The sequence below is a fragment of the Cyclopterus lumpus genome, chromosome 6 (genome assembly GCF_009769545.1).
Source record: "Cyclopterus lumpus isolate fCycLum1 chromosome 6, fCycLum1.pri, whole genome shotgun sequence".
NCBI classification, from domain to species: Eukaryota; Metazoa; Chordata; class Actinopteri; order Perciformes; family Cyclopteridae; genus Cyclopterus; species Cyclopterus lumpus.
Window position 1 is genome coordinate 6,418,954 of NC_046971.1, and position 71,805 is coordinate 6,490,758.

Here is a 71,805-nt window from a genome sequence, read left to right on the forward strand (position 1 = left end):
TATGTGGAGATATAAGGCAACAAAAAAATGGACAAAACTGAACTTGTTGTCCATTAGTTGGAGTTTAGAAGATGGTAGGACACTTTAAAAGAGATTAGATATTAAAAAACAACAACAACAACAACATGCATGAATCCATGAGGTGATAACACCACTGCTCAGGCTTTTTGCTCAAATTCAAGTGCTTCAAATCTATTTAATTTGGCAATTTTCCACTTATGAGACATTTTATCCCGTCTCTGGCAGATTCCTTAAGAGACGCTTGACATTAAAATTTATAGACGCCGAGATGAAGAATCCACCGATTGTGACCCTTCAACCGCTTTCATGCACGTTGTCCACAGATCCAGACACATAAGTCACAATAAGCAACCAAAGACTCTTAACAATTCGGTGTGTAGCCCTACCCGTCACAGATTTACAGGCACCTAATGGAAATATAAAACAAACCAAGTAAATCCTACAGACTCTCAGGTTGTAAAGTTGTTATTTCAGAGGATAAGGTTGTCTAAGGTTGCCTCAGAGAAGGGGCTTAAAAGGGTCTGCCAAAAAAAATTAAATGAAAGCAGATACAGTAAGAGAGAGAAGAAAAAAAAAAGTGTTATAATTATTCATTATTTAAAAATACCTCTAAACATTATAATAAAAGAACTCGATATTGGATGCATTATGCCACCTCTTTGCTTTGTGAGCTCTCCCACAACATCCAGACCCGGTCCCACAGAACGTGCATCTCGTCAGAGTTTTTCTGGAAGCTACATTGTGCAATAATCATTCTGGCAAGCTTAGAGTCCAACTCAGTGCGGTTAGACAGAGCTAAAGAGACCTTTTCAAACTCCCCTCGCACTCATTGAGATCTAAACGACAGACGCTACAAAAAGGAACATCTTGGTCCGCGATCTCACGGTTCTCTAGCCGCGATAGCCGCAACACCCAGAAGGACTTCTGTAGGGTTACCAGGAACATCAAAAAAGCGTCATCTTGACTCACAGAGCTAGAAAGTGCTGTTAAACGGTTCTCACTGGAAACACTTGGGTGGATTGGCCAATGAGAAAAGTGATTTAGGAACAGAAACACTGTAACTTCCTGCTTTGCGTCTCCAGCTGGCTGACGAGGATGTGAAAGTTGGGAAATTAATTGTCTGTATGTGTGGTTTCTTTTACTCGTATTTCATACTCATACCCTTCCATTTTGTAGCTCTCGTCTCAACTTGAGTTATTTGCAAATTCATCATTTATATAATGTCCAAATGTTTTAAAAAAAAGGGACATTTCACCCCAATAAGTATTTTTCCCCTCTTACCTGTCGTGCTATTTAACAATCCTGATTGTTTTTGTGCGGGTTGCCTTGTTTTTGGGAGGTAATTCACAGACCATCATGATGTCTGGAAAAACACATTGTTGTTGTTGTTTTTCCAGATGTCACCTTTGACAGCGCGCACTACGGTACCATTATATTTGAGAAAGCAGAGACCTCTGCTGCCAATATCTCCACGGCAACTCACACCAAAAACTATTTAGTTTGATAAAAGGCACTGGAGGCAAAATAGCTGTCCAATTGTTTGTTTTTTTGTGCCTCAGTTCAGGCTCACAGAGCTGCTAACGAGAGTTTCCCATAGTTTATTGCTCTTAAAGCGAATGAGAGATGCGCGTCTCCTCTGAGGATATTGCGGCGGGGTGTGATTGCAGAGCGGTTTTCCTCTGTGAACCGGATCTCTGGGTCGTCCTTGACGACAAACAGAGTCACCAGGGGCGGGGGCCTTTTCCTTTCACTGTGACCCGCCTGGCTCCAGTCCACCTTGCACCGGCATGTTTTACAACGTCAACCAAATCACTTGTTCTGCTTCGTTTTCTGCATCGGCAAAGCGTTTCTGTGCATGAATCAGAACACAGAGAGTAGTCTCGTGTTTACAGGAGAAGAAGAAAAGCGATGCGGTGCTACCGTGATTGGTTGGGAACGTTATAGGCGTCCACGGTGCGCCGTTCGATCCAGATAATAAAAGGCCAGTAAAGGACAGACCTGTGACACTTCTAATTCTAAATGTACAAAAATGTGATTAAGAGCTGAGCCAGTGGATTAAAGCGTCAGAGTCACCAAAGGCCCAGTGGGAGCTCGATATGATACGACCGTCTCACATGTTGGACAGATGTACAAAAGAGCAAATGGGGGGAAAACTTCCTCGGGAGATTGTTTTTCTTTTGCCTATTACAGAAAAAACAGACTGACGAAAAGCAAACACGGTTTCTGTGTCGACACCATATTTTTTCTGAATGTGAGACTTTGAAACTATTGCTTTATACAGTTAAAGTATAGTTGATCCACCCAAAAAATTAAAAAGATGAACATACGCCCTTGAAGATGCTTTAAATGTGTGCCTTACTTTCTTTTTGGAAGTACAATGTTTCCCTTTAGAGGTGGTTTAGAAGATGTACACCACTCTTTATTTAAATACAAGGCTACAGTGTTTATTCTTAAGGAAGCAACCACCAAATTGCACAATATAGAGTAGAGAAATCTCCAACTGAGACTTCTTCTTTCTGACTGTAGAAATCATAAGAGGAACTGCTTTACTGTCGGCTTTATTAACATTTACCTGTTTTGGTTATGGTTAGGGATGTATATTTTTTTCATATTTTCATTTTTTGTATGCACTTATTGTACAAAGGTGTGTACAAAATACATGTGGGGATGTGAAGGTAATGTAAAGGTTGTCAGTGAAGACAATTAGTAGTACTGGAGCAACCACGGAAGCAATCTGTAGCAGAAACAACCAATCAAAAGGTGATATAAGAAGGAACACCCCACAACAATACATTTATATTTTCATATTACTTTTTAGTGACACTAGCAAGTGACAAATAATGTTTAAAAAAAAAACAGTCCAGACCCTCTCAAAATGTTTCCCTTGCGGCAGCTGAATTGTCGAGCCAGAACCATGATTTATAGGATCCAACCAAAATCTTTCCATTGCCTTTAACCATACTATATTTATTTAATAAAGCATTGGCTTTATAATCAGGCTTTGACTGGTCCAATATTGATTTTTTGTGCTCGTTTACATGCGATGACATCCTGCCGCTAGGAATTCTGGGGGGGAAAAAAACAGTCTAGACTCTTCAACTCCATGTAGGACTCCAACTTTTAACATATTTCACTGTATCCAAACCTGGATTGTTTCCATATGAGCTAAACATCATGTCTGCATATAAATACTTCCAGATGTATTGAGGGAGTAAACACTCAGTCATTCTGTTGGTACGCGATATTGACCTCAGTTAGCATGGATGGCATGCAGTCGTCAACACAGCGAGCCAATCGCGCACAATATACAGCGAGAAGGAAAGAGAGCGAGGCCTGTAATTGGGTAAAAGGCCAAGTGGAGTGCTCTTATGTGGCATTATCAGCAAGGTGGCCCCAAATTAGACACGTCTATTCCTGTTTGCCCTTCAGCTCTCTCTCTCGGCGTACGCTATGTTGATAACAAGAACGTGTGGTGAGTGAGGTCTTGTCCATACATCTCACAATGCCTAATTGTTGTGACAGGCCTAATTATATTGCTGCAAGGTTTTGGTCCTGTACTTTCCCACCATTTGGCAATCATATAGATGTACGTGCACGTTATAATAGTCGTGTTGATGCCTCTGAGATTCCCATTAACTCTTATTGGAGGACACGCATGCGCACACAGGAACCACCACATGTACGCCGAAAAATAACCCGCGCGCGCCTCTGCTATGTCAACTCACATAATCTATCGTCATGTAAACAACTCATCTTAATTCAACTGTTTGCATTAGAGGTAACTTTCTCATCGACTGTTTGATGCCGGCTTTTATAACACATAACTCATAGCCATGCTGCACAAAAATAATTGTCCTTCACATTTTGCTTCAAAGATCAAGGTTATGTTTATTCCTCCTGTTTAACAATGTTTAACAAAAAACTTTTAATTAAACAGCCGTAGCGTTTTGACAGTGCCAGCGGTTTTCAAATATTTTCCTGGGAAATATTTTAAAAAAGGTAGTTTTATTCACGCAGAGAACAACGTGACGGGACCTCAAAAAACAGATCAATTAAAGTTAAAATGACTTGACCTCATAGCTTCACAGAAGAAAATATCACCTTCTTATCCGTCTGCCGTACTAATGTGGCAGTGGGTCAAGCACACATATCAGACTATCATTCACTTTGAAAGTGCAGTCACTCTAGATTACTGTCGTGTTTTTCATGTAACAGTAAATCAGATTTAGTACTTAAGTTTGCTATATAAACATTTCAGAGAGATGGCTGTATGATATATATATATATATATATATATATATATATATATATATATATATATATATATATACACACCGCATTTTGATACAATGTATAGTTTCATTGCTCATTCCATCTCTTTCTCTTACATGACCACGATCATATTTTCCAAGTGGTTTTAAACTATGAACAGTCACATTTGAGATGCTGTTCTCTCTTTAACATATTTCCATACAGGACATCATGAAGCTTCACATGATGGCCTCTTGGTGTTGTCCGGTGCACCAAAGTTATCGTTGGTAGTCTTGAGTTCCTCTGACTCCCCTGTCGGTTCAGGCCCCGCCCCTCCCACCTGCCCACCAGTAACCCTCGGGTGCGTTCTCGGGTCCTTTCACATGAACTAGAGGAAGGAAAACACCTCTTGATTCAGCTTTTAAGTGCATTTTTACAACTTCACGGATCTAATTGTAGATATTTTTTTGTGGTAAACGAACTGATCTGAAAAGTTGTAAAAAGCAGTGAATCCAGAATTATTTTACCCTTTTCCCGAGAACAAGGAATAAAGAAAACGCTCGTAATACTCATAATGCAGAAGATCGCTGTATTTTCAGATGAATTACTCGGAAGTCAGACAAATTTTTTCGTTGCTTCGTGCGTCATTGAGCAACTTTTCCACTAGTCTTTAAACCGTACATCCTTGATGCATCTGAAATATTTCAGTTTGCACCAAAGTGGTAGACCAACAGATCGACTGACTCACAGATTAGCACAGATGGAGTCACAGTGCTAGAAATACATTTCTTAAAGCAGCCTTGAGCAGGGACGTGCACAAGGCCCGGCTATAGTTGCCCGAGCAACAGTCCACTTGCCCCGTTGGTCTCTATCTGCCACTTTTGGGGTGGGGGGGGGTGGGGGGGGGGGGGAACAACTTTATTTTGGTTGCATACTGTAGTGTAAATATGAGTAGCCCATAATCAGTTATATCTTCCCAACATTTGCTTCATCTTTGTGTTTAATTGGGAAGGCCGTCCAAGCTTCGTGCTCTTGTGTCGGCGTTGCCAGGTCATTTTTTTTGAAGTGGACGTAGTATACTTAATATCACACGAATACATGTCCCTTTTATTCATGATTGTGGGTTTCGTATTTTTAGTCTACAAAACGCACATTGCGCAATGTTATGCCTCTGTTAAGACCTGGCAAACGTTAATAAATAAATGTGTAAGTAAACAAGAGAGAGTAGACGTATAACGTTTAAAAAACAAGTACAATTAGTTAAAAATTGCACCTTAGTATGACACGTTCCATCACTGTTAACATAATATCTAATAACTATATATAATATGTATCACTAACAACTGCTAAAAATAATGATATCCCAATTCATAATGAATCTGGACAGTAAAAAAAAATATTTTGAGGTACTCATTTAAATTGTTTCAACGATAAAGACTTTGAGAGTAAATAAGGGTTCAGAGTGCAGAGGAAAATGTAACTTAAATAGAGCTTGTTTCTCAAAAAATAAATCCCTGGGGGGGGGGGGGACTTGCTTCTTTATGATTTATGGGATTATTACCGTGTTATAATGCAGAGATGCAGGACTTAAATATTACAGGGAAGAACAAGGATACAGAGAGTTGAATGTGACAGGAGCAAAACACGCCCACAAACCAACCTCATGGTGAAGATGTAGTTTTAAAGCAAGGGCAGATTAAAGACTTATACACAATTAGTGTACATAAATATTGTTTATTATAGACAACGAAATACAATAAAGCAAGGGATTGAACAGGAATCCGGAATGCAATGAAATCTGCGAAAGTGATACTAATGGCCCCGTCTATGTGAGAGCCGAACAGACGCCATTAAGAGAGAGTCTGCTGAGGAAATGGTCTCGAACATCTCTGTGATTTATTGAGAACGTCGGACCCTTTAGGTTCAGCATGGCTGTTTGTGCCTGTACACATTTTATCTACGGCACGGCTTCATTTTTTTAATTTTTTTTTTTAAGAAAGTACAAATATTAGCATTCACCTTAATGTGACGAGACCTGTTAAAATGTTCCCACAGAGATCATTTCTGCCACGTTGTTAGTTTAGAATCACATATTAGGTGTTTTGGAACGCTGCACATAAAAGTGCAATCGTCGACTTTTTTTTTACAAAATTGACTTTTTACAAAATTGGTTTAGAGACAACGCATCAGAACTCAACGAGGTCGTTGGAAGATTGTGCGGGGAGTGGAAAAGATCAACCAACGATATCTGAATAATATATACGAGGAGGTTAGAGGTCCTGTTGTGCTTTTTATAACAAGATTTTTTAATTTGTTTCTCCTCTGGCCTCAAGCAGTCACTGGATGGAAGTCCAGCTTTGTGAGGGTCATAATATAGAGTTTCTATTGAGATTGTGTAATGTCGGTTTAATTATTTTTATTGTTTATGCGTTTCGCAATGCTGCGTGTCTTTGTTATCTCTGGTGATTGATGGTGGGTGTACGAAGCGCTCCAGACTTGGGTTCAGCCAACAATGCCACTTTGATCACGGTTAGGGAAAGATCTTGGTTTCAGTTACCTCTGTGTGTACACATATATATATATATATATATATATATATATATATATATATACACACATACTATACACATACATGTATAGTATATATATATATATATATTACAATGTAAAAAACAAATAAGCCGTACCACCCTTATTTACACCCATATTACAGGCATAGCTGGACTGTGCATCACGTCCTCCCCATAATTTCCATTTGTCTGGTTTGTTCGAATGATATTTTCTGACGTAACGGCGTCCATGAAATGCAACCAGACATTCATATCGGGGCCTGGACGTGAAGGGGTTAATCGCTGGACCCACTTATTACAATTACATCCCGCATTCGCTGCTGCAAACAATCTAAAGGCTCGAGGTCGCATTTGCCTTTTGACTTGCTTCTGCCAAAACGAGCAACCCAATGTCTGTCCGAGTCCTTTCCAACCCCATACAGTTCAAGTGGGGAGAGGGACCATCACATCCATTGTTTGTCAGGTAGCACGTCCACGCTTGGAGGCTGAGCCAGGAAGGTCAAACCCAGGGGTCTCAATCAGTCTCCTCAGAGGAGGAAGCCTCACCATCGTGGTCCTCCTCACGGACACAATCTCCTGGATGTCACTTTCACGGTCAGCGGACTTCGCTTAGAGGTTATTTTCAATTGAGCGAGCATAAAGAGAGAGCACACAGAGCCCCGAGAGAAATGGTTTAGAAGGCTGCCGTGCAACATGTTATGTTTGTTCACCAAATGTCAAAGAAAAAAGATTTCCGGGATTTATTTAGAGATGCTAAACTTTGAATGGCATCAAATTGACCCGGAGCATAACGGGAGTGTTGATAGAGTAAACATATTGTGTCAAAATGCTTCAAAATCACTGTTGATGCTTCAATATCAAACCAAGACTTTCGGGAAGTTAAAGAGATAAAGAGTTCGGAGGGAACTGAAAATACACTGTCAGCAAACATTTAGCTGATATGCTTTTGCGACTTGTCAGATTCCTTAATTAACATTTACTCGTTCGGCTGATAAGAATCATAATCACGGTGCAAAACATATTTGCCGTTGCAAATTAGTCCTGCATAAAAGTCATTTCTAGGAAACAGAAAAGAGAAAAAAAACCGAAAGTGGAACTAAGGGGACTCAACTCGACCAAAGGCGTCAACATGCTTTTTACCTCCTACTGTTGCTTTTAAGTGGCAGTGCAGACACCGGAGGCTGAATGGAACATGATTGGGCCTGGGCAATCTTCGCCAGGACCGACCTCATTCCAAGAAATGAAGACACTCAAAGCAAACTGCACAGTAACTACAAGTAAATTCAGAGCAACACAGGAGTTACAGCACAGAAACACTGAAATAAAGCCAACGGTACACACAAAAAAACTCACCGCTCTGAAACGACACGTTTCAGCCACCTGACTCGGCCTTGGTGGCTAACTGGCTAGCTCTGGTGATCTCCTCTTCATGTAATAATTTGCATTTGTGTTTTTCACTGCTGCAGCTAGCAGGATTTTGCAAGGCATTGGCATTTGACGGTAACAGCGTCATTTCTTAATAATACACGTACAGTATTATCTTTTTTGCAGCATCAGCTTCAGCCTTTTTTTTTTTTTTTTCTTTCTCTCTGACTTTTTCCGCAAAAACAAATGTCGGCCCTTCATCTCTCATTAATGCGGTAAAGGGCTTTTTTTTCAAATATAAATATATGCTAACAGTTAACCAAGTTTTACTTCCACTCGTTTGTGAATTATCTTAAATATATTTCCTTCTCGCGATGGGCAAAGACAAATGTACACAGGCTACAAAGCACTATGTTTCCAGAGAAGAGATTTCATTCTGAAAATGAAAAAAAAAAAGATTTCATGAAGTAGACAAAGTTGAGTTTGCTGTTATTGTGTCTGAAATATAGAACAGGCCTTAATGTCTTCTGTACGACAGCGCCCTCTGGTGGGGCCGCGCCCAACGGGACCCTATTGTAACAACGCCCATGGTCGGTACCACTGCACCTGCAATACCGTTAAGTCAATTTACAATTTTGGGACCCAAATCAAATGGGCTGTTCCAACATCGAGTGGACAAATTAATTGTCATACATTAAGTGGTTAGCCACAAAGCCATAACCCATCTGGCATTTGCCAGAATTACCAGATTGTCCTTCCGAGTCTGGAATATAAAAGCTAACTGTCTTTCCTCCTTGCATGACCCTATCGTTCCATTATTTTAGTCACCCAAAAAGAAAGATGTAATATGAATTAATATTCATAAAATAAAACCAATACTCACCCACTACGCTTGGTTTGTAGATACACATTTATAGACCAATGTGGTCTTTCAAATTCAGACACAGATGCAATGAAAAAGTGGCTTTGAACAAAAGCAGCTGCTCTGAAGTTTGCAGTATATCATGTATGTAGGTTCAGGTTACATAACCACTGTGTACTCTGTACGGATTTTCACGATTATAAAACCTCCATGTCGTGTTTACCCGAAGCACTTATTTATTATCAGCCCCACGGCCAAAGGAGAACACTCAACCCTATAAACTTACATAACCAATGTATTATAGGTATAGCCTCTGCAGAAGGTCCTGGTAATTGTCATAACTTCATCCATAGAGTAAACAGATAATTATTATGTTTTGTTTGACGTGACCTCTGTAGGACTGCAAGGGACAAACTTGATCTTTAATGAGTACTAAAACAGTACAGCGTTCTTCCTTTCAGACTTTCTTTCAACATTCTTTTTTCCATGCAGGTGCTCCTTCTTGATGTCAGTCAGAAGCATATATTTCATGTTAGGGAGCCTGATAAAAAAGACCCTCCTCCGTCTGTTATTATAATGCACGAGGTGTGGATGATATTAGGCAGACTGAACAAGGGAAGCATGCAGTTGGTTAAGAGCGGACATTCTTCTCATGCATGAGTTTCCATACGGCAGGGGACATTAACAATGTAAAGTTCAACTTGTAGAAACTTCTTTTTGTAGCAGAGCACACATTGATCATAAGCGACAGATTGAGATGACCAAAAATAGTCCGTCTCCCTTTGCACAGTAAATTATAAATGAGAGAGATCTGAGGAGGAGTGGACGAGGAAGACATTTTAAGAAACGGTTGTGATTTCCACTCTAAATGAAATTAGATTTTAATCAGCTACATATTTAATTCAAAATGTGTAACGAAGATATTTGGATATTCATGAAGCTCTCTAACGACAAGGAAGAAAGAAAGAAAAGAAAAAGACATAATGAAAGAAGAAACTTCACAAGATTATTTATCCGCGAGGATAAAAAAAAAAAGAAAAGAAGAACAAAGCTGTCAGAGAGTCTGAGGATTTCTTACAGAACCTTAAGCCTGTGAATAAAGGGGAAACATGACAGAAATGATTCAGACTGACTGCTCCGGCTACTCGAGACACAACATGCCTTCCCATGATTCCCGGCTGCAGACACACCGTCCGCAGTTGAGGATGATGAACAGAGTCTCCGTCCGGAGCTTTAATAACAGCACTGGACGTCTCCGGAGAACATCTTGACAAACAGGAGGCGAGGATAAACGTGGTTCAGACCAGCGTGAAGGGAGACATCCGTCCTGTGTCTTTCAACCACCAGGACTAAACAAGACTGTACCAGAGTGGATGAATGGGGGGGGCCCTCATGGGAGGAGGCTGGTTTGCTGGTCAACAGAAGCCCGAGGCATCAGATACTTCCATGGTTGTGTATCTGATGAGGAGATTAACAGAGACTAATTGAGAAAACCTCAATGTCCCACTAAGCCAGTTCAACCGGCCTGTGGGAAATGTTAAGCACAGGGGCCCCCAGTTTGCACTGGTCACGACGAGGGCCATCGGAAATGAAGGATAGGGGTCGATGTGGACAGTGGCTTCAATGCGAACGCAATAAACGATAACTATCGTCGCTATCAGCACACGGATCGGACGAGCTTATTAGCTGCCGGATAGCCAGTTGGCAACCGTGTGCTTTTTTTCTCAATGGAAACCGCAATAAGCAATTCACATTGTTGTAGGTCACTTGGAAACTGGGGAGGCGCTCAAGATAATGAAGCAAATAACGGGCAGGAAAGTGTGCAACCGTGGAGACTGGAAGGATGCTTTAAGAAGAGAGACAGAAAAGGAGGCGGTGCTCAAAGCCGGTGGGTATGTCAAATAATTAAAAAAATTAAAGATATCTTGAACTCAAATGTGTTCTGCTTATTGTTAATGAACTGGGATGTTTGACATTCACTGTGCAGAATGATGTATGTGCAGAGTTTGAGACTTAAGGCTGAAAGGGGAAAGAGTTAAATGGGACATATCACGACAATGTAACATTTGAGGATCTGGAGTTATTGCCAAACCACAAACTGTGAAATAAGACAACCCAGTTTTTGGGCTGTCCATAGACCAGACAACACGTGATTCAACAAGACATTCAGCTCCTTTAGAATATACCGCCCCTCCATCGGAGTGTCTCCACTCACGGCTTGAGAACTACCTTTACAAAAGGTGCAGCATATTTTTCTCACAAGCCAATCACAGCCGATTGGAGGAGGGGCTTAAAGAAAATGTATGTGTTTTTTTTTAGCAATAAAGCATGTAAACACGAGCTAGTAGAAACATAAAATACAAGCATGAACCTGAAAATGAGCATCTTATGTATTTAAGATGTGTACATTAACATGATTTTGGGACATCACAACTCATTTGGAAGCCAATCATAGTCCAATAAAGCAACAAACCTCTCCCGCACATACACTAAGAAAGGACTTTATATGGAAGTTTTGAAATATTTGGGGAAAAAAAGCTGATGTATACAACTATGATAAAAGACAAGTATGTTTTACAACAGATGGGGATATTTATGGCTTTCCTGGAGATATGAATTAGGGTCAATTAATCCAAAAACAAGAGCAAATATTGTCTAACTTTCTTCCCATGTGATATAGCTCTGAGAAAAAAGTTGATGATATGAGATTTCTGCTGAAATTGTGCTTGGTATACAGAAAGAATGAACATAAAGGAAACTTTTTAAAAGGGAGGACGCTTACATACAAACAAACACACAACATGAATAGTCTCAGTTTGAGGTTTTACTTTGAATAAGACGCACCCTTTGAGCAAAGCACTTAAAAAAATTTAAAAAAAACAGTTTATCATTACTCAGCCGATAAGAGCAAACAACATTCCAGTGTAAACAAACTTTCCAAACACATACGGCCCACTTTGTAAGTGGGGAGGACCCGAGGTGATTGGAGGTTTCGTCTTTGCTGCACGCTGCAAAAAAAATAGTTTGCCATCATAATGAACTTTAAAAATGTCCCAAAGCAAGAAGAAGAAAAAAAACAATGCTTATTACTTGTTATTATATATTTTTTGTTTTGCTATGAGTTATCTGTTCTCGTCTTCACCTTAGTATGACACATTCCACCACCGTTAACATAATATCTAATAACTATATATAATATGTATCACTAATAACTGCTAAACAAAATTATATCCCAATTCATAATGAATCTGGAAAGTAAAAAAAATATTTACATTGTTTCAACGATAAAGACATGCACTTTGAGAGTAAATAATGGTTCAGAGTGCAGAAGAAAATGTAACTTAAATAGAGCTTGTTTCTCAAAAATAAATCCCTGGGGGTACTTGGTTCTTTATGATTTATGGGATTATTACCGTGTTATAATGCACAAAAGACGCGTTAAAGTTGTCCATAACAAAGAGATGCAGTGCAATTCCATGATAACACGTCTTCAAACTCATTAATTTGCACTGGAAACATGAACTAAAAAAATGAAAGTATAGTACTTCATTTAAAATGTTCCTTATTATGGTCATATCCTAGGACGCACTCGGTAAACATGGGACTTAGCATTACGCCAAAAATTTAATTTTTGTTAGGCCTTTTTATTTTTTGCAGTGTTCCTCAATGCGCACGCGCTGGCTGAAATCTGATTCGAGTTTAAAAAGCAGCGGCAGCGGCCACGAGTCGGAAAGCAGCTGCGGGTTCGTACTGTGAGCGTCAGGCACCTCGCAGCCCCTCTGGCACTGAATCCGCTAGGGCTCACAGAGGGGGCAGTGCGATGCACACCCCGGACTATGCGATGCTCCTGAGCGAAGGCAACCAGTCTCTGATCTCCAGTCCCCCGAATGAGCAAACGATGGAGGCGCCTGGAAACATCACCGCGCACGCGAACGGAACCGATCCGTACGCGCGTAACGAGGAGGTGGCTCAGATCGAGATCATGGTCCTGACCATCACCTTCGTGGTGGCTTTGATCGGGAACGTGAGCGTCCTGCTGGCGATGTACAACACCAAGAAGAAGATGTCTCGCATGCACCTTTTCATCAAACACCTCAGCCTGGCGGACCTGGTGGTCGCCTTCTTCCAGGTGCTGCCGCAGCTCTGCTGGAAGATCACCTTCCGCTTCTACGGCGCGGACTACCTCTGCAGGATAGTCAAGCACCTCCAGGTGATGGGGATGTTCGCGTCCACCTACATGATGGTGATGATGACCTTGGACCGGTACATTGCCATCTGCCACCCGCTGAAGACCCTCCAGCAGCCCACGCAGCGCTCCTACATCATGATCGTCTCCACGTGGATGTGCAGCCTGGTGCTGAGCACCCCGCAGTACTTCATCTTCTCCCTGAGCGAGATCAAGAACGGCTCCAACGTGTCGGACTGCTGGGCGCACTTCATCGAGCCGTGGGGGGCCAAGGCTTACATCACCTGGATAACGGTGGGCATCTTCCTGGTGCCCGTGGTCATCCTGGTGCTGTGCTACGGCTTCATCTGCCACAGCATATGGAAAAATATCAAGTACAAGAAAAGAAAGTCGACGCCCGGCGCAGCGAAGCACGCCGGCGCAGCGAAGCACGCCGGGTTTATTGGGAAGAGCTCCGTGAGCAGCATCACCACGATCTCGAGAGCCAAACTGAGGACCGTTAAAATGACGCTTGTGATCGTGTTGGCGTACATCGTTTGCTGGGCGCCGTTTTTCACCGTGCAGATGTGGTCCGTGTGGGATGAGAACTTCCAGTGGGCTGGTGAGCATTCAAAGTGTATTCATGACTGAATATTAAACTATTACATATGCGGGGAATGATGCGATATGCTGCTCCAAAAAAAAAAGAAGAAGATGCATAGTCGGCCAAGAGAGAAAGCACTTTCACAGTGCACAAACACGTGCGCGCTGCCTTTACGCGTGCGTGTATTTGTAACGCAAAGCCCAAATCGTGCAGTAAAAATGAAAATAACCGCGGTGCATCATGTGAGACTTCAGTAAATAAAACTGCGCTGCAGAAACGGTATTATTAAAAGTTAATTAGGGGACAAGTTAATATATTTTAGAGTTCACAGATTTTTTCTTCTTCTTTGTTTTCTACTGTAATTGGGTGATAATCACTCATGCTTAGCTATTTTTGCTCCACGTTGCTAAACAGATGTGTTCACTACAAAAAGGAAATCAAACAAAAAAATCTTCAAATGAAATGACATTTTCACCGGACACTAAGTTTTTGAACATGCATGGTGCGTTTGGTGGCTCTTCTTTAAAAGGATTTTTTTGGGGGGGGTATTTCAACACCATGATGAATTGACTTGGACAGGCACTTTCTGCACCAGATGTTTGGCAGATTAATCATCTCTCTCTCTCTCTCTCTCTCTCTCTCTCTCTCTCTCTCTCTCTCTCTCTCTCTCTCTCTCTCTCTCTCTCTCTCTCTCTCTCTCTCTCTAGATTCTGAGAACACAGCGGTGACTCTGTCTGCGCTGCTCGCCAGTCTCAACAGCTGCTGCAACCCGTGGATATACATGATCTTCAGCGGTCACCTCCTCCAGGATTTCGTGCACTGCCTCTCTTGCTGCTTTAAGATGAGCACCGACTTCAAGAAGGAGGACTCGGACAGCAGCCTCCGCAGAACGACGTTGCTGACTAAGGTGACCAATCGGAGCCCGACGGGCAGTTCTAGCAACTGGAAGGAGCTGGACAACTCTCCAAAGTCCTCCATCCAGGCAGAGTGAACACACAGTCAGGCCACTCTGTACTACTGGGAGTGAACGCCTGTCTGAGAGTGGCATCAAGGCACACACACACACACACACACACACACACACACACAAGATCAACTCCTCTTCACTTTGGGCATTGGCTGAAATGTCCCCCAAACTCCAAAACTATTACGCAAATCATGCTTTTTTTAAAAACTTTTTGCACGGAAATCCGAGTGATGAAATATGGTGTTGACTGAGAATCTGCAACAGGGACAGAGAATATGGACACGTCACTTTAAGACTTCTGGCTGGATTTCTGCACGCAAACATTAGAAAAACACCAGGAGAGGATATGAAAATGCAGTTGGTATATCACCCCATTTGTTCATAAAAGATGCTGACAGCTTCTTCTTTTATCTTGGACATTCTTATGTTGAATTCAAATGCAATACGTGGAAATTCAGCGGCCCTAACACAGTCCAGATTCCCAATGTGATTTATGTTTGAGAAAGACCCCTTTTTCCAGGAATATTGATGCTTTTGCTGGTGGTTATGTTTTCTGTGCCACCGAACACCCTTTTATGTGAGAGTGTTCCAAGGATGAAAAAAAAAAGAAAACGTACATAGCAGCCAGGAGGTGTGCGGTGGTTAAAACGACTCTTTCCAGACCGCACGGCTCTGAGACACGAGGCAGTCCGCTCATCCTTTGTGTCCAGCTTTCTTTCCCTCAGAATCACATCTTTTGTGACTTATGTAATGAAGAAGAAAAAAAAAGAAAACTTCTGTTTGACCCAATCACCAACAAAAACAAAAGAGAAAATAATGAATTGTGCGGGGTTTCAGGCTACACATCTATTAATCACGCTAAAAATACCAACACACACACAATGGTGGGTGTTTGGATGAAGCAAGATTGACCACAGTTGGAGGAGTCCACCTACCGATCCCAGAGACCCCTCCCACAGCTTTCACAAAAAGTAGGGCGAAGCTCACACATTCCACGTCGACACGCTTCCACTTCTTTTTCGGAGGGGTCTGGGTTTTTTTTGCACTGCAGACAATAACAATCTCCCTCACATGCGATGTGCAGCAGCAAAATGGTCGTCAGACCCCCTCGAGAACATGCATGTTATGACGTATCAAGACAATTCTATCTGACTGTAAAGAATATTTGTACATAAAAAGGCACTTACATATTTGTATATAGGAATACTGTACTTGCATTGTAATGTAAATATGTTTATGAATTCTATACGTCTGTAATGACTTGTGTAAATTGAAAATAATTTAAATATCCTACATGTTGATGCACTGACTACCACACTGGCTTCGTCTCCCGTTTTCTCAAAAACACGGTTTCGCTTGCTTTGTTTGGGCATCAATCAGTTGCTACGCAACCATAGAAATATCTCTGGTGTTATTTGTTGCTTAAAATTGAGCAATTTTCAATATCTGGAGCCAATCTAAACGCTAATAACCTGCCAAGCCCTGGGATTCAGTCATTATTAGGACATTTCACTTAATACTGATGGGAACAAATAAATCATTTTAATGGGAGTCAACAAGCTCTCCACCCAATAATATACCTTATAATATATGAACAGATCATGGAGCTTGTAAAGCTTTTGAATTAAAGTGTACAGTGACTTTAAAACAAAGAATAGACGGCTCTCAAAACAATGGCAAATAAAACCCAATCCACATGGGCTCCACACCACATTAGTAAGAAAATATTTTCTAGAATTTTGGTGATCTGACGTCTCTGAGACTGCATTCATTTTTTTATTTGATAATGTTACAATAGTATTGTCTAATTTAGAAATCACATGATTCAGTTTCTTGCCGAAAAAGACAAAATCATAATTGTGTCATAAAATAATGCAGCGTTACTTCAGCCAGCAAAGTCTTATCGTCTTGAGTGCGTCAATGGATAATTAACAATTAAAAATAAATGTATGTTATGAGTAATTCCACCAGCATGTATGCCGGTAATGCACATTGTTCTGACGAGCTGGCAATATCGACCGGTTTCCCTTAAAGCGATGAACCCCTCCCAGCCTCTGTCATCCTCTATGGTTCAGTTCATCTCTGACCTCATAACTTGAGGGTCTGGTCGTCTTATCAGAAGACGTATGGGGAAAAGGGGATGTAACCCCTTTCAGTAGGGTAGAGAAAAGGATAGGCCTATACCATAAAGGATGGAGCTGCTCATTGTAAACAATAAAACAAGGCTGACGATAACAAGCAATCCATCTCGCTGTGGCTCTGTTGGACGTATCTCACATTCCATGTCCAGCACTCGCTCTGCCTCTTATTAAGACATGCCAATCATACCGCGGCGTGCCTGTGCGAGGCTGGCCTTGCTCACATGAGCTAAGGTCATCTGTCAGAATCTAGACAGAGCAAATACTTCAGGAGGCAGTGATTGAGTTCCTCTGGAAAACACACAGATCCAATTGTGAAAAGGCTCATAAAAGGTGTACCAGCATCTTCTGCACGTAAAAATAGACAAAGTCCTTTCGTTTAATACGTTTCTGTAATGGAGGGAGACCGGGAACAACCTCTTCAGCCTCTTGTTCATACAATGTGTACTCAGCTGCTGGTGAGATGAATGCAGGAGGAAATAAAAAGGGTGAACAGCAAAAAGGTCCTTTACATCATCCGTATGTTTTTATTTGTCAATACCTCAGGAGGAAAAAGAAGAAAAAAAAAATACAACGAGGAGGTGTCAACTAAAGAAGCAGAAGATGTGAGCTGCACATGCAGGTCAATGTTCCCAACCTCTGATAAACCACTTCACCCCCCCCCCTGCACTCAGCAATGAAACACCACTTCAAGCTTCTCACTCTGCAAACACTTCTTTCCAATTGGTTTAGAATGCCAGGAATGCCCTGGCTCCAGGGAAGTGTCTCTACCCCGCGGAGTTGGACGTGAGATTGCTTAATGGCGAGCTCTCCTGTGTATTCTTCAGACTAGAAACACATTCTGATTGCACGTTGTGTGGGACCGATGCCAACCATGATCTGTGCTTCCTCTCCCACCGAGTAAACAGCTTCCAGCGAGTTTCCCTCGCAGGAAAGAAGTCCTGTGTTCGGTCTATCTAGACTATTGTGCCCACAGCTGGCTCCCCTCCAGCCAACACCCTGGACTTTCTTTGAACCAATACAAACATTCTTATTGGACGGACGGCATAAACGGAAAAACGGAGAACAAAAAGAAAAAAGAAAAAGAAGTGTGAACAAACTATTCTGCCAAAAGAAATGTGGATTTTGTGGTTGAAAAAGTGAAGATTTTGTTCATATTCTTTGGGCTGAATTCTATTTATGTTGATCAGTGGTGATCATGCAAGACTCTTTGTCGGTTATTAGTGGATGAGACGTGGTCACGTCTTCGATACAGGAAGTTCTTTCTTTCAGCACTCAGATGAGATCCTTCTTTCTTCCTGCTCCATTATTCTCCTTCCATCGCCCTTGAACAATAACGCCTCTATTTAATATTGTGTTGTTTAATGGCTCCCGGGGGTGTAATCAGGTCTCAACACGCTCCTACGCAAAAATCTGGAACGCCATCAAATATTATTGTTCGAGACGTGTCACGTCCGGCCAATGTGACGAAGCAAGAGTGGAAAAGAAATCAGATAACCGATAGATTTTATTTTATTCTAAATAAAGATGTAATAAAGACTGTAATGTGGGTGACAGGGTGGTAAGGTCATACAACTTCCTGTTCTTCTTTGCAAATGTAACTATGGCTAACAACTGAAGTATTTATGAATTAAAGTAATAATAATAATAATGCATTATATTTGTAAAGCGCTTTCTTTTTTTGTCTTTTCACCACAGATAGAACACATATATACAGAAATGAAAAACAAATAACAACAGCAGCAAGAGAAATAAAAAATAAAATTTAAAAAAAAAGGGGTCTGGTTTGCTCTGTCCTCTCAAAAGCATGATACATCCTGAGAAACATTCAAGTGTTCTTATCTTTTGTTATCGTTGACGCGTAAACATCGTCCATTTCTCCCACTCTTATTCTGTGAGTTACATATCGGTCACGATTTTCAACCGTCCATCTTGTGGTTCTATCACGTCTCTTCGTAACGGCCTTTTTACCAGCTGCTAGCAGAGTTTTCAGTAGATACCGGTCTTCCCCTAACACAGTATTTGTTGTCATATTACAAAAGTAGAGAAACATACAGGACTTAAGTGTCATAGCTGTTGACAATAGATTGTGTAAAGCACTTTCCATTCATAAAGAATCTCAGAGTGCTACAGTGCGTTAGGTGCCGGTGGCCGAGTTAGTTTTGACTCAAGGTCATTTTCACGTGTTTCTGTGAGACCGGGCTGGTTCTGAACAGCGTGTGTGAAAATAGAGAGCGGCAAGATGCAATTATTGTTCAAATATGGAGATAACAGCGCAGGCCCGCTTCTGAACTATCCTTCCTATATTAGTATTCGTATAGCAATGAAAGCGATGAAAGCAGTCGCGTAACGAATGAAGTTCCGACACTCCCACGCTTTCCTTTCTCAACTCCACACACACACACACACACACACACACCTTCTCGACCGGTCAACTGACGACAGTTGTGTTTTCTCAAAGAGGTCGAAAGGTCACATCCAGAACTTATTAATCAAAACGTGTGCTTTGATGTAGCAGATTCTAGACTTTTTTTCTGTGCACATCAAACCAGAAGGCTGAGGGGTAAGATCAGAGGCTGCTGGACATCTTGTCGACTCCTCCATCCCGCCTCCGTGTGGCATTATAACCACACAGAACACACACACACACACACACACAACACTCAATGTCACTCACACACGCGCACACACAAACACTAAAATATGAATAGTATGTGATGCCTTCACAGTGAGAGGTGTTGCCTGGAAACTGATAGCAGGTTAAGTTGGCTCGGTGGATAATGATTAATTAAATGTCACTGCAATAGCTTTCACTGCGTGTCCACAGCTCGGGGAGATCTCGACCCTTTCTAAATTATGGAGGCCTTATTTGAGAACAGTGATGTCACCAGTCGAGAGAGAGATGAGGCGTCGCTCCTAATGCCTTCCTGGCCGGGTGCTGCCTGTTCCAGCGTCTGGATCCCTCATCTGTAGGTGATGTTAGGCAGTGAACAGGAGAAAGTGGCCCAATGTGAACTCCAAAAGCTCCATCGTGTCGTGTCCAAGGAGAGCATTACATTAAAAAAACAGTTGTAAATGAGTTGGTCTCAGGCAATTTACATCGTGACCTGACATCATTAAAATAATATAATGCTGGTGGAATGACTGCAGGTCTCCATGGAGGCATTTCATCCATCCTAATTGCACGGCTTTGCCGAGTACTCGATTCTGATTGGTCAATCTACGATCTGTTGTTTCTGTCTAGCAGACCGCTGCTAGACGGAAACAGACCGTTGCCATGGATGCAGATCTGATCTCTGTACACAACAAGAGGACTTTTCTTTTGAGCAGAAGCGACACGCCTTTTATTTTTGCCGAATCAATATTTGTGTCAAATTAAGCATCTCTTTAGGGAGTAGCCGTGTAATAATAAGCGGGATTATGGACAGCGAGCCGGCCATTATTGCAAAGTGGACTGTTGGTCTACGTTGGTCTGGGAAATGAGGCCTCAGCCTCCAGCTCCTATTTGTATCGCTATAACCCGCACACACCTGTCACACATACTCTTTACATGAGCAATGCATTAGAACAAGACGCCATGCTCGTCTTCTGGGAATCTACTCTAATGTGTGAACATTCTGAACTCGAGGCTGTTAAATGGAGCAATTTAAACTCGGCAAAGTCAACATCTTCAGCTAGTACGTTTTTGCATCTCAGACAATAAAGGCCTTCAGTATGGCACTTTAAAGAACATGATTTTGTTTTGTCCGCGTTGGTGGATTTATTATTAAAGAATATATTGGTGCTTAGGCTCATTGAAATCCAAGAGGCTCTGACTAAACACTATAAAGTGCTATTCCTGCTCTGTGTGCATTGATCTCCACTCTTGTTAAGGGCTGTTTGTGTCGTTATGATGATGTGGGCCAAAGAGGCAAATGGAGACACGAAAATGAACAAAGTGATGACTAACAAAAGAAGCATACAAATAAATATAGAAATATAAACTCCTTTCCCGACACAGATTGTTTCATTCAACCAAGGCCCTCATGTGACTGTTTAGGGATATTGAACGCAGGTTGATGCTATAAACTATAGTTTTCTACCATGTCGTTCTGCTTTCACTGAAAGTAATTTTCCATTAAACGCTCATTGAAACAGATTTTTCGATAAGCAATGTCCCTCTTCAGTTATAAATAATGAAACAAGACGTACATGTGAATAGCCTTGGCAACAACTCATGTGTCCTTTTAACCCCACTGCTAAGACACTAAATGTCACCTTTTCTTTTTCTTCGGAGAAAAGTGCTGTTAACTACGTAGTGAGGAAGGCAATAACAGAGACAAATGGTCAAAGCATCGTAACCCCCACCCCCCACCCCCCGCTGAACCCTCTGATGGGACAGATGGGAATAGAATCTGGATCCTGGACACCCATAAATCATTTCACACATTCACAGTTCAACTCCAGCGGCAGACCTGTTGGTGGTGTGTGTTACTCCCTCACTGCATCACACAAAAACACATTGTAGATGAGTTTGGCAATGTGCTAGATACATTGACAAGACACGTGTACGATACATACATGCAGGAACGTACACTATTATACATACTTGGACTTCAAACACACACACACACACACATGCACACACACAGGTCAGATAAGGTTTCCCTGAAAGGTTCTCAGTACGCTGGTGACACCTGCTGGTAAGAAATGAATACAACAAGCTGCCTACTAAAACCTGATCCAATAGAATCAGTTAAACTGATATGTTTGGAAATTTGCACTTCAATATTTACCAAAATTTCAACAGGAGAAAAGAATGACAAGTGATACGATGGCAATATGTTACATGGAGCCAGCTCTCCAATCCTGCCATGCAATTCCACGGCAAACAGAAACATGTATAACAACGTTGCTCCAGTGTTTCTGCAATGTGCCATTGCTGTGCGTGCCATTGCTGTGCGTGCCATTGCTGTGCGTGCCATTGCTGTGCGTGCCATTTGGTGACCTCCCAGTGTTTGTGCATGTTTAATATAATTATTCAGGGTCAAGACTCGCAGCTCAGAGCTTGCAAATCAAAAATAATGAGAAAATGGAGGGAGGAAAAACAATGTTTGTGATGAGATTGTTATGGGAGAGAGCTGTTAAAGAAAAGAAGACAATAAAGTGCATTAAAAAGGTGTCAACGCGTACACATAGCTCCAAACTAATGGATACGTGTGTGTTGTATACACGTCACTTTGCAGCCGGTGCATACAACTGATTACCAATGACAACCAGACACGAGGACAACACCCAAACAATTACAACAAAACAAACACAGTAAGACTGGACAACAACAACAAGCAACACGCATTATTAAGCGACAACATGCTATAGTTACTTGTACTTGACATCCTGGGGGTCGTGTGCACTTTGAAGTCCTCCTCAGTCTGCTCACCTGGAGGATGCACCATGAGCATGTTAGCATTTAGCATGTTAGCATTTAGCATGTTAGCCGCACCCAGCGTGCACCTGTTGGGTGTGTTTGATTTGGGTCGCTGCGCGCGCTGGCCAGGTAATGCAAAGCGTCCGTGATTCATTTTGCTAGATGCAACATATGTTTACTCAAGTACTGTACTTAGGTACAGTGTTGGCATACGTGTACTTATACCCGAGTATTTTTACTTCATACTTCTTAATACTTTTACTTCACTATATTGAATGTTTAGTTTCAGTGACATGTGGATTCAACTTGACAATGTTGAGAGTGAATCTTTATTCCTTAACGTTGGGTCAAGTTTAAACAATTTTACAAGTAGTATAAATTTATATATATATATATATATATATATATATATACACACACTAGGGTGCATCAAAATACACATTTCCAGCATATTGATCTGTCTGGGTGCTAAAAGTGTTCCATTTCATGTTGTTACAACACATGCAAAATATTTTACACCAAGGCCAACATCCCAATGGTGAGCGATGTGCTGAGCGTGGTTTCAAACTCACATCAGACTTCGTGGCAGCAGCCAGGAGCGAGCAGCACCTGCAGAATGTGCTGCAGGCAGTTGAGCATGACCGCTCTAAGCAGACTATAGGAGGCTCGAAAATAATAATAAAATGTTGTTCTTCAATTACAACATAAATATAAAACGTTTCCATCCAGCAATATGAGATCCAATAATTTGAGTTATAATAACTCGACCACTTACTTCCACCTGAGCACAACCGGTGTGATAAATGCGAGAACTGCAGTTTATGAGTCAAAAGACAGACGCTGCTGACATAGAGATGTGTTGAACTGTCTCATGCAGACAAACAAACAAGTCACCGACCTTTGTGATCATCCGCGCTCACACCAGATTATCCTCTGGCACCAGTGTGTGTGGGCAGCCATCTGTGTCCATCTGTGAGTCAGTCATCAGTTGGACAAGCAGACCGATTAGACACACGCACACACACACGCGCGCGCACGGACGGGTATGACAAAGACATTGTTTAAGCCATGTTGACTCCGTCATCGCCGTCATAATCCCGTGAGGAACAAAGCAGAGCTGGAGGGAGACGATGCAGGGAGCGAAGACGAAATAGAAAACACCTTCAGCATTCAGCAGAATCACAGTGGATAGCATGCCGGCACACCATTATTGAGCCATATGGCAGAATTATGTAATCTGGCATTGGAAAAGGTCTCAAAACTCATAGTGACATCACAACAACAACAAAAGAAGAGCTCAGGAGCCACAATCAGAGCGGTGAAGCCCCAAATTAAAGTTAAAGTTGAAACAAGTTTGCTGAAACAAATGTGATTTGGAACTTCCCTAAGTGGCCTTCTACTACTCGCAGAGCGTTGGCATGGTTATTAAAAACAGAGATATTGTATGCTCTTGTATAGCCTGCCAGCTATAAAATTGATTTTCAAGGTACATTGTTTTTTTTAAACTCTCTCACATTAGTTGTTCCTCTCTCCGGGACGACAGCCTCTGCTGACGTTGCATTTAAATCATACCGTAGAAACAGCCTCCTCTGAGATTTTAGGGCGTGCACTTATTGTGAAAAGGGTTCAAAATGTTCCTTTTCTTTTACATTTTGTGTTACACTGATAATGAGCTGGACTCTTTTGTAGATATAAAAAAGGGCTTTAAGTGACATTGTAAACCTTGATTGGTTCACATTGATATTTTTCAGCAGAAGATTACTTCTTCAGGTATTTATTATTATTACGTGATGTGTCTCTCGTAAGAAAGGTGATCGTTAAATTGTTTGGTTTAATCTTACAGAGGTGTCCTAGATAACGATTATTTTTCCTATTTTTTCTTCATTTTAGTAGTTTTTTTAGCCTCTAGCAGCATGGCTCTGTCTTCCTGTCCAACGACAGTACACGACGTGGCTAAAGGTGCACACCAAAAATTTCCTAAAAATGATTATGCAGTGAGGGGGGTTCAATGATTATGTGGAGAACATCATCTCCTAAATTAGGTCAGTAGATCTCTTTGCTGGCAAACTCATGAATTATTGACTGGATATAGTGTGCCAATTTGGCAACTCCACTTTCATTGGATTTCATTCCTTTACACGAGAGACATATAATGAGTGAGCGCTCGGTTATTAATGGGCACGTAAACTTGTGTTGTGGAACATAAATCAGGCAGTTGTTTTTTTAAATCATTTTCAGAGTTCACTGTTAGAGACAATCGAGTTTAAACAATCAGAAAATGTCTCGCATGCAAACTATATTTCACGTCAATCACATGTGGAGCCCATTTCACATGTGGAAAAATGCACATATTGGAACATGTGTTTCAGGACATTTACCTTCTGAAAGATAATATAAATAAATAAAATCACACGTAAAATAAATGTGGGTTGTACATTGATTGATCAACTGCTTTAATGTATAAGCATGTATGGTTTTCAAACGTTTCACAGTGAAACTATTGTATTATTATAGTATTGCATAGAATGAATAAAGCAGGAGCTGAATGGGCAGCAATGTTTTGCTCTGGGGCAATGAATCAGGTCAATCTAGCCATAATAGCAAATAAGTAAATTTCACATGAATGGAAGATTATGAGAAGTCACATGGGAAGAGATTTTGAATAAAAGTACACGTATAACAACGTTTAAAAAAAAGACGTCTGTCTGCCAACTTCCCGTAGACTCGAGCTACATTTGGCTCCAGGGTTGTTGACAGGAGCAGACTGTCTCAAATTGCAAAATTTTTCTACTAAAAGGTTTTGAATCAATTCCCAGAGGAGTCCAACAGGGCCAATTTGCGACAATCTTTCAATCATTATAAAAGTAATGCAAGTTTTTTCTTGATCCAATTGTGATTTTATTCTTTCTTTTTTTAAACGTCACCTCTCAACCACTGCAGCTCCTCGAACAGAAAGAAGCCTGTGAGTCAGATATGAGAGTTGGCTAGTATATAAACTGCGGTATTGTATAACAGATCATTTTGTGCGGGTTTGCTTCTCCAAAACGCAGCACTAAGTGCATTTGTGAGTTCAGGATGTCTAGACACGCATCCTCCCGGTGGGCTGGCCGACTGCCCAGACAGTCACATTTAAACCCACTCACGGGGGCCGGAAAAAAAAGGTTGAAACAAAGAGAACCAAAAGTGATGTTACACAAATATGGCCAGATGTGTCATAATTAAGGTCACATTTCTGGGTTTGAACTGATTTATTGCTGCGGATGTAACCTTTCTGTTTATATAAAAAGAAGAAAATGTGTTGAATTAATAAAAAAAAAATATATATATATATATATATATATAGTGTCAGTCAAGTATTTTGCTTCAGCAGAATTTGATACCACTCTCATATCTGTACAGTGAATATGAAGTCACCACCAGTAGTCCGCATGCTCCCCGTAAAAAAAACACGTGTCATTTTCAAACGGTGGCTTTTGTATGAATTACAACTAATCGAAAAAAAATTATAAATGTGAGACGTTGTACATGTTTTACAAGGATAAGAACAAGTGCATTTTACTGCTTGTTATATAATGTTATATGTTTATAATGGTTTCCCTGACTAGATCTCTGTATGTTTGTGCTCTTCATGCGTGTAACATCTAGAAGCATTGATTTCATAACTGGATCTCTGGTATCGGAAACCTTTTAGTGAGCTGTGCAAAGTAGTTTCAAACCAAACAGTGTCGATATTGCATCAGTAGCTCTTCACCTGTTAGAATAATAATTGAACTCAGTTACTGCGAGCGAATTATACACGAATGCCCCGAATTCCTGAAATAAGTAAGGAGATTTAAACTATCAAATAGAATAAATAAAAATAACGAAGGGGGAGATGGGAGGACACATTTATTGATGGTGTGCCTTGGCCGGAGCGGAGCCATGGATGTGTGTGTAGGACTTGGACTATTAAATATTGAATTTTAAATGTTGATTACTGGTCAATAAGGACAGATATCTCTGAGTATGTCAGGATCTGTAGTGTTGTGTGGTGTTTCCTGTTTTATTTTGAAGTCTCTCGTGTCCTCTGTTTCTCTGTACTTCCTGTCCCTGTGATTGTCTGCCCTGTCCCTGATTGTTTCCTCCTGTGTCCAATCATCTGCACCAGCCCTCTGTATTTAAGTCCTGTTTGTGTCTTTCTCCTTGGTCGGTTTGTCTTGTCTAGATCGTGGAAGATCTTGTGTGCGTGTTTTGTATCCTGGTTTTGGAATCCTGTTTTTGGAATCCTGTTTAGCAATAAAGTTGCTTTTCCATCATTGACGGCGTTTGGGTCCAGTGTTCCTGTCGAGCTGCACATAACAGAGTAAATAATAACCAAGTATTCAGCCAAGCCATAGCCTAGTATAAGTAGTATTTCATATTTGAAAATGTATATGTACCATAAAAAGGCCTTGGCTAACTTTTATTACATGACAACAATGCCACATAACCCCAGAATACAGCCATATACCTTTCAGTTAAAAATCTATTTCTCACTTTTAACTCCTTCTCAGTCTCAAAAGCTGTAGCCACACTTACAAGAACATATATATTTACAATGGGAGACAATTAATAGTCCTCCAGTAAATGAAGATTTTAATAAAAGCAAAAACAATATTAAAATGCCAAATAAAGCAATCAAGAGGCCGTCCCAAAAAAAAAAGGTACTGGAAAAACATAGTAGACACATACCTAGACCAGGAACATGTGCAGCAGCAGCAGCAGGGACAGCTCACGTCTACTATTACAGGCATTTATATCCGAGTTATGTATCGTGTATCTAACTGGAGTGGGTGTGACAGAGGCGGACTTAACTTCACATAGCTGATAAGTAATGTTCGTAAACAACAATGGCCTAAATATAGTGAATGAGTGAATGATAAATGACAGAGTAATACGAGGGATATGTAAAAGGTATAGGTAATCTTCTTAAAATTTGTTTGTTGATATATTAATATTTATTTCTGTTGAAATGCTCATTGCATCTACACAGCAATCAATGAATTGAATGCTCTGACAAATAAAATCCACTATCTGGGGTCTGTAACAAGCCCGTCCGACCATTTGCATTGTGCTGGAATGCAATGATTGGACGGGACACCTGCCAACCTACCTCCCTGCCTCACTAGCTGCGGTTATTATAAAGTTATTATCATAAAGATTTGGCAACACTGGGCTGGGTTTTACAGTTGGATTTTGTTTAATCCAGCATACTCTTGCTAGTTTCTCAACATTACCAACCCTCTGAAATCTTGCACAAGGTTTTGCTTAAGCAATTTCCTTCTGCAACAACCTCAACAGAACACACACACATTGTATTTAAGTAAACCTAAAATATTATTAATAATGGATCAACTCCTCTGCCGCGTGTTATTTTGAATGTGAATGGAGTGGACAACACAAACATTGCTCCTAATGACTTATAACTCATCTATAAAGCAGGAATAAAGGGTTATTAGAAAGTGGTAGTGTTGTAACTGTGTATCATTTGGCTTGGGGACATCAATAGAAATGAAACTGGAAAAGTTATCTGTACTGAACATATTCACATACCAAGACAACCTCAGAGTTTGATGGACAGAAATCACATCAGCAATAAAAAAGGTATTACTGGTGGGTCACATCCCCTGTGTTCATCGGTCTAAAGCTGAACACAGGTCACCCTTGATAGTACTTTAAAAAATTGTTTTTATAATAAGAACATTCCACTTTTGCACTGAATGAAGCCCTGTAGTTTTACCTTGTCCCCCTGGTTAAAGCTATAGTTTCCACATCCTGGGACAAAGCAGAAAGGACAGCCTGGTATGCAGCAGTCTGAGCTGCTCACTGCATTTAGTGTCAAAAACACAAAAGGAAAAATAAAAATAAATGTGGACAGACATGAAAGGATAGGACTGTATGACCATTCGAGTATGTTTAAAAAGAAAAAGAACACAAAAATAGAAGGAAACATACAGCTTCTCAACAGGGTTGAATTTTGAGAATTGCCTTCAAAACTGATTATAAACTGATAACATGGTCTCAGAAATAAATCTGCTTAAAAAAAAAAGGCCGCATTACACACTTGGGCGTTAAGGGGCCCCATGCTGTAAGACATGGCTAAATACATTGGGTTTATGTATGCCATAGGCCTATAGTGATTGATGCTGACAGTGTTGCCATGCAGCAGTATCCCTCCCGAATAAATATATTTCAATGTGTTATATTGGAGTAGGCTGCTCTCACAGTTAAGGAGCCTGAAAGGGATTTAGACCTCTCGGGCTCTAGAACATCAAAACCTCTGCAGGACGCCATTATTGCCATCCTGCAGCTCATGAGTGCATGACATTTTTTGGCAAACCAAAGTAAATATTGGTGCATATCCTTGAGATGTGCAACATGACATGTCTGTTTAAAAAAAAAAAAAAATGTTTTAACGAAATAATTTCGTGACCTTTTCTGAAACGAGGAAGGAGGTGGGGCGTGCTGCACCCTGGTCCCGGAGGTAATTCGTCACTGCGGGATTACGCACCTTTGACCTCCAGCACTTGTCAACAAGTAAGCTGCTGCACGGAGGGGCCGCGTCAGTGCGACCGAAATCCACCAGCAGCAACCGGTTCGCCACGTGACCAGCGTGCAGCTCCCACTGTCTTCTTCTTCTTCTTCTTCTTCTTCTCGTTTCCGCGTTTCAACCGAGTTGGGAGCTCTGGGGCTTGAATGTCCTGCTTTTCACGCCGGGGAAACTGCGTCGCCGTGCGGGGGATCAACTCGGGCGGAGGGGGTGGTGGTGGTGGTGGTGGTGGTGGTCGGGGGGGAGACACTCGCGTAATCGCATCGCAACCCGCAGCTGCAGCAGCAGCAGGACCATGCTCACGCGGGTGAAATCGGCCGTGTCCAATTTTATGGGAGGCATGATGGCTGGAGGCTCCAACGGGGATCACACCGGCGGCTCGGATCTGCCCCTGAAGTACCCGTACAGCAGACCGGAGTTCCTGGGACTGTCGCCGGACGAGATCGAGTGCTCGGCGGATCACATCGCGAGACCGATCCTCATCCTGAAGGAGAGCAAACGGCTGCCGTGGTCCACCGGCTACGCAGAGTGAGTAATAAACCTGCACGCGTCCATCTTTGCTCGCACAAGAGCATCCTTTTTTTCTTTTTGGGAGGAGTGCGCGGACCCCCTGAGATCATGCACTCGTCAAGGTGTAAACATGAGCATCCGGCCGCTTTATAATTATGATTATGGAAGGATTCATATGTGACCACAATTAGAAATAGGCCAAGGTGAAGCAGCTGGCTTTCTCCTGATTTCTTCCTTCAGTGATAAACATCACATTTTTTTCCTACAGGACGTAAACATACCTCCTCCAAACAGATACGGTCGCTACAATGTAGCCCATAAGTGCTTTATTATTGTGATGATGCAACAATACCGTCAGCTTATTATAGTTGCAGAATCATTGTGTGTGTGTGTGTGTGTGTGTGTGTGTGTTTTATTTAATTAATGTTGTACAAAATGAGATCAACAAACTGCACCCTCAAATCGAAGGTTTTATTTTGAATAGCAATAACGATAATAGTCACCATGTTTGTTTCATTGCTGTACAGTATCAACAGCCTCAGTGAAGCTGGTCAAACTTGACTGTGTACTTTAAGATGTAGAATACAGTAGACTCAAGGTTTGTAGGTGTTCTTGCTCATGGGTTCCTCGTCAGATGCTAAAAGTCCTCCTCCTCCTTCTTGACAACTTGAGACCAGAATCCCAACCAGACCTGAGTTCATCTGTTGTATTATTGATATCACAGTTTATGTTTTGGGAGTGCTCACAATCCATTTGGCTCCTCGGCCGCTTCCTGCCGAGGCTCTAACGAACTCTCTGTTAGATTCTAAGAGGGACATGTTGTAAACAGCATCCAGCGCCGCAGCTTGACTCATGAGAAAAGCAAAGTTGTTCCTTTTTTTTTTGTTGCTTCTGTAAACTGTGTCGACAGCACGGGAGCGCGGCTGCAGAATGAAAGATAAATTAAAAGGCAGAACGTGAGAAAATGCAGACTTGGTGGAATATTTTCCCGACGGCAAAAACAACATTGAGCAGTGGAGCAGGATCCACGTTGTTTGCATACCGGTGAGAGCGGCCTCACACGAGACCTGCACTATGCAAACAAAAAGCTTCGTGTGGTTTGAAGTTCGCTTTCGACTCAAAAGTAGGCCAAACACTCACCCTCATCATCGTCACAGTCGCTTCCACTCATGCGCTCCCACATTGAAGTGTCTGGGTTATCGGGGTGGTTAGCGAGGCCGTCTCTTAGCCGTACGGGTCACAGTTCAGTCCTCGAGGCGATCCTATCAACACGGTGTGTGTGTAAATGCGGCAGTTCAGTCAGTGCCCTGAATCCACAAAGAAGAGTTAGAGTGCTCTGTTTTCTTCCCAGGACATGACGCCTCATCATCACGCCTGTTTCCTGGAGCTTAAAGGCTTCATCGATGATGTGAGACCGATGCGTGCAGTACACTCTCCATAACTCTTTGCATCTAATGTTTCCACTTCCTGGCGTGCTGCTGTGAACCCGACGATGTGCAAGTCTCGGTCATCCGAAGTCCGCCCCAGGGCTCCCGACACACGTGACCCCGTCGGTCTCACTCCCTCAGGCGACGGGTCCAGCAGAGAGAGAGAGAGAGAGAGAGAGGGATGAGGGCTGCAACTGGGAGTTGATTTTATTTGGTGGCTCTTTTCCTTATTCACAGAGCAATCGCTTGAAAACAACCCCGTCTCATACAAAATGACGTTCCCATTCAACAAAACTGCACTCTCAATTATGTTTATAGAGGGAAAACATGTTTTCTCCCCGAGCTCGAGGGCGATTTCATAGCGTGGAGATGCATTCAGTCCTTAAAATTGTTGTTGACACATTTCTATCGATTGACCTTTTTTGACTCGTTGACTGTTTCAGTGCACGATGGATCTATATGGTCTGTGTCTGAAGAAAGTGGTTGAGTCTCATACACGCCCTCCGCTATGCTTCCTCATGCTAATCTGCCATGAATAATTTGAAATCTCAAGACGGAAAAGAAAGGAAACCATCACCCACTTCTATGTAGGTTGCATACATTTAGTTAAAATGGTAATCTATATATATATATATATATATAATATCATTATTAATTCATAATGATTGCTAATTTAGGATTAAAACACATTTATTGTTTTGGGGTTTTGGTTTCTTATTAAAATCGCCAGACTTAAACGGAATAGTTAATTCTACAGGATCAGTTGTGTGTGTGTGTGTCGGATAACTAAGGGTCTCTGGGTTAGCTGTTGGGGTCATTTCTGAACTGCTCCCTGTGGTGACAGGAAGATAATTCTAGCTCCACGAGAGGGATTCTGACTTCCCGTCTCCGAGTGGGTGCACTGTCGGGTCCAGTGAGCATAATCGTTTGAATGGATCAGTGAGTATTGCTCACCGCCCTTTTCATCCCCGCTGCCTTCCTCCCCACTTGTTTTCCACCCGTCACGCAGGCGTCAGCTCCGACCGCGAATGATTCTCCCCCCTGAAAAAAATAACTGCGTCTGATGCCTTCGGTCGAGTTAAAAATCGGGCGAGCTATCGCTGTGACCTCTGTGTCCATTCACAAAAAAAAAACTCAAATGCCAAGTCGCAGTTGGCATACCTTTTTTTTTTCATAATGTAATAATATTTGTGGTCGGTAAATCGTATGGATCTATATGGTCTGTGTCATCGCCCAATTTTAAACGTTACCTCACACCGGGTCCCTTCCTCTGAATTCTTTTGGTGCAGTCCGAATGAAGAAGTGATGGATTAATCCCCGAAGTGTCTGATCGTCAAATAGATTGACAATAATTATGACTACTTTAACCCGGTCTAGGTTCCTATACACGCTCATAACTTCCGCATGTTTCCATTTGTTTTGGACAACTTGGTTCCAGCCTCTTCTACCCTTATTATTTTGTGTTTGCTCCAAGCTACTTTCTAGGAGGGAGACGAGAGCGATGGTCCGCACCTGATAGTTTTGATTTGATGTTGAACTTCAACAAGAATAAATCAAGGCTGGCAATGAGCATAAAATATAGTCGACAGAAAGCTCTCCAGCGGTGGAATGATTATGATTATTGCCAAAGACTATTCTTAAGAGCTTCGTTGAGTGCAGTCGGCCTCCACCTCTTTCCTCTCACCACCTCCTCCAGCTCGCGTGTCGTGATGGGAGACCAGTGGCAGTGAGAGGGTAAACCAGTTGTGACGAAGCAGGTTCATCCATAATTCCACTTTTTTGATTTTTCTCTTCAGCCTTTTTCTGATATTTTTTCACTGCAAAAAGGAGGTCGATTACGTCAACGTCGACCCCCTCGGGCCGCGGAGAAGGTTGAGCGCATGACTCGGCTCGCCGCTGCTTCCATCCCATGACGCAGCGCATGTTTCTTGTGTCTGCCGCGTCGACACGCGGCCACATCGCTGTGAGGCACAAAACGACGTAACGCGGCCGCAGTTCAGTGCCGGCTCGCTCTCCTCGACTTGACGCTTCACGATGAGTTCAACGTTGAACAAGACCTTGTTACGCACTTCCATAAAGACGCCGCCGGGTCGTCGTTATCCTCGCCGTATACATATTCTGAGACGTTGCAGCAGAAAAGTACAGTCGCGAAATGGATACAAAGGATTATAGCAAATGGGGGGATTATCTAAACATTGGGACATTCCGCCAGATATTTAAATTGACCCATATGAAATAAAAGTGGGCAATGATATTGTAATATAAAAGATAAACGTCCAGTCAACGACCTGGTGGTGTCTGATGATGCCTTTTTTGGAGCAAAAACGTGAGGGTCAAATGTTGGAAAAAGAAGCCACCCGTTGGTTTACAGCGCTGACCGAGTAATTAAGGTCACGCTGTCGTCGTCTCAGATGGGAAGGAGTGAAATTAGGTAAGCGGACAAGACAGCCCTGCTCTCGTACACTGGCCGTGCCTCGGGGTCTGGGTGGCGTCTCCTCTCGCATTGAAGAGCCTTTCATCATGTGAACGTCCAGGGTCACATGACCGCTGGGGGGGCTTTTGGTCTCAGACGCGCATGACGGTGTCTTGAGTTTTGTGTGGCCTCTATTCATCAGATGAAGTTTCGGGGGAAAGAGTTGAACACATTAACGACACATCGCGTACCGTATGCTAACGTAACGTGCACATTTTACACACCATACCATCATTTCACAGATTGATTTTTTTTTTTTTTTTTTAAAGCTTAAAAACTAAAACGGTGGCATGAACTGCTGCCTGGAAGTGGGCTGGATATGCTGTGGGAAATAGTCTTTTTTTGTGTTGTATTTAACAATAAAACAGACAAACTTGGTTTTAAATCTCAGGTATTTTCTCTGTTCAATATAACAATCCAGAATTTGTATCTTTAAGACTAGAGTTGCCTCTTTTTCAAGGCAGAATAAGCAACAGCTTAAGTCAAAAAGTTCATTCATCACCTCTTTGCACTCGGATAGAGAAAGACATTTTTCTCTGCCTGACTTGTCGCAGCAGTTAAAGCTGGAGGAACCAATAACATGAACAATGGTCCTATTCCAACCGTCACTTTATCTTCACAGCTTTCCCGACCTTTGCAAAGAAAATGGGGACCAACGAAGCAAGAAAACGAGCGAGAAAATAACTCGTATTACAGAAACGAATCAGGCACCAGGGTCTCCGAGGACAAAACGACCCACACTGACGAGAAAATAAAAATGTAATGAGTCTACGGAATCGATCAAAAAAGACCATCATGGCCACAACTCAGGAGAAAAGGGGAAATAAAATAGAGATGTCCTGAATAAAGTCACCAGGACTAACAAAGGATCAAGGCCTACCACAGTGCTATTAATTTTTTAAATACCAGTTAAACTCGACCACAGCTACCAACACCGGTTCTTCTGGGACGAGACGTACTGGTGGTTGAATGGGGAAAGATCAGTGGTTTGTTATGTACCTCACAACCACTGACGTACAGTAAAAGCTTCCGTGATGTTAAAACGCTTACAAAAACACACACAAAAATGATCTTTTATATAATGTTTCAGATCGTATAGGGTGTCGCTTTTTTAGCGTGCAACTTTAAAACCGTCCCAGTTCTTCCCAGATGGTATGGTGTGTCCCCCTTTTCGGTGTGAGGGGATCTGGTTTACTGAGCCAATTCGACCCCCGCAAGGACGACGAGGAACCGGATCACGGTTTTGCAGTCGAGGATCGGATCGGATCGTATTAGGACAAAAGAAAAACGGGGAGCAAATGTAACTTTTAGAGATGCTCCTGTCGAGGTGTTTTTACCTCCAGATGTCCTTTTGTGAGTCATCTACGGTAGTTATTTGCATAAAGACCATTCAAACGAGGAAATATATATATGTTCTATTGATAATAACAAAATCTTGAAATTAGCTGATGCATTATAAGCAATCTATGACTATTGTTAGGAAGTTTAAAGAAGTCATACGGTCCGTTACGCCACGGCTGAGTCGGCAAATTCTGTGTTTCATGTGAACCCGTCTTGTGGACTCGCCACAGGGAGTGTGCTATAATTAGATTTCAGGACAGGGGAAGGGGTGACTAGCCCGTTGCGTAAAGGCTCCAATTAAAATCAATCTCACTGAGTGAAGGTCTGCTCAGTCAATATCCTGCCGGCTTGACAACCCACAGTGTTTTCTTAGCTGGAGACGGAGGGTCCGTGCTCGCCGCGTTCATCTCCGGGACCAATTAGGATTACTTGTATAAGATCCTCCGCAGGGGGAGGCAATCACGACTGGCTCGATTTCATAATGTCTCAATTATTTGATATGGCTCTCGCTTGAGACGTCGCTTAAAGAGACACGACGCTGCCAGTGTCTTGAGTCTATAACTATAATTGACCTTTTTTTTTTATGACGAATGTCTGTTGAAATAAACGGTGAGAGACAAAAATACATGTTTTAGATTTCACATTTTGTCCCTTCTAACCTCTCGAGCTCTGATTTTGATACGATACCCATATGGACAGTTTTAATAGGGCCGCTGTGGACTTACCATCTCCCACAGTGTGGCTAAATCCAGAATGGAGTATTGTCCAGCTCGCAGCAGCAGTCCACCATATGCCAGGTGTTGCATAATGCAGTATTTCTGTATATTTCTGTCCTCTCACCTGCATGCGTGGGTCTCGAATGGAGACGTGTATTTAAAGAGAGTGTGTGTGTGTGTGTGTGTGTGTGTGTGTGTGTGTTTGCTGACTTTATCTCACACTGTCTCACGTTGATTATAAAAATGCAAAAAAATAAAAAGATATGCTGCCACAAAGGGAATCTCTTACACCGAAATTGAGGAAAGGGTTTATGTATGGTTTAAACCTAATTAACCATACACTATAATGTATTTATTTTCCTTTCTTACAGTCTTTGTGCAGCTTATTGACGTATTAACAGCTGTGTAGCTGTCTCTTTCTCCTTCGATCGAAATCATTCCAACAAAATAACTGTTTCCAAAGAAGACTTTCTACAACCTAGAAGCTTGGATGACCCTTAAAAAAATATTGAGTCGTAGATTCTAAACTTATGTCAGTGTGTATTATGTTTATTATTCATATGTCTGTATAGTGCACTCATCATTCCACAAAGCACTACTAGATTTAGGGATTCCTTTCAAACTAATATTAGCACAGTTCATTTATATGGTCTACAGTATTTGTAATGTCATATTTCCAATGTATTCAATACTTTTTTTTGAATTTATATTACGTTGTAATTAATAAAAAACAAGTCTTTTATTCTCAGGTGTCCTGTTAAAGTGATGCGTGGCTTAAATTCCTTGTTTTTATGTCCCTTTTGTGCCCTCTACATTTAGGGTGATCAATGCAGGGAAAAGCACGTTGAATGAGGACCAGGCCTGCTGTGAGGTGCTGGTGGTCAAGAGGAGACCTGCAGGATGCTCCACGCCCAACCGAACCCCGACCACCCGCAGGAGGTCTTCCCTCCCCAATGGAGAGGGCCAGGGCCCCCGGGAGAGCCCGGTGAGTCAAACGGAGCCAATACGCAAACATATTTCATGGATGCACGTCAACGTAATCAACCCAGGCTTTACACACACAATATCGTTAACAATATGGCCGCTCGCACAATCGCCTACTAATTAACAAACTACACAACCACACAACAGCTATGCCCGGCCACAGAACACACACACACACACACACACACACACACACACACACACACACACACACACACACACACACACACACACACACACACACACACACACACACACACACACACACACACACACACACACACACACACACACACACACACACACGCGCGCGCGTACCTCACTCTCATCACAATTCAGTCACAGCAAACATGTCGTAAAACATTCTCACAAAATCCACCGTTTAGGTTTTCTAAACTACACAATATTTAGATTGCCTACCATTTTGCAACAATGCCACCCAAGGAAGAAGGCCTTACCACAATAATATATATTTGTGAGAATAAAAAGTTGTGCAATTTAAATGAGCGAATGCTGCTACTAGTAGGATATTAAAAGGTGTTTTTTAATGATTGCAAGTGAATAAAAAATATTTCTTTACATTTGATTATAAAAACAAACGCGTTATCCTGAGCCATCTTTTTGATAACGTGTCACAGACTGGATGCTTCCACATTTTCAGTAGTCCTTGAATGCCCCTGGGGGGCCTGCCGTCGGGACCCGGCGTCCCCTCATGCAGCCCCATAGGCAGTTTCCTCGGGACGTCCAGCACCGCGTCCTTCACCCATCGCGGCCTCGGCCTCCATCAGCTCTTTTTCCATCATTTTTTTTTTAACTCACAGAAACACACACACACACACACACAGGCTTCAAAGGTTAACCACGTGTCCTTCTGCAAGAACAGTGTGTTCTGTACGATAAAGTAATACTAAACATTTCTCCTCCTCAGCCCACCAGCTCTTTGCTCAGGCCCAGCCAGAGCCTCCAGCGAGCTCATGCAAGTACCTCGTGACTCACTGCTGCAGTGAGACTAGAGCGATAAGAGGAGCGTTGCGCCTTTGTAGTGCTCCTCTGCTCACTTCATAGGCTCATGTTGTAGAACCTGCCCCGCACTATATTTAGAAAATCAGCTCTTTAGTGTGTGCAGAAATACAAAGAAATGCATTATAAGCCCTGCAGGACAAAGCGGCCCTCCATTTTTTTTTTCTTCACTTTACATACTTGTTTATGATGAAATATGTGCAACTCAATGTCCATACTTTGATGTTATTTGACTTTCAATACATGAAAGAAAAAATAAGCATGGCCACTGGCTATGAGGGGGGAATCACAGAGTTGCTGCATCTTTTTTGAAGGCGGCAAACTCAAAAGACGTGCGATGATTGAAGCGGATCACAGGCCACTTTGTGTCAGCGTTATGTGGGAGGGAGCACTTTGTAGATGGACGGGATCCACACCTCCATCCGGAGGCGTGGATCCCGCGGCACACATCACCGGGTCGGGCACTTTTAGATCAGAAGACGTCATCGAATGAGAGTCTGAACGCGTTCCTTCCTGAACACTTACAGCGTGGGATGGATTTAGATGCAGTGTCAATACAGGGTGGAGCTTTGTGCAACGTGTGAATCACCGACGAGTCGGCTTCAACACCTGGGTTAAAGTCGGTCCCACCTAGGATGGAACAAGGGTTTCTATTCCTCTGGATCACTGAGACGATGCACATCAGTGGTCCCCAACCTTCTCGCTTGTGACCCTTTTACACAGCATCCATCCATTACCCGCCGCCACATGATGCAGACTAAATGTCGTGTTTTGTTCCCCTAGATTTTAGTTTAGAGTGCTTAAGAAGTAAAACTGTCCAGTATAGAGAAAAGCCACATAGAGCTGACCTTTGTTTTTCTTTCTTTTTCTTATTTCCTATTTCTGAAATGTACAGTCTCTTGAGGTTGGGGGATCCCTCCAGGTAAGGAACCACAGCAGACATTTTGGATGACGAGGCATTACGTTTTCATTCATTTTGACAATAATAAAAAAACACCCACACAAACCTAACTTCATGGAGTTTTGTTGCGAGCATCCATTTCGAGATCCTTATTAAATCTTGACATATTTTATTGGCTCATATCAACTTCTGTCGGATGGTTAGAGAAACTGTTGAAGACGGTCATTATTAATAGGGAGCCATGTAGACACTGATTATTTCACTTTATTTGTGGACTACAGGTGACAATAAAGACTTAAAATACAATCCATGGATTAATGTGCCATCGTCTGACGTGCGTTTGACTCCCATCTGTATCCAGGACAGCTCCGAAAGCCTCACCTTCCACTACTGGGCGATGTTCGATGGCCACGCCGGCTCCGGGGCGGCCGTCGTGGCGTCCCGCCTCCTGCATCACCACATCGCCCTGCACCTTCAGGAGGTGATGGAGATCGTCTGCAGTCCGAACCTGCTGCCCCCCACGTGTTTCGGGGAGGAGGCGATCAACCACCACCTCACCCCGACGTCCCAGCGGGCCCTCACCAGGGCCGCGTCCCTCCGCGGCGCCGCGGGCGCCCCCGGCTCGCCCAGCACCCCGCCCACGCGCTTCTTCACGGAGAAGAAAGTGTCCCACGAGAGCCTGGTGGTCGGAGCCATCGAGAATGCTTTCAAAGACATGGTAAGGGGGCGTTAGCACCGGAAATAGCATGCGCGCCATTAGCATCACACACCACAGGAAACATGTTGCCCTTAATGTTCCGTAGGGTACTGCTACTTCAGTTAGTGATGCCCAGAATAACGCTGGACATCCCCCTTTTTTAAATTGACCAAAGTTTTTGCCTCCATTGCTGGAGTAAAAAAGGCCAGACGTGCCCTTTTTCTCAAAATAATAATTTAAAAAAAAGAAACTTTTTCCGGCTGCCTTGCTTGGAAGCAACGATATGCTGGAAAAAATGAAAGACACAAACGTGTCTGTTAAATGCAAGCCTGCAATCAAAACTGTAAGTGTTAATCTGAGCTTTTTTTGTTACATGCTTTTCCTTTCATTTCCTTTTCACCCACATCATAACAGAATTTGATAATAACTGCACATTTGTATAGATCGTCGCAACAAATCGTACACAGAATTCTTAAATTCTGATATGATTGCGGTGTAAATACACACGATACAGACACACGCGTGTACACTAACACGCCAAGCTGCTGTCCACACTGATGATAATGTATGACTGCTCCTCTTAACCTGGAAGCGCACACACACGCACGACAAACATCTTTTAAAGATATGATCATGCACAACATGGTTTACAAAAGTCGAGCACCACAGTCTCTCAAAGTCTTGCGGGGAAAGACGTCGATAAAACAGACGAGATGCTCCACCTTTTGTTGCACCTACAACTCAACTAAACACTATAATAATGATAAATTGGAGCCGCACCGCGAGTAATCCACTGATTATTGTTCTGTAGAAATTGCCAGCAGAAGAGTTCAGAGGCCATGTTTTGTTCACAAACCCCACATATTCAGTTATTCAAGATAATAGACTATTCACAATTTAGAAACTTGAAACAGTATTTTTCTTCTCCCTTTGGTTAAAAAAAAAAAAAGAAGCTGATTTTATGTCAATTGATTAATCAACTATGTCAAAACATAATATGAATGAATAAAACTAATTACAAAAATTAAGCAATATACAAAAGCAAATAGTATTGCATGCAATAAAACTATTAAACATTTTATTTTTTATAATGAATATCTATTAGAGTGCTACTTTTGCCTGTGATGTCCTGAGAAAATACAATTCCACAGTGCACCTGTGTTTCCACCTCTTCACCACTAGATGGTGGTGTGCGATCACCTGTTCCTACCAAACTCCATGGCCATAAAAAGGGATATAAGAGTGTTGGGGCACTTACGGCCTTGTGTAGGTGTAATTAATGATTGTAGAATGATCAGTTAATTAATTGAGAGGTCTATTGTGAGTTTATGGTTAATGACGATGGAATGTTGCTACAGAGCCGTGAGGATTGTGAGTTGTGAACCACAGTTGCACATTGTTACAATACAATTTGCTGAAATGGAATGGCAGCAATCTGCAGAAAGCATCATAGATTACTGAAATTAGGATCCACTTTGAACAGTAAATAATAGTTCCTGTGTGTTTCTGTCCTCGTTTCCTTGACAGAAAGCTCTCTCCCCTCGACTCCTAGCTATCAGCAGACATCTCACTCGCTCTGCTTCCCGTCTCTCCTCTCGCGTGACCCCTGTGGCTCGTCGTCCCGCTGCACTCTTCACCCTCTGTGTCCTCTCTCGGTCTTAAAGGGGAATTGCACCGAAGTCCACCATTTCCAACCGTTGCAGTCACGGTGGACCTCCCCAATGCTTCGCGGCTCCAAAAAGCTCTCTAATGGTCTCAAGTTGTTCTTCAAGAGAGCTTTTGTACTTCATTGCTCAGTGTCTCACTAATTGTAATTGGAGCCCGGAGGCGAGATGCAACGCTGTAACCACCTGGAAAAACAGCGTCTGCTTTTCCTTCCACAGCTGCCATTTTATTTTCATTTATTTTGTGTAAGAACTGCAAACTGGTCCGCATCTCCACTTGGAACCCAAAAACGGTCACTTCCCTAAAGTCGATCTTGTGGCAGCATCTCCCCCCCCCCACCCCCCATCGTTTTAATGAAGCTCATTCTTTAAGAAAATGGGAAGTGTCAAGAGAATCCTGGGAAGGTTTGGTATCTCTCTAAATCTCTCGTCTGAGAGTTCACTGAGTCTCTCTGTATCTTATCAGCGGGATCTGCCTTTCATTTTTTCCTCTGACACGACTCACTGCATTCCTGTGTGTGTGTGTGTGTGTGTGTGTGTGTGTGTGTGAGAGTGTGTGTGTGCTACTGAAGCCCGATAAACACTCGGGGGTGTGTAAACATCAAAAGCAACATGTACAAAGGCGGTTGGTGGGCTCGTTTCAGAGAGAGGGGAGATGATTTCACTGTGTGATCGTCTTTAGTAGAACACATTTGTGTGTGTGTGTGCGTGTGCGTGTGTGTGTGTGTGCGCGTGCGAGCAGACTGCCACTTGTGAATATCCTATGCCTCATTTATGAATTGGGTTATCAGCATTAGTTCAATATTTTGGGAAATGTGCTTATTGGCTTGTATTCAGCAGACAGTTAGCTTAGCTTAGCACAACGACTGTAAACTGGGAACCAGCGAGCCGGCCCAGCGTATGAAGCTCAGTATGTCACGTCCTGCTTGTCAAGGACACAGAGACATTGGACTAGCGGAGCCGGGGATCGAACCGCCGATCCTCTGATTTTGAATGATGAATCATTTATTTAATTCCTCCTTTCCTTTTTATGCAAATAGCGACTATTCATGACAATAACAAACTAAAAGGATAGATGACATTTGTTAGTCTGCTTGAACAAATCTCTGTTGATTTTATTAATTTGCTAATGAGCCAATAGTTTCCATTTCGGAGTAAATTTGGCTATTGGGCCAGTAAAACCTCTCAGCTACATAGTCAAGAGCTTAATGTGAGGCGACTAAATATAGAAACGTCAAACCTGTCAGATCTAGGCAAGTTGGTTATGCGCTTTTTCTTTTCTTTTCTTTTTTTTATAACTGTGCCCACGCAAGTATTTGGAATGAAAGGAAACAACAAGTACCGTATGTACAAACAACCGATACGCAAAAACACAAAGAATCACAGATGAGACACCTTTTGAAATAATAACCTTAAAAATGGATCATTCTTCTATTAAAACTCCCCCCCCAGCAAACTAAGCTCAAACACCCAACGGGACTCCTAACCACCCAGAGAAGCCGAACCCGAATAAGCACTAAAATGAGAAAACTTGTGTGCTACCTCACTTCAATAGAGCAGAACTACTGAAGTCCAACTCTCAGGTCAGCGTCGGCATCAGTCTGGAGAAACCAGACGCACCAGAAGGCCTCGCAGCATCTGAACAGCCCAACAGGTGTCTGGGTGTCTTCATCAGAGGACCTTGAATCCAGCACCGGGTCCAGGCTCACACTAGTCCACTAGTTACACAAGCTGACTTAAAGAAACGGCTACCAGCTGATGCTACATGTTGGTGTCCTAACCTACTAATGTTACTACCATTTTTCCTCCATTTTCTGGACCTAGCTCTATCTATATATATATATATATATATATATATATATATATATATATATATATATATATATATATAATTTAATTTTTTATTTTAATTTTTCCTTCGCCCTACCTGGATTCTCTCTCTGTTTTTCCTTTGTCCCGCCCCTTTCCCGATATTTGTCCAATGACCACAGGTCACACTGACGGACACTTGCAGATACTAACGGTTTTGTTTGCCACACTGTTGACCTTCCATATCGTTTAGAGCCGTTTACACGACTCCATACATCCCATAGCTTTGTTGTTCTATTCTTCAAACAGCCCTGACCCGGAGCTCACAGGTGGTACGGTCAAACCTTTTCTTCTTCTTCTTCTTTGGAGAGTGAGCCGAGCTCCGCTATGAAGATGGTGGCCTTCAAAACAAGCCTTCAACAAACATTCACATCTTCTATGAGCGTACCTTGTTATTTACATTTTGTAGAAATATATACATACATCGCTTAGTTGTCTTTCACTAGTATCTAAAAGTTAAAAACGCCGATGCTACGATGTGTGGACGAGGTGTTTCTGGTTTCTAGTGCGTAGCTCCTGAGGTTTAGTTTGTGTCTATGGTGGTTTTTAGCGTGCCCCTGATATATTTGAGTGGATTTCAGTTCTAGCTCGAGTTATTTGTGTCGTGATGGATGATGTGGTCATATGATTTGTCCGTCCCATCTCTAGTGGCTTTTCTTCTTCTTCTTCTTCTTCTTCTTCTTCTTCTTCTTCTTCTTCTTCTTCTTCTTCTTCTTCTTCTTCTTCTTCTTCTTCTTTTTCTCAATCTTATTTCCACGAAACAATGACAAGTTTAATTTTGAAGAAGTGCGGAAAGCTTTTCGTCTCCGCCTGCGGGTCATTCAGCTCGGTCGTCACTCGACTCCTCTTGGCGGAAGCGGGGAGGAGAGAGGTGTCGCTGTTTATGCAGACATTTTCATTATTAAAGACTTTGCCTGCAGCACACAGCTAGGATAAAGATGTATGGCTCGCTATTGACTCATAATTCAATTAGGGGTGAAGGACACATTCGTTCACCCTCTCCCAACAAGCACACACACACACACACACACACACACACACCATCCTCCCTGACTCTTGAGAAATGTGTGCAGCAGCCATAATGTACGTGTGTGTTTATTCTGGATCTGGACAGGGAGATGGAGTGCAGGCATTCGGGAACACGCATATGTACCCAAACACACACACTGCCGTCTGCACAAAAAAACGCACACAAGCGTACAAAGTCACACACACATCCGGTCACACTAATGATTGCTTTCTATGCACACGCATGCAGAACTGTCGACTGTACATGCACTTGAACTCACAAACATCTGTCTTTTCTGCCCAGAAAAAAAAATAATATATATATATAAGGAGGCGGCGCTGCAGGGGCCGTGCATTTTTCCGGGACTATTTCCTGCTTCTGTTTTGCCATTAAAGGCCCCTCGGGAGCCGTTAGCATCAACAGTAGCCGCGGGGAGCGTAAACGGGTTGAACCACGTGTGAGCGGGCTTGGTTAAAATTGAAGTTAGCCTTTTGATTAATTTTCTGACAGGTTGATTATCCATCTAATTAATGAATTGATACAGTAGCATGGGCTTTTTTTTGTGTGTGTGTGTGTGTGGGGGGGGGGCTTAATTAGCAACAAATTAATCTGGGCTAATTAACCAGTGTAATAACCAGCGGCCAGCTCCAAACTTTCTCTCCAATTCCTTTTGGTTTCCATTACGCTTTATTGCTCCTTGACTTATGACGCCATTGATGAATGAATTAATTACGCTGCTATAATTAATAATGGCATAACGGTGGGTTTTAAGTACCAGGGTAATATTTTACTCGGTGTCAGGTTCTTGGATAAATGCTTTGTGGCGCTGCGTGACGGGAGGGGAAAATGTTTTTTTTGACGGCTGTGATGATTTAAAACATGATAATGTGCAGATGATGGGTGCGGATGATGTGCTCTAGATATAAATATGTGTGTGTGTGTGTGTGTGTGTGTGTAGGATGTGCAGATCGAGAAGGAGAAGGCCGTCTTTAACGTCTCAGGTGGCTGCACCGCTCTGGCCGTCGTCTTTTTGCTCGGGAAGCTCTACGTCGGGAACGCCGGTGACAGCAGGTGAGCTGCTCAAGTGGCCAAAACGAGTGTACCTTTTTTTTGTTTTTATTTTTATTTTTTTGCCCATGTAGCAGAAACCGTGTGTCCCAGTTTGAATAAACAGAAATGTGTTGCGTCTGCTCCACTCCCTTTTTAGAGCGATCATCATCCGGGCCGGGGAAGTCATCCCCATGTCGGCAGAGTTCACGCCGGAGTCAGAGAGACAGCGACTGCAGTTCCTGGTAAGGAAAAAACCTTTTTCTCGGGCTGCTTTCTCAGCTGTCAGATATTAGGGGAGCTGACCTACCCTCTCCCATTGAGATATACCAGCTACGCGTCGCTCCGTCTCTATTACACCGCCTGCTCTCATTGCCAGCTTAATAGACCGTGCAATTGTTTCCCCCCCCCCCCCTCCCGGGTACGTCAATCTTCTTCTGTTTCTTTCCATATCTAAAGGCCTACATGCAGCCCCACTTATTAGGGAACGAGTTCACACATCTGGAATTCCCGAGGAGAGTCCAGAGAAAGGAGGTCGGGAAGAGGATGCTGTACCGGGACTTCACCATGTCGGGGTGGTGCGTGACTTTTTTTTAAATGTTTATTTTTATTGACTTGATTCACTGATTTGTTTTTTTTGTTTTTTTTAATTCATCCCGTAACGTCAAACACAATGCACAAAGTGACTGTGACGATACCACACGTGTTTTAAAAATAGTACCAAAAAAAAAACATTTTTTGACATCATTAAACTTCAAATTAATCATAATTATGCCTTGCCCAAACATCACTTGTTAGTATTATGTGCGTTTGAGTGATTTTTCTATGATGTACCCTTTTATGCAAATGGCCAATCTCCATCCTACTGAGGGTGCATTAGTGTATGAAAGCCATTCAAAAGCTCCACTGTCAGAAGGAGCTCCATGCCGTGGCCTTGACATGTCTACTTCTGTCAGAGGGAGGTAAGAAGGAATGTGTGGGCACATTAAGGACAGCTCTTTATCTCACTGTGGAGAGAGGGGTGAAACCAGTCAGAGAGGGAAAGAGCAGGAAGAAAAGAGCCGGTACATGAGGACAAATGGAAATATGGAGGGGAGATAAAAGAAAGAGGAGAAGGAAAAGAAGGGACCAGAGTATTGAAGTGAGGGAGGGAAAGAGCTCATAATGCAGCTCATTAAGTGTACATTTTAATTTCCTTTTTCAAGGAGAACATTTGACTTTAAGGACCTTATTCGACTTAGTGCTTTGCCACAATAAAAAGAAATACTCCATAACAAGTAAGTCCTGTATTCAAGTGTATTTACTCAAGTAATACACTCAATATGTGGATTTCCTGCTACTTGTACTTTTTACTCGGCCCGACCCTCGAGGCCTCCTTCCAAAGCCACTCTCTCAAAATGATCATTATGTACGTAAACATGCAATAATGAACTTAAACACAAACATGGCTATTGTTCAACGGGTTCTCGCGTGAAATATGTGAAATAACCACAACCTCAATCACAGCGCATTACGAGACGGTGGCATCCAAATGTGACCCACCACAAAAACTATTTGACACCACTGAGTTAAGTTAAGGGAAAAACATCATGAGTAGGCTTTTTTTTTAAATTTATTTAAAAAGGTCTGTAAACTAAGCAAAATATGTAAACATGTCACAATAACTCCACAAGATCTTTAACAAGATCTCCTGGTTGAATGTTGGTTGTCATGGGTTTGCTTTTTTTCTTTTCTTTGTCGGGGGCATTTTATTTATTGCTTGCTGTCGTTATGTCAAGAGAATATAACAAAAGAGGTTACTATAACACATGACCTACCCTAGCTGTAAGCGCAGTACTTGAGTTCCTGTTTTTATAAAATTGAAGATCTTTATTCTAGACACGTAGAACATGTGTTGCACATAAACTTCTGCTTATGAGCGGTAGTTGCAGGCGACTTGAGGAGAGAGGAACCGGCTGGGTTCAGCAGATGTAGGTCAGTCCGTGGCGGCGCTCCTTATCGGGCACACAACTCTCAGCCCGCCGTCTGCTCGCTGTCTCGGCGGGCTGTGATGTATTTTTAATCAGGTTCTACCCATAAACCAGCTCTGCTCGTATCACCCGGACTTACGTCTGGGTCCTGAATGAGTACCCTGTCAGCCAGCGGGGCGGATCGCTCTGACGTGCGTGGGTGACATCTTGTATAGGTGCAGTTCAGACGCTCTATAGGTACAAAGGATCTTTTTTTTTTCAGGTCTCTGCAGCTTTCTGGTACACTCTCCTGTCAGTGTGTGCAGCCTACGTGCCCACATGCTGTGTGTGTGTGTGTGTGTGTGTGTGTGTGTGTGTGTGTGTGTGTGTGTGTGTGTGTGTGTGTGTGTGTGTGTGTGTGTGTGTGTGTGTGTGTGTGTGTGTGTGTGTGTGTGTGTGTGTGTGTGTGTGTGTGTGTGTGTGTGTGTGTGTGTGTGTGTGTGTGTGTGTGTGTGTGTGTGTGTGTGTGTGTGTGTGTGTGTGTGTGTGTGTGTGTGTGTGTGTGTGTGTGTGTGTGTGTGTGTGTGTGTGTGTGTGGGTGTACACCAGCATCCAATTCCCTCAAAGGCATCAATGATCAAGGCCACGCTCTAATGAAGGCATACAGGCCTGCAGCCCACCTACTCTCTGTCTTCCTCCCTCGGCTTCCTTTTGACTCATCCTCCCTCGGCCAGTTGGCCGCTTCCGTGACGCACACTGTGACGGCGGTCGCCGTCCAGGACGCGGTGATGGATGGCGAGCAGGCGGCCGCGTTCGCCGCGATCCAAAGGGGGGGGGGGGGGGATGAGGGAGGGGGGGGGATTCAGAGACAGAGAGAAATGTAAGCTGCACAGCTAGAGATGGAGGAGGAGAGGAAAAGGGGAACTTAGGAGGAGGGCAGTTATAAATGACAACGAACGGCCGGTCAAGCTGTCTCCTCTCCGGCGCCCACGTGGGCGTCTGTTCTCCTCCTGAACCTGTGGACAGTGAAGGTCTCCTGCTCCTCCCCCTCTCTTCTTCCCTCACTTCTCCCGTTATGCTTTCGTTCCGATGTGACCGATGCGATTTGGAGAGTCGTCACGTCGCTCGTCATTTTTGCTCCTGGAAGCGCCGCTCAATCTGCAGAAAAAAAAGCCCCTCAAGGTTGGCCAAAAAAAAGAAGTTTGTCTGAACCCAGCTGTCGATCGTTTTCTGATTTCATCCGCCGCTCACACGGGCCCGCCGCAATGTCACCTCAAAGTGTGTGTGTGTGTGTGTGTGTGTGTGTGTGTGTGTGTGTGTATATAGTGTGCGTGCAGATCAGGACGCCGAGCACAAGCTGCTAATGTTTCTCTGGCACCCCTCTTTGCACCGAGCGGAGGTGACATCACTCTTTGGTCCTGCCTGTCTCTCGTCACCCCCCCCCCCCCCCACTGCATCTCTTCCTCTCCTCTCCTCTCCTCTCCTCTCCTCTCCCATCCCTCTCTCTCTCTCTCTCTCTCTCTCACTCACTCGGTCACACTCTGCAACGTATCAGGTGAAAGCGCTCAGTGTTGTGGTCAAACAGTGCGGCCCCTTGAGCAACCTCTCCGCTCCCCCCCCAGAGGGAGAGCGTCCCCCGCCTGCAGGCTCCGGGGATTTCATCGAACACCCCTTTTGAAATAATGACGTAAAAGAGTGTCTGCTTGTATTTTGTTCGGAGACTTCACTTCTCGAAAGGTTAAATACTCAAATGAAAGAAGTTTTGAAGTGATGCGGCAGGTCGAAAAGTAGTTCAGACGGCGAGACCTGCACCAGTTTAATTAGATCCTTTTTTTGGGGTTAATGTAAGTTCAAGTTTTTTTGCGTCATCAAACTGCTTTTTTTTAATTAATTTTTTTTGCTTTTTTTCCACGCCATGAATATTGCAAACACGAGTGAGGAGACTCTGTATTTCTGTGTTTGTGGGCAGAGTTCGCTGCAATAGTCCTCGCTCTGCACACTGTTTAAAAAGAAAAAGAAAACAAAAAAAAGTGCTGAGTGCAGCAGTATGGTGCTCGCCTAAGGTGGAAACATATGGTCTCTCTGAGTGGAACCAGCAGTAATGTAAAAAACATCCAGGTCCCTGCTAATCGGCTACGCAGCAGCTGACATACATTGGATAAGGTGTGTGTGTGTGTGTGTGTGTGGGGGCGGCGAGCCTGGGTCATGTGATATTTGCACATTTTCTTATTTTTTAATCCGCTTCTCAGACACATTAGCTGTCGTTTCTTTCACATAAAAAGCTTTACTTCAAAAAACATTTCTTCATTTTTTTATTTCCTCCAGTCCAAAAATAAAGAATAACCTGTATTTCTAAATGCTATTTGATCCAGGTAAGGAGGGCAGATTTTTTGATTTTTTTTTTCGAGTGCGAGTTGTGAATAGAAAAAAACTCTTGTGCTGGCAGCTCTTCTGGAAAATTGGCTCAAATGTGTAATGTTTCTGGAGCTTTACAGTAACACAGCTGCTCCTCCCGAGTCCAACTGTACACCGGCTACACGAGCAGGAGCGCAGGGTTTCTGAGCGCCAGTAATGGAGGTGAAAGTGTGTCTTAATTAAGACCTGGCGTGAATACATACAGCATTACACAGTCTTTTTTCTTTTCTTCCCTTGTACTGCAGCTCTGTATGGACCCAAGCTGGAGACTGTAAATTATTCATCACTTGGGGAAGTTTTTAAACACAGCTCTGAGAGCACGGGGAATGTAAACGTGGGTACTCAGACACACACATGCACACACGGACACACGGACGCACACTCACACACGCGCACACACACACAAAGTCTTTTTTTAAAAATCCAACCGTAAACCAAGAGTGTCTCATACCCTCATAGACGTCTCTCTATTTGTCGCCAGGGAGACTTTTACAAGATCGGTTTAAAAGAAAAAAAACTGCTAAATTATGCTACGGCTCTGCGTCGTTCTCTGTGTGATGTCTGGGTGGATTTTCTTTCTTTTTTTCTCTCTTCCCTCCCTAGCATACTCTTTTCTCTTTTTTTTTCTTTCTGTGCCAGTCGGCTCGGCACAGGGTCTACGGGGGTTGCGGGGGCGGTGTATCATCAGGGCACGCGTACGCCCGGCTGCCATAAACCACAAAGCCATTAAAGTGTCCTCTCTCCTCTGTGCAGGGCGTATAAAACCATCGAGGACGATGACCTAAAGTTTCCCCTGATCTACGGCGAAGGGAAGAAGGTAAGAAATGTTATTCCCACAGACTTGTGCCTGTAATCAAAGCTCACGAGGGCACCATTAGTCAGCCCCCCCCCCCCCCCCCCCTCTCAGCCAGTGGAAGGCCTCTCTTTCCACATCCTGCACCAATACGCCACAGAAAAAAGCTCTTTGGGCTTTTTATGTCCCTCCGCAGGTAAAACAAAGCACTTTACACAGCTAGGAGTCAAAAGGTGGGACTCCTGATGGAGCCGCCCCGTGAGATGTGATGAAAGGCAGATGAAAAAAGTGTCAAAAAAAAAAGAAAAAGGGGACACACTTTAACTTGTAATACAACGTGGCTAAAGCACCGGCTTGCAGGGCAACCTAGTTAGCGTTTGGACGCGTGCCACAGGGGAAAAGGTCGAGCTCGGCACGCTGTTCATGACATTTCCCTCGTTGGTGCTGCTGCTGCTGCTGCTGCTGCTGCTGCTGCTGCTGCGTGTGGTGGCGGTGTGCAGCATCTTGTCCTTGTTGCATTGAACAAAAGGTCAGTGAGGAGGCACGATGGATCCGAATATGTTCTCACCGTGGCCTTCTCCGGCCGACAGTAGAGTCGTGCTCGACTGACGACGGGGGCAGGTGTCTGCACCGCGGCGCAGTTGGCCGTGCCCACGTCGCGTCTCTCTCTCTCTCTCTCTCTCTCTCTCTCTCTCTCTCTCTCTCTCTCTCCCCTTTTGAAGTGAGACACGGAGACGGATGGCTCGATGGACTGAGGGGGCTTTGTGCGAAGGCAGAAAAACGCCAGAGCACTTCAAAGCTCGGCGTGCAGCCTGCCGGGGCCCCGGCGCTCAACAATTAATCCCAGGATGTTTCTCCGTTTCTCCGCCCGGAGGAGCTTTTTTTTTTTTGAAACGCTCTCCCTTCTTCTTCTTCTTCTCTCTCTCTCTCTCTCTCTCTCTCTCTCTCTCTCTCTCTCTCTCCCTCCACTGATCCGGGCCTGACTCGCCCTCCCAACTCCTATCTCCCTCCTTACGCGCTGCCCTGTCTCATGAGCTGTACAGTCGATTTCAATTAGCCCACTTCCCCCCCAGCCCTTCGCCAGCCGCCTTTTTTTTTTAATAGAGGCGGCGGCGACCTGCGGTGGGAATCGGCTCGCTTGGTTTCGAAGGCGCCCGGGGCCCCCGGTGGAACAATCGCGAGGCACTCCCAGAACCGGAAGACGCTTGACGACGAGCTGGTGTTTCTCTGCATAAATGCTGCTCGTCCATCCAGAGACAGGTTCCCACCGGGAGCCGCTTGTTTCTGTCCGTGGTGCGCCGCGAGGGATGTGTCACGCAGGTTATTCTTTACAATTATCAGGGACGAATGCGAAGAGGCTCACAGAAGGCCATATTGTATTTTAATCAAGTGAGTCTTAACTTCATCCCTGGTGCAGTGTGTGTATATGCTCTTAGTAAAGAATATCTTGCTTCACAGTTACACATCTCGACAAACTTCCCTTCTGATCTGTTTTTGCAGGCTCGTGTGTTGGCGACCATCGGGGTCACCCGAGGTCTGGGCGACCACAATCTCAAAGTGCACGACTCCAACATCTACATCAAGCCCTTCCTGTCCTGCTGCCCAGAGGTAGGAGCGAATTGTGTGCGTGTGTCTCGTTTGACTCCTGAATCCTTTCTTCACAACATGAACCGTGTTCGCTTGTCAAAATTAATTTCCCACTGTTTGATATGAACTACAGTATACAAATCTTCTAGACGAGATACTTTTTGCTCAATAATCGAAAAAAATGAAAAAAGGCGGATGGACAAATGTGCGATGAAAACAACAAACACGTCTTGTTAAGAAACATCTGCCTCTTCATCTTTATTTATTCCTGATGATTGTTGAAGTTTAAAAAAAAAAAAAGTTTCAAAGTTGTTTTTAAAAAATAAATTAAGGAATGACCTGGAGGGCAAAACTTCCTATATATATATATATATATATATATATATATATATATATATATATATATATATAATATATAATTGTTTTATTTAAATTTGATGCTACTAAACTCAGTTGTTGCAAACAAAACACATTTTCTCAAATGAAAATGACAACAATTCACATCAACGGCGGTGTGGTGGATCTTTCTTCTTCTTTTTTTTTATTCCACCTCCTTACTTCCGATGTGGAAGTGCACAGTGTGAACGCCGTGGTCAACGTGCACATTAACATTCCCCCACCAGCCGCCGCTCTCAAACGACTCCTTTTCCTTCACAGTGTCGGCCGCACGTGATCTTAGGAGTCGCTCGCGAAGCGCATGAATTCTTTAATTCATGGCCCTCTGAGTTCAGTCGTAGTTCAGCCTCCTTTTTGAGTCACTATTGTTTCAGACGCATCATCAGTACATGTAAAACAAGTCAAACCTGAGCATTAGAGGTCCTGCTGGATGTTAAATACAGGAGGGAAAAAAATAGACAATTATTATATAAAGAAATGCGTGGAAGAGGAAAGCTGCAGAAAACAAGCCGACCTTGACACTCGAGGTCATCATCAGATCGTGAGCTCAAAAAACCAAAAGTTATTTTCAAAGTAATTTGAGAGATTGTGCCAGACAAGATTCACCACAGTGACTTTTCTCTTGACTTCCAGAAAATATAATAGAGAAAGACGTCCCCCCCCCCCTTTTGTTGTATTATTTATAGTGCTCACTTCTATAAAAGGAACTAAACGAGCGTCCTCCTAGAAACGACATACCGGTTCCTCTGAATAATCCACACATTTTTTACTGAGGAGAGTTTTCATTCAAACTACTTTCTCCCAAATAATAAAACATAGTGACAGTAAGCTCTGTATTATCGCGGATACCTGGGACCTTGATTGATATCGCCGTCTAATTTTGATACTTATGATAAAGGTCCTTGGTGCAGACTGAAATATAACTATATATATATATATATATATATATATATATATATATATATATATATATAACTATAAATATGTGAGCATTCAAAGTGATGAATCCTCGTGTTTTTAGTGATTTTAATCCGTCCAATACTTGGATATAGTATTACTTACTTATCTTTTCTAAAGTTACAATTTGACTGAAGCATCATGTTGGTTAAGTATGTTAATGCCTTTTTGATAGCAACTAAAAAACAGTATACTATAAAGATCAGTATACTATAAAGATATCGTAATCTGAACATTTCAAGGTTAGAATTTATGCCGCATCTCCGTCATATTGCTGCAACCGTACTCGGCCCTTTTTTTCTTCTTTTTTTTTAATCGGCAGCCATTTTGCCATCAATGCAGCGTAAACAGGTGTAGGCCATAATCGACGTTGAAAAGATGGTAAAACATACACAAATGCTACATCAAAACAAAATCCAATATTAAAACTAGCACAATGGATTCAGATATTCTATAATATTAATTCTGCTTGTTTGGTTTTTTTTTCCTGTTCTTCCCACTCATGAATACGGCAATAATCTCCTACGCGACAACTTCATCGAAAAATTCATATAACTTGTCCAAATGACTCCTAGAAAGCGAGCGTCTCTCATCCCTTGCCTCCTCCCCCCTTTCTCCTGCAGGTCAAAGTTTACCCTCTGGCGCAGTGCGAGCACGGAGCTGATGACGTTCTGGTGCTGGGAACCGACGGTCTGTGGGATGTGCTCTCTAACCAGGAAGTGGCTGAAGCGGTCACCTCTTTCCTGGCAAACTGCGACCCCGACGACCAGCACAGGCACGTTAGCTCATCACACGGCTGCAGGGGGGGGGGGGGGCTAAACTTCCTCTCACTCGGCGAGGACGAACGTTGTTATCTTGTTGTAATTATGCAAATTTACAAACATTTAGATAAGCAATTCCTCCAATGTCGAGGAGAAGCTTCTAAGACTGTTAAGGAGGCGCTCTGACTCCTCTACGACTGTGAGCTCAGTTTCCAAAGTTCACCATTTAGATTATTATCTCCCCCCCCCCCTCCTTCCCCAGCTGTCTGCTCTCAGATGAAATACTGTGCTTAATTATAATCAGATTTGACCATTTATCTTATCGTTCATCTGCGCGCCGTGACTGCGCCTTGATCATTCATCACTTTTGTTATGGCAGGTACACAATGGCGGCCCAGGACCTCGTGATGAGAGCACGGGGGGTGCTGAAGGATCGGGGCTGGAGGATATCCAACGACCGGTTGGGCTCCGGAGACGACATCTCCGTCTACATCATCCCCCTGACGTACGGCAACAAGCAGAACTAGCAGGAAAACACGACCACCGGCCGGGAACCCGTAACCCTCCGCCTCGACCTGCGCAGCTCCCCTCGTGCTCCAGCGTGGACTTCCTCCTCTGCTGAGCGATCCAAGATGTTTTTGGTCAGGGAATGGGATCTTTTTTTTCCTTCTTTTTTGTTGTTGTTTGTTTGTTGTCCAGGCTGTTTTCACGTTGATCGTCCTCAATCAGGGTGATCTCTTTTTGTCTGGTCCTTTTTTTTTTTTTCTTTTTTTTTTTTTTTATTAAAAAAAAAAAAAAATAGAGCTGTTGAAGAGTTGAACTACTACTTGGCTACACCCCCCCCCCCCCCCCCCCCCCCCCCCAATCCAGAGGAAACCATAATGAACCTTGTTCACCTGGTTGAGAGCAGAGACTCTCAAGGATGAGATGGTGATGGGCATCTAATGCACACTATTTATAAATGTGAAAATGTAAATACTCCCAAGGTAAGACATTTGATAAGTGTGTTTTTGATTAAACATCTGTACAGTGTGAAACTAAAAAAAAGCACTAACATGAAGACGGATGCCCTGCATATATGAATCATACCTCCTCTGTTCCATGTAGAGCTTTTTTAAATTCAGTCGTCTGCAGTTGTGAGTCCGTTAACGCGGAAGCCCGTAGATTTGTTTGTTTTTCCTGACGCCGCATATTTGTATTCATTTGCAAAGAAATTGCTTTTTTTGTAAAAATGAAGAAACGCATTTATGAAGAAAAGCGTAATGGGAGGAGCTACGAGCACCCCCCCCACCCCCACCCCCCCTCCCTCCGCTCTCACCATAGCATTACATGTAGCCTCTAGCTTTTACGCGCATTTGGTTTTTTAAAAGGTGGAAACAAAAGAAGTCTTGCCGTTGCACACGTTCCCCATCGGCCGTCTACCTCGTCATTTACTTCCTCTTATCGTGTCACGCGATCCCCACGTTGTACTCTTTGAGCGGCTGTTTTAATTTAATGCTTCATCCGTGTGCCAATATTCAGTCATGATTTGCTCCTGCACTTTTGTAAACATGCTTCCGGAAAAGCAGTGAAGGAAGAAAAAAAAACAGCCTCACAGGGAGCTGTGTGGGAATAGTGTGCGAAATATATATATTTGTATACGTATTATGCTCAATAACCCCCTTTGTCATGCAATCATGCTTCCCTTTTCTCAGTAACACTTGGATGTATTGTCCCTATTAAGATAATAATATATGTATACCTTCAAAGCAGGTAACACGACCACTTGCAGATGATTAAATATACAACGCTTACCCAATGTGTCCACAATCAATATTGTTTCCCCGATTCATTGGTTTTCCACATTTTAGATTTCAGCTTCTACTAATTGTGGCAAATATTCGATCTCGACTGCTGCGCGAGCGGCCGAAGCTGGTGAGACATGGAACAAAGTGACTTAATTTAAATGTAAAGATGGACGTCATGTTTTCAGTGGATACTTCTCCTCCTTTCTCTTGCTGTAAGCGATGTGCATCTTTTACGGGAACAGAAGACGTACATTGACCTGTTTATGGAAACCAAGGAACAGTGTAAAGAAAATGGCCTGAATGCTCTCTTTTCTGCTCTATTAAAAAGAAAAATGTGCCTTTTTTTTTTTTTCTTTCTTTCTCTACATTACTCTGCTGTTTTATTGATGAATAGTCAATACTCACTGTATAGTAGATGGAACAAAAACAGGTTAAAGATTGATTCTGGCTACAGGATACACTCAGACAGACAAATGGGGAACAGTATTTTATTTGATAATTCAGTGTCCTGGCCCAACAACTTGCAATTGGACTTAAGACCATTTGAAAGCGTTCATGGATAACAATTTTATACATTCTTTTAAACTAAAACTCATGGCCTGCCTGCACTGTGTTAAACGGCTACTTGGATTTATTCACATCCAGCATAATCAAGATTTGACGCTCATTTCCAAAAGGGAACGCACGTCTTAAGACATTCTGCTCGGCTCTGACTTTGACTTTGAGTAACCGAAAACAGAACAAAACCGTCACCGCTGGCGAGCTGTGTAAGTGAGCCACGATGAAGGGTATCGGTTCACCGGATCGCCCGGCAGACGATTTCACGGCGGAGGCTGCTGTGAGGGGCGTAATGGGACACTGAAACACACACACACACACAGTGGTGAAAGACAACAAGATGTGCGTCCCTATTTCAACCGGCCTTTCCCCTTCAACATCTCACTTAAAGGTTTGAGAGCCCGCGGCCGCCAGCTAGCAGCGACGCAGCTAGCAGCGACGCAGCGACGCAGCGACAACGACGGCAACGGTGCTGACAGAATGCTCCAATTATCAAACTTAGCACCTTTTTTAAATATGTTTTTTTTTCTATTAAAGCGGGTGTGGAACAATGCGTGGCAACTTCCTCATTTATTGGTGGAAACTTAGGTGCAAATACTTTCGTGATACCAAATACCTGAGGATGAAATCGCAGGCTCGAGCTTTCCGAGTTCACGACACGGCGGATTTAGGGGTTGCGAGTATAGTAAAAGGAAACGAGATCAATTTTTTGTCTTTTCTTTTTGGGAGCACCAGAAAATGTACACGATATACGGCCTCGAACACGCATTTTCTTTTTTTGTGTGAGAGACGGCAGTCTTCAGGTGCTGAACGTGGCAACAGCTGTGGGCCTTTTCCCCCAGCAGACATTTTGACTCATTCAGCCGACACTCATTGAAATATTAACACGTGCGCGTTGACGAGTCAACATGTCTTCTGTTATGAAAGGCCTGTATGGAAGAGCCCTTTGTTTGCTTTACTTTCTTTTTAAAGAACGTACTTTTTTTTCTTCTTCTTTATGCCGGGGAGATTACCTTTCAAGTCGTCCTCCACAGATCTGAGTCACATCAGTGAGCTCAATCAGTGAGACTGTTTGCACCTGAGACCAATTAAGAGGCTCGGCTGGGCAGCACGGCTAATTATGTGCAGGTATGACTGAATTTACAGAATAATAAACACCATTCTGTGGCCTTTTAGCATTCACATTACAAAATGTGTTTCTATTTTCACCCTTTTAGTTTATCCATTATCAGTTTTTATCTTCGATCTTTTGACTTTTCTTATTCATATTTTGCCTTTTTTTTTTTTTAAATGAATACATGTGAAATCACCATAATAAATCCCTTTTTATAACTTACCCGCGTAGTATCACACAAACGTACAATAATGGATGCATTTACGCACTAAAGAGTGCCACAAAGTGCCGTTGTGGGAGTCTCACATTCACCGGGTCCTCCGCAGAAGCCGAAGAGCCATCTGGTCCCCGCAGGCCAGCGCCGCATCCTCCTCCAGTCGGGCCAGCTCTGATCAGGCACCCCACTCCTACTCTCCACACGTGTGTGTGTATGTGTGTGTGTGTGGTCCAGATTGCGTGACGGCAATGATGACAGTCATTCCTGTAGGCGGCTGTTTTTTTTCTTCTCCCAAGGTTACAGCCCTCCCACCCCTCCCGTGGATAGATCTGAGGAGGATGCTGAGTGGGCTTACAGCGAGATACTCATCTCTTGTGCTGTAAAGGTGAGGCGCTGCTGGAGGCCGCAGCTTTCAAGCCTCCTTTCATTGAAAAGATATGATACTTTAAAAGCAGTCTTTTTTTTTTACATTCTTTTTCTTGATGGATTTTTCTGCCAGACTAACTGTTCAGAAACTAAAAGATATTCAACGTGTAGAAAAAAAGGTGAAAGCAAATCCTTGTATCAAAGGTTTAGTATTTTTGCTTTAAAAATAAATTGCTAGATCATTTTGTTTCAGTTCTATTTGTTGGCGATTGTTGAATGTTTACAAATCGATTCATCACTTGGAGTTGAGGAAAACAAGCATCCCAATGCGTCTGAGCCCGAGGTTTCACCCAACCAACAGTCCAAAGATAATCAAAATGTACATTTGGAAGTTACAGAAATGAAATATTTTTGCTGCTTTTCTTGATCTTATATATTTTAATCACTTGAAATGTGTTTTGGGTTTCTGACTGCTGGTTGGATAAAACAAGACATGTAATATCGGACCCATTGTGTCCTCAGTTCAGTTGTCTTGTGTTTTATAGACCAAACTATTAATGAATTGGAGACAAATTACACAATAATTAAAAGTTGTTAGTTAGTTAAAAATCCAGCAAACTCATTTGATAAGCAGAAACCGGCAAACATTTTGTAATGACTATTACTGATTACCCAACTCAATGTTTCAGAACTGATGCCATGCGAATGCGTTGGATGACAGGCGGCACGTGTGAAGGTATGCGAGGGTCGGCGGTCCGGACCAGGATGAAAGGGTGCGGCCGCTTCGGCGCTGCAGCTGTGATAACCATCCGAGCGGGCATTTTCCACAGGGGGCTCGAATTAAGTGCTTTGGGGCTTTTCGGCTGCCTGAAGTATGATTTATCTGCGGCCCCCGGCTCAAACGAGAGCTCTGACACAAGATGGATGAGGACAATGGAGCCCTGCCTCTGAGCTGCTCACTGGCCCCGGCTCTCTTTACAGTCCGGGTTTGATAAACGATGTTTTGAAGGCTGGATTACTTGCATTTAAAGAGGGGAAAAAAAAGAAAAAATGAGACCGGCTCTTATTTGAGTATGCGTGACGCAGACCTGCAGGACTGCTACTCAAACGGGGTTGACAATAGCCACCAGTCGCGTGTGTGTGTGTGTGTGTTAGTTTAGGTTGTGTGCTCTTTCTGCAAAAGAAAAAGCTCCACTTTGCAACCTACGTGCATCTCTGGAGTCAAATGTGTTGTTTGATATCAGCGCAGATGCTCGTGGGCAGATCTGGAGGAACCAAAAGATTCAGAACTCTGCCTTAAAACACACACACACGTGTGAACTCTTAATTTGTGCACGTCTTCTCGAGGAGGTCAACCGCAGGACTCTTCAGTCCGTCGGTCACCAAGTGAGCGGTCTTCTGGGCCGTGAGGGTCTGAGTCTGAACTCAAGACTGCAGGGCCCCCCCATCCTCCTCCTCCAACGGTTTCATCGACCCTGGCTGCCTGGCTCCTGCAGCCAATCAAAGCTCATTATTCCACCCCCTCCCCTCATCACGAGACCCCTGGCTGCCCATGCCATTCCAACCAGATGCTGCTGGGCCGCAGAGGGAGGATTTCAAAAGGTTAACCCTCAACACGTGACCCACATTGGCGCCGCACTCGCAGACCTCTTGTGAAGACACCGCTACTGTGTGTGTGTGTGTGTGTGTGTGTGTGGGGGGGGGGCGTCTGTCTGCGCACGCCATAAGAGTTCAAACGCACGAACGTACACACATCCAGATTTAGCATAATCAGATTATTACTGGGACAGTGCCTACAGCGCTGCGCAGATTTATGTCTGAGCTCTGCCCTGCGCAGATGAGGCGTTCAGGTGCAGGAGGAACGCACGGTGTTGGCCCCCGGTGTCTGGTGGTATGCAGCCATTATTACAAAAAAAGGACGGGGGGGGAGAGCCGTGACGCCTGTGTGTGTGTGTGTGTGTGTGTCAGAGCAGATGTATTGTCGGATACCTCTGGGCAGCAGGAGCCACGTCACTCATCTCTCTCCTCATAGCGACAGTACTGATGACCTACATGCTTCTTTTTTTTGTTTGTTCTCTACACAGCCTACTCCGCCCCGGGGTGGTGGAAAAACTAAGCAAATCCAGACAAGATGTCGACTTCCTCGTGCATTTCTAAAAATGTGCATAGATTACATAAACTTGCATGTCGGATATCCTGCTAATACGTGCGCGTTTTCTGCTCCATCCTGCGAGAAGAAAACAAAAAAAGGTGGTGGTGGTGGCAATTAAAATCACACGCATGTCAATGAGTCAAATCTTATGTCGTAAGATGAAAAAAAAAATGCATACAAAAGTGCTCTTTTTTTTTCTTTTAGTCTTCTCCACGACCACTGTATTTTATTGGATGGAACACGATACAGATCTCAAAATGCAACAATGAGAACCACACGAGCCATTTCCCCGGTTTAAGAAAAAAAAAAAAAAGTAGGACATTGCAGCAGCTATTCATTACAACACGGTGGCCGTGTGCAGCAGAAGCGCCGTGCATTACCTGATAAAACCGTATAACGACGGGGCTTTTCTCTTCTTCCCTCTCGGCTGAAGTGGAGGCAACCAGCACTAGCAAGGCAGTAGCTTGCGCAGTCATCTCCATAGCGGGCAGTGTCACAACCCAACCAACAGCACAAACTACTACCTCAGCCAGTACGTGGTCAAAACGCCAGGCGGAGACGACAAAAACACGGTAGGGCAAAAAAAAGAGAGAAAAAGACACACACACACACAAAAAGTGTGAATAACAATAATATCTTGAAGCTGAAGAAATGCATCGTGCAGCAGCGCCATTCCCACGCAGCAGGAGCCGGTCTGTCCTCGTCCGCGCCGCTCCTCGTTCTGTGCGGACTAGAAATAAGAAGGGGAAACCCCGCCCAGGCAGACCTGCTCCGACTCCTCCTTCTTCGACTCCTCCTCTTTTTCTTCAAACCACAAAGCGGTCCATTCCCCTCATCTGACCTACTGGATGATCCGAAACTCGGGGCTCGGGGACCTCGAGGGGACATTTGAGACGTTAGCCGAGGGGTCCCCGTGGCAGTTATTTCTTTTTTTATGCTACTGAGCACAATATGTTAAGAGTATATTAAAAACAATTAAATAATGTAAGAGACACAAGACACTTGTGACCTTCACTTTTCAAAAATGTCTCTCAATTTTAAAATAGATAATATCCTCCCACCAGGAAATGCATGTTGTATTTCTGTAATACCACATCTTAATATCTTAAAAAATATTGCCTCTTTACAATATGATAATCATACTGTAAAATATATACAATAATTTTCTTAAACTGTAGTTTTTGTCATGAGTAGCCTTCTTTCACATACACAGATAGATGTGAAATTATTATTATTTCGATTATTTATCGGAACGCGATTGGTTTTTCGAGCTTTCCGCTGCAGCAAATAAAGTCATCGACCAATCACATCGGCGGCTAACTTTATTAAGCCTTTCAAAATAAAAGCCAGAGACAAAAAAGTAGTGAGAGCCACGGGGGATAATGCATATTTTCTCATCTTACATTGCATTGAGGATTTATTTCAACCGAACCAGAGTTGCTGATTGTTGGTTAAAGTGGAAAGAAATTACCTTTAATGAGTCAACAAGGCGATCAACACAGTCTTGTAAAAGAGAGAAGGTTTACGGTTGTATTTTTTAGGTTTAGGTGTAAGAATATTTCCTTCATTGATGGCGCAATGCATCCTGGTACATGTAGGCACAGCCGGCACGTCTTCACAGCAGGAAGGATAAGTCAATAAAGCACGCACCCGGGGGAATTTATTTCTCGTTGCCATGCATTGTAACGGAGCACACTCAGAGCACACAGCGGATCATAGAATTGTCCCATTTATTTTATACAGACAAGTACATCCCTTCTCACATGGCTGGCTAAAGATGACATGGAATGTTACAGCGAGATTTGTTTTCTTGCATAAAATCCACACCGTTGAAAATGTTGCAAAAGTCTAAGTGTTCATTTTTAAGATCAATAAAGCCTTTTTTTTTAGTTAAATTACATCAACACTATCACCACACACTGTACATCGACTCGGCCTCATCAGGAAAGAGAAACAAACTAAACCCAGAGGCAACACTGCAATTTCTTTTCTTTTTTTTCTTCTTCTTTTTTTAAATCTCTGCAGTTAACACAAGAGTGCAGTCAGTCGGTATGAGAATGCAAAGGGGGCAGATGCGTAATCAGCTTACATGAGAAGCATACGATGATGCGTATGAAGGTCGGGGGGGGGGGGGGGGGTGGGGGGGGAATCGGTGTGGTCCGAGCAGGTCCCTCGGGTTGCTTCATGTCACCGTAGAGGGGGTGGGGGGAGGGGGTTCATGGAGTTCATGTCTGTGCACTTGTGGAGCACGCGGGGTCGAAAAAAGACACATTCAAGATTTCTTCATTATAAAAAAACAAACAAAATTTGAGTGAGCCTGGTCAGGACTCTCCGTTCTGGACCCTGGAGACAGGCGGCTGCATAAAGTCTTTAAAGGGCCCCAGGGCCTCCTTCAGGGCCGAGCTCACCTCAGGCGAGGAGCACGTGACGCACTCCACCAGCGTGGGGTACAGGGCGATCACTTGAGCCCATGTGATGCCGTCCACTGCAGGTAGAAAACGAAAAGAGAATGGCAGAGGAGGAAAAAAACAAAAAAACACAAAAGGAGGATCGGGGATGAGAGGGAGAATGAGAATTGTGATTGAACGTTAGAGAGAAATCATTGCCATCATAAAGTCCCCACAGGCGTATGGAAATGAGTTTCGCTCTGACGACGTAATGCAAACATCCTGAAGGGCACTTCAAAAACGTAATTTTAGAAAGTCTCACTTCAATCTATTGCGTTAGAAGAAAAAAAAAAAAACTAAACCCCACATTTCTCGTAATTGACCTTGCTGGAAACGTAAACAGTTCCACCCAGATTGGAGATTAAAGTAATTTGAAAAAAAAAAAAAAAACGGTCCCAACTGTATAAACTCTGACACATTTATCTGAAATGAATAGATGATCGCTGGGTGGCATTGTTGTATTTTTCCCCCATCGTTCCACCTCTTTCCAATATCTATTTAATCCTTGACACAGTTTGGTACTCACCATTTTCTGGCTGCGTCTTTTTAAGCGAGTCCATCAAAGTGCTGATAGCTTTCAAGACAAAGATGATCTCAGTCACTTGTTGCCTGAAATACATAAAAGACCAGATTTGGCTACAAAGACATGTGGAGTTCAAGGATGTTTAAAAAAAAAAAAAAAAAAACGATTACTAAGAAAATGGGAGATGAGAGCCGTTGAATGAAAGATGTTTGCTGAATAAATGACCAAAAAAAAAATCAACAGTTCGTTGGAAAAAGTGAGCAACCTAATCTCCTCTATACAGAAGAGAGGAAGCCAGTTATTATACTTTGTCCATGATGACGCGAGATATTAACAAGAACAGCGAAACTAACAGACAACATGTTGCCCAAAACATTACATATGATTAATGAGGAGATTAATGTATTTAAATCAATATGTATAGGTGTTCAGAGATAGCACTTTAATTGAAGTGTGTTCACGTCGTCAGATTCATAAGTTGGTGTTGCATTACAGTCACAGGAAAGACCACGTTGTTATTGTTCGTATTTTACAAAATCAATTTATTGTCTGCATTTAGCATTATTTTTTGGTTATTTTTGAAGTTCTCCCACATTCACAAATCCTCTCATTAGCATTGCACCCCAATAACACCGAAGATCACATGGATGCAGTAGAAGCCGAGGTATCGTATTTTCTTTATTATTACAAACATTATATTTTCCCCATGTCAAAAAACCGCAACCATTACCCACAATGCAACTCTGTGCTAGTAGCAGCCAATGTCGTCTAAAGCCGCCGATAACAGCAGAGGGACATCTCTTGTAGACATTTGTGGGGCTCCTCTTTACACACAACACAGATTTGTACAATGATTGTAAAACCATAGCTTACTTGTTGTATCTTCATATCTATATTTTGCTCTTTGTGTTCTGCAGTTTGTTTTACATGCTATTATAATGCAATCCATGATCTTCTTCTTATTAGTTTTGAATTTGTCATGGTTTGTTTGAATGCATGCAACCTTGCATTTGCTTTTTATGTGTATTTCTTAATTAATTTATTGGTCTGAACTCCGCCCACCCCGTTGCTATTTTCTTTGCTAATGGCGAATATCCCCACTTAACTTCCACCGTGTCTTAGGGGGAGGAAAAGAAACGCCCTGCAGAATTAAGTGCTACAGCCAACCCTCAAATGTGGTGCCAGTGTGTAAAACCGAGTAAGTACAGTGATTTTTATGTTGTTTACAAAGTAAGAAAAGCAGAAATGATGGACGCACAGCTGGAGCGGTCTTGGCTTTGCGTCTCTAAATATCTCAGCGATGCCAAAATGATGGCACGAGCCAACACCAGAGTTTGGAGCCGAGTTTCCGATGAGGGCCATTCGTCTACAGACATTCAAAACCAGCTGTTTGGGGCCGGAGCAAGTGCAACCATGTGTGTGTTTCATAGCGGGGCGTACCTGGGGAGGGGGCAGTGTCCGCTCAACCTCTCGTCCTCGACGTAGCGCCGGAGAACATCCTGGGACCTCTTGAGGAGCACGGAGAGCGCCATGCGAGAGATGTAGCCCTCCTGCGGGGTGGACACCTTGTTGCTGAAGGAGAACTGCAGCAGCGTCTCAAAGCACACCTTAGAAAACTCCTCCCTCATCCGCACGTCGATCTCCGCCTCTGTCGAGAGGAAAGCCCGTTACATGTTAAGACAGTCTGCTGACGACCGCTCTGCAGAGGGATTTACAGACGGAGTGGACAGACAGGGATTTACGGTCTTGAAGCGTTCGACAGGAGGAGAAATATCTTACCCGTGAACGAGGGAGACTGCGAGTGAATGGAACCTCTATTGAGCATAGCCATGATCTGGCCAACAAAGTCTTTGGGGATGAAATTGGCAAACGGTAAAATCTCTGTGCTGATCAGCTGGACCACCTAAAATAAAAATTAAAAAAAGGGGACACAATGCTAATATCGAGCTACCGGATTATTAAAAAAATAAAAATAAAAATCACACTGATGGATTGGAAACGAGTATCTACCTCAACATCAACGGCTTCATTCTTCTGAAATTCTTGGATGGACAGGTTATCTGGAGGTGTGCTATGACAGGAGAACCACAGAAACAAGGCGTTTGGTACTCAAGAGCTTCCACATTGTGCAGACTCGACTCTACGATTGGGTCTAAATCTCTACCTTTTGGTAAAAAGAAAGTCTTCAAAGGCATTGGCCAGCTCGGGCCACATAGTGTCGAACTTTCCGGACGAGGCGTGCTGGCGTGCCACCGGCAGTCCAATGGACAGCACCTTGAGCAGAGACGAAACGGCGAGCTTCCAGGTGCTCTCGGCTGGACAGGCGTACTTCAAACCCAAGGGCATTCGTAAAGTCTTGAGGGTGAAGGGGGAAAACAAACGGAAACAACAATACATCATGAGGCTGAAATACAGAGACAGGCTTCAAGGTCAAATCGATTAAACTAAACTGCAGTCTGAATCCCCTTCGCCTTCATCTCTTTTACGCGGAAATGTGGAGCGACTTTAAATCTTAAGAGTCAACATCAAAGCAACATCAAATGTCAAGATGTGTTCGTACCAGGCAGAGATCCTATTCATCTTAATAAGTAATACATTGCCATCTTTCTTACAAAGACAACCGAGGTAGTTACTGCCTTCTTGTTCGAGACAAAAAAAAAAAAAATTGAAGAAAAAAGGGCGGGGGTCAGATTTTGAATCATCCAAAGAGAACCTTCATAATAGCTCCTTGACAAAAAATTATAAAAAACAGACTACGGGAAAAGAGCAGCGCAGTGATCCAAAAAAATTGAAAAATCTGTGGCAGCTTTAAGAAGTTTAGGCTTTCTGTGACCGGCACTGACATATTCTTGTCGTTCTTGACAGAGTGCATTCGGAAAAAAGGCTGCCGATATAATTTAAACTGTAAGCCTTGAGATCAATACTATCGGGTCAGGGAGACAAGTGAAAGACAATTAAGATTTTAGAATATAACACACTTATTATCCCCTGGACTTTTTTTTAATATATATATATATATATATAAATAATATATATAAAAATAAAAACAAGTCCAGGAGATGCTTTGTATATAATAAGTGTGTTATATTCTAAAATCTTAATTCTTTTTGCCGTCTGAGGAGTCTAAGATCACATTTCTTGTAAAGTAACTCAACCACATTCCTCTTTTGGATGTCAGAACCTGAAATACTCTCCCTTCTAAGATGTGTGGATCCACTGTTAATATAAACATATTGATCATCGCAGCTGGAAGATAAAATCAACGCAGTGATGCCAAAGTCGGAGCTCAGCCTTCGTCCGCTAATGGGAAACACCTGGTGTGACATCATTGATCGGGTACGTATGTTCCAAAACCTTCTCATGACATCACACCACACTTTATGACGGCATATGGTTCAGCAATAACCGGTGCGCAACGGGGCGGCCAGTAGAATGCCCGAGGACCAATCTTTAGAGGGGATTTGATATTGATAAAAATAAAAATAAAAAAAATATTTAATTACAGGAAAGAATCCGTGCCAATCCTGGTGAAAAATACCTTGATTATGTTCTGCAGAACCTTCTCATTGATGACAGCTTTGTGGCACGCCGTTTTATGGTACAGGTCCACCACCACCTCCAAGGAGCGCTCAGCAAAGGGCACATAGTTTAAGGCAACCCATTCCGCCTGCGGGGGGGGAGGGGGGAGGTGGAGACAGGATTTAACATGAGAAAAAAGAAACAGGAGCGGATATTAGTCAAACAAATCTTAAAAGCATTAGCTGGACTTCTTGGCAGAGCCACATTGAAAGCAGTTTTTAAAGGCACACTTTGTATAAGTATACAAGTAACACGCACACACATAAAAAAAAAAAAAAAGGTACAGTGACTATTAGTGGGCTTCAAGTTTTGTTAGGCTCGTGTGAGTTCCACAGCTGAGATGTTAAAGCCAAACAAAGGACTTGATGCTACAAAGTGTGTCTTTAAGGAATATACACAGAACCACACGTCACCAAAAAACACAAAATCAACTGATAATGGAACCGCACAGGGACTGTGCACACAGGAGGCATAACCACCAGTTAGTGGCAGGCAAGAGAAGGGGAGTGGGGGGGGAGGGGGGGGGGAGCATGGAGTGAGGAGACGCAGATGAGATGTGAGCGCCTGCCATGCGGCGTTGATCTACCGCAGAGGGAAGGTCGTCACCATTCAGCACAGCTTAGTAAAAACTAGAGAGGGGGCTTGAAGGAGATGACGGAACTCACCGGTGCAAAGAGCTGGATCTAAAATGGTAATCCAGTGAGTAGTCCCAAGAAACAAGAATGAGAGAAGATCGCAATTAAAAAAAAAAATTGTATCCGATTTTTTTTGCAGTGGCTTGTCGGTCAAATGAGATTCTACAACCAGGACTGATTTCGGGGGGAGAGAGCTAACCCATTCGGGGGGGGGGGGGAGAGGCAATAAAGACCACCCCGGAGCATCTGTTTGGCTGGGTGAAGTTTTGTTTTGACGTTCTCACTTAAACAATTTAAAGTTTGCGATTCCGATAGTCCGGACCCCCACAGGCAGGACTCGAGGATTTTTTCGAGACGTGAAATGTGCTGAGCTAACGTTTCTTGGCGTAAAGCGTACCGGCCTGCCAGATCGAGACACAGCTCTCCGGGCGAAACTCTCGAGGCACCTGCCGGATTGTTTCTTTTGTACGTTTACGCAACATCGGTGAGTGAGAAAGACCCGGCACAATGCGGTGAAAAGACTCCCCCTGTTTGTGGGTTTATAAAAGTGAAGGAATCCTTCTAAGTAAAAGGTCACTGGGAACTATGTGCACTGGGAATCTGAACTGTGTTTGAACTGAAGTTTCTTTGGCGAGCTGCCAGCAGGATGAAGTGCGAGGGAGGGAATATTTGGAATACAACTGGCTCCAGAAGAACCTGTCAATCTCGTGTAGGGCCACGATGGGGGCCTCGTAAGGACTACACTGAAGGAGGGAAGGGGAGGCGCTCCATGAACTTGTTGGAAATGGCTGAGGGGGACGAATAACAAGTGTACACCGTTCAACGCTTTAATGAAACAAACTGTAAAAAAAAAAAAAAGAGACATAAATTGAAAAATGAAAACCAGAGCAGTTCCACAGCCAATTCCATTTCCCCCTACCTGGTTGTATTTGGCATTGGCCACGTGTTTGGTTTCCATCCGGCCGTACTGAGGAGGCTTGCAGGAGAACTCCACAAAGAGGAGCAGCTGTTCAAAGATGGCCGGGTACATGACCTGCAGGTTCTCCGGGCCGACGCAGATGGCCTGCAGCAGGGAGGGAAGGGAGGAACAAACACTGCTGACATCCACCACGGGACTGCACATTGCATAATTTAGCAGGCTGACGCATTGTTTCCTGGACTGGGTCGACACAGAATGGGGAAGGAATGACTTTTGGTTGACGGGGAGCGTAAGGCTGGGCCTCAAAGACATGGTTCTCACAGCAGGGAGGTCAAGGAGTCAAGAATAATAAAAAAAAAAGGTACATCGAAATGTTTTGTCCAAATTGTATTAGGCATATCAGTCTAATTTAGTGGTTCCACTTTCTCAAATGGGAGAATTTGCTACTTTTTATATTTCATTTCAGTTCTTTTCAGTTTTTTTGTGGCCAGTTTTGGGATATATATATATATATATTTATGGAATAAAGCATTAGGGCTGCTCTTACATATCATTGCAATTTCTAGAGGATGACTATTGTTTTCTTCTTTTCATTTATTTACTTGGCTCTTTTAAGATTATTTTTGCACATTTATTTTAGTGTGAAGTCAAGACGACATGCAACAAAGACCTCCTGCTGGACTCAAACTGGGGACGTCATCACCCGAGACTCCTCGGTCAACATGACACCCCACATTTTATATTGGACATAATGTATAAGACACGCTTGGTAGCCATCATTTTTTGTTTTCTGACAGCACATGTTTTTGCTTTGCCCACCTTCTGCAAAACGTCCAGAGCGGTGAGCACAGCTTCCTGCAGGCTGGTGAGCACCGCCTCAGTGTAGGAGGGGAGGATGAAGGGCGAGGCGTCACTGCTGATGGGCACCGACACGGCCCCGTGGAGGATGACCCCCAGCTTCTTCAGATCCTCCATACTGAAGTTGGCTTTTATGTGCTGGTAGAGTGCGGGGAAAATCTGGATCAATGCTGTGAGGAAGGGCTGGCTGGGGATGAAGGAGAACTTCTCCGTCGGGCCACTCGGTGGTCTTGTGCTGTCCGTTCCCGTTCGATACCACGTGTTCCACGCCGACCACCACAACGCAGAGTCTTCCAAGGCGGACTCCTCCCCCGGGGGAGGGGCCTGCAGCTCAGCGCCGTTGTACCGCGTCAGCCGCTCTACCAGTGAATCCGAGCGCACCAGGGGTCTGCCAGGGCCAGACGCCGAGAAGGGGTCGATGAGCACCGGGGGGACGCCCATAGCAGCGAACGCGTCACAAGGTCGGTCGGAGTCTTTAACAGGTGTAACAATCTGTAGGATCTCCTGAAAGCTCTTGAGGGCAGCCAGGGAGACCTCGTTGTTTTTGCTGAGAGCGGCCGACTGAATGTGGTTAAGCAGCACCTCCCAGGCCTCGAAGAAATCACCTGCAGATACACAGCGCAAGGATGGGATCATGCGTAAGACTACCCACACGGCCACTAAAGAAATTACAGACTTTTTGAAAAAGAGGACGAGCGGATAGAAGGGTCTGCTATATGCGTTTTAAGGATACATCTAACTGATTCAGCAGTGAAGACATGGTCGGTAAGATAGACGCTAAAGCCTCCAGATCACAGGGTGATAGTGAGCCACCGCATCACCTGTAAAGCTACGGTATCTTTAGTCACCGCTACCATCAATAAAAAGCAAAAGCAGCATGTGTAACAAGTATCATAATTACACAACGATTGACCATGACCAGCGCAGAATCGAGAATGAAAAATAACTATTATATTGCCAGAAACGGTTATATATTTCATCAAGGCTGTATGTAGTAAGAGCAGCCTTCCCCTTTGTGAACTAATGTGTAGTAAGCTGGGAATGTGTTGTATATTATCACCTCTTTAGTGATGTGGCACTGGGTAAAATGTTAAGAGGGATGAGTGCAGTTGCTGAGGAGCTTGTGTTTTATTGTTCATATCTACCTGCATGACTAAATGTGTCGTAATATCGCAGTAAAAACATCAAAGTTACTGAACTTTTGCTACACTACAGACTTCTATGTACATTTCAATATGTAATCGTCATAAATCTGAGGCCGACCTATGTACAACTACCTTATTTCCAACAGTATCTAGTAGATTAAGCCTGGCTCACCTAACTGCTGGAGGAGATACCGCCTGGTGTTGAAAATGCGCGCCACTCCGGCGAGCGTCAGCACCCACGTCTCCGCCCACTGTTTTTCGGCTGTGTCGCGCGAGTGGTGGATGAGGATGTTCCCCCCGCCAGACTCGATCTTCTCCTTGTCCGCCGTGGTGGACGACGCCCTCACGCAGTCGAGCAGCTGGAACAGCACCTAGTGGTGACACCGAGGTAGTGCAACCAGCAGAAAGAGTGCCGAAATAATGAATAAGGGGTGAAATAACAATATGCACGACAACCTTTTCTCCAAGAACTACATCACATGGCTTTTACAAATGCTTCAATGTTACCTTCCAGACCACAATGTGCCATGTGGGCTGCTGCAGCAGGGTCCCGTGTGCTGCTATGGTGGAGAACAACGTCTGCCCGGCGCTTTTGCGCACGGCGGGCCGCGGGTCCACGCACATCTCGCCCAGCTTGGCATACAGGCACAGCCACAGGCAATCAAAGGGCGGGGCGGGGTGGAATGGCCTGTTCAGGGTCTCTCCTTTCTCCTGGGCCCGCTTCTGCAGGGCCTCCTCCTCCCTCTCCAACTCCTGTATGATGGCTTCGCCCCTTTGGAAGAAGTAGTCCGAAATGTTCCACTGTGGGTAAAAGGGGATGGGATGGGGGAAGGAGTGCGTGCACAAATTGGAGGGGAAGGTTGGTAAAATGCTTCTGGCAGTTTTTGCTATAACATTACCATAAAAGTAATCTTGCAGGAACCGCCACGCTCCAAGAGAAATAATCCCGCAAAACCACAGATCAAAATCGGGTGTTGCATGTCCTGAATACTGTACAAACGATCAATGAAATGTCAGCAGAGTGCTGAAGTGCTGTTAAATTAGATTAAACAATGCAAAAACAAGGTACGATGTGATATTGTCAATGTAAATCATATTAAAGAATACTACGTTTAAACATTAAAATGACTGGAAAAGAAACATGTCCAACCTGTCAAATGTCAATAACACACAGTAATAATCATTATTAAGCAGAACGTTTCTTTTAATCCCGGTTACACGCCTTATTCTACTGATTGGCTTCGAAAAGCTCAGCAGCCCGGGTTCATAAAGCGGGTTTCTGAGCCGGATGTGCGAGTCGCAGCAGAACACCAAACAAAGAAAGACCCCCAAAACAAGTCCTCTCACCAGCAGGCCAATGGAGGTGAGGCTGATGTTGAGCTCCTGGTTCTGCAGGCCGAAGCTGCCGGCTACATCGACTACGATCTGGAGGCACGTGCAAGGCATGGTGGGTAGGAAGTCCGTCACCACCAACTGCAGGCACTGGAAGGCTGTTCGGATCAATGACTCGCTGAAGGGGAATGAGACGTGTTTGGTCGGTTCAGGACGGACCCCACAAATACAAAATGATTCGCGTTTAGGATAAAAACAAGAACTATTTCAGCCACATAAATAAGTGAAGCCCTGCCTGCTTCGCACATCCCCTCCTCTCCCTTGTGCGCTTACCCTTGATCATTGCGGATGGCTCCGATGACCCCTAGGACGAGCGGCCAACCGGGCCCCAGGCTGTCTCCCTGGCTCTGCAGGATCTGCAGGACACTCTCCAGCTGTTTCTGCCGGATGTCGGCATGCAGCACGTTGGACAACTCCTTCAGGGGGTTCAGCAACAGAAGCTGCAGCCGCTTGGAGACACATTTTTAATTGAATTAACTATTCTACGACAACACTGCATAGTCCACATATGCAATAACAATATATTTAAACGTTATAACAGTTGCATCTTCGTTTTAAACTCATTTATTACATAGACACGTTGTTTCGCAAGAGTTAGCTTGTGTCCCAGTCGGGCGAGATATGTTCGTGCTTCTGCTGACAGAGTTGTTAAATATGAGCCATAACTGTCTTTGCGATT

General features: G+C 43.4%; 3 protein-coding genes across 7 annotated transcripts in view; 2 read left to right on the forward strand and 1 right to left on the reverse strand.

Annotated features, from left to right (window-relative positions):
- The first annotated feature begins 12,822 nt into the window (after positions 1-12,822).
- Positions 12,823-14,829, forward strand: avpr1aa (arginine vasopressin receptor 1Aa). The gene is made up of 2 exons (XM_034535147.1): positions 12,823-13,856; positions 14,546-14,829. Exons 1-2 carry the CDS (start codon positions 12,890-12,892, stop codon positions 14,827-14,829), a joined length of 1,251 nt encoding a protein of 416 aa, XP_034391038.1. The 5' UTR covers positions 12,823-12,889.
- A 14,002-nt stretch (positions 14,830-28,831) lies between these two features.
- Positions 28,832-55,558, forward strand: ppm1h (protein phosphatase, Mg2+/Mn2+ dependent, 1H). Of its 2 annotated transcripts, XM_034535720.1 has the most exons (11): positions 29,135-29,446; positions 36,205-36,370; positions 38,285-38,311; positions 38,652-39,008; positions 44,488-44,600; positions 44,737-44,821; positions 45,036-45,154; positions 49,694-49,757; positions 51,234-51,341; positions 53,297-53,448; positions 53,814-55,558. In XM_034535720.1, the coding sequence occupies exons 1-11, from the start codon at positions 29,214-29,216 to the stop codon at positions 53,959-53,961; spliced, it is 1,572 nt and encodes a 523-aa protein (XP_034391611.1). In that variant the 5' UTR covers positions 29,135-29,213; the 3' UTR covers positions 53,962-55,558. The 2 variants fall into 2 exon arrangements, with proteins under 2 accessions (XP_034391612.1, XP_034391611.1); XM_034535721.1 differs by lacking the exon at positions 38,285-38,311 and having other exon boundaries at positions 28,832-29,446.
- Positions 55,559-61,336: 5,778 nt separating this feature from the next.
- mon2 (MON2 homolog, regulator of endosome-to-Golgi trafficking) overlaps positions 61,337-71,805 on the reverse strand; it is a 32,881-nt gene continuing 22,412 nt past the window's right edge. For 2 of the 4 annotated variants that reach the window (XM_034534703.1, XM_034534702.1), the window contains 14 exons: positions 71,400-71,575; positions 71,082-71,244; positions 70,242-70,535; positions 69,907-70,105; positions 68,551-69,194; positions 67,732-67,875; positions 66,843-66,860; positions 66,137-66,265; positions 64,763-64,953; positions 64,609-64,669; positions 64,378-64,501; positions 64,039-64,246; positions 62,602-62,684; positions 61,337-62,113 (listed from right to left, as the gene is read on the reverse strand). In XM_034534703.1, coding sequence (XP_034390594.1) covers positions 61,950-62,113; positions 62,602-62,684; positions 64,039-64,246; positions 64,378-64,501; positions 64,609-64,669; positions 64,763-64,953; positions 66,137-66,265; positions 66,843-66,860; positions 67,732-67,875; positions 68,551-69,194; positions 69,907-70,105; positions 70,242-70,535; positions 71,082-71,244; positions 71,400-71,575 — 2,598 coding nt within the window. In that variant the 3' untranslated portion in view covers positions 61,337-61,949. The remainder of the gene's footprint in view (positions 62,114-62,601; positions 62,685-64,038; positions 64,247-64,377; positions 64,502-64,608; positions 64,670-64,762; positions 64,954-66,136; positions 66,266-66,842; positions 66,861-67,731; positions 67,876-68,550; positions 69,195-69,906; positions 70,106-70,241; positions 70,536-71,081; positions 71,245-71,399; positions 71,576-71,805) is intronic. The other 2 variants (XM_034534705.1, XM_034534704.1) reach the window with 1 other exon arrangement.

Bases quoted from the DNA above. Each gene is read 5' to 3' on its own strand.
- ppm1h (XM_034535720.1), top strand. From the start codon at position 29,214: ATGCTCACGCGGGTGAAATCGGCCGTGTCCAATTTTATGGGAGGCATG. The intron at 39,009-44,487 runs GTAAGGGGGCGT...GTGTGTGTGTAG, and splicing joins AGAATGCTTTCAAAGACATG to GATGTGCAGATCGAGAAGGA. The intron at 44,822-45,035 runs GTAAGGAAAAAA...CCATATCTAAAG, and splicing joins GACAGCGACTGCAGTTCCTG to GCCTACATGCAGCCCCACTT.
- avpr1aa (XM_034535147.1), top strand. From the start codon at position 12,890: ATGCACACCCCGGACTATGCGATGCTCCTGAGCGAAGGCAACCAGTCT. The intron at 13,857-14,545 runs GTGAGCATTCAA...CTCTCTCTCTAG, and splicing joins TGAGAACTTCCAGTGGGCTG to ATTCTGAGAACACAGCGGTG.